Below are 72,089 nucleotides of genomic sequence, written 5' to 3' on the forward strand. Positions count from 1 at the left end.
TGTGTGTTTGTAAACGCTGAAGTTTGGCCTGAGGGTAAGAGGCAGATGAAACAGGACCCTCCTACACTCCATTCTAGATCGCAGCTGACCGACATTAGCCCTGTGAATACACTTAGCTTTTGCAGCAGAATGTGTGGTGACACTTGCCCCAGTGTATAATTAGGATGTTTTGGTTCCTCATGCAAACAACACATTCCACTGTACCTGTGATAAATAAATAAATCAATCTGCATCTGAAAATGAGTCCCCACGCACAGACAACTTCAATGGGCTTCTGACAGCTCAAACTGCCACAGGTCTTCACACCGATTCCGAAGAGGGACTACTGACCAGAAATTGTTGAAAAATATTTCAAATAATTACTGTTTGAGAAATCATCAATAATAACACAGAACAGGCCTTTTGGCCCACAAGTTTGTGCTGATGTAAATTAATCCTTTCTGGCTACACAATTAAGTCAAGTCACGTAAAGATTATTGTTATTTAGCTATATACATGTATATAACATACATAACCATATAATGTACATAGAAATGAGTCAATGTTTCTTCAAACCAGGGTGTAGAGCACAATAGTACTCATAACACATGATAACTTATGAAGGCAAGGATAAAATCTACAGATGAATCACACATAAATAACAAACTAAAGTGCATTAATATTAAATATTGTAAAGTACAGAACAGATTAACCAGTGACACTTCAAATACGACAGGCATGGAGATCAGAAACCTAATGGCCTGGGAGAAGAAACTGATTCTCATCCTGACTGTTCTTGTTTTTATGTACGAGAGTCTCCTGCCTGATGGTAGAAAGTCAAAGAGGACGCTGGATGGGTGGGTACGCAGCGCTCCTGATGAATGTTCCCAAATGAAGGTAGGGAGACCCAGTGATCCTCTCAGCTGTTCTCATAGTCATTTATAGAGACGTCTAGTCTGATGTTCAACAGCTCCCATACCAGGTGGAGATGCAACTTCTCAGGATGCTCTCAATGGTGCTCCTGTAAAACACAGTTAAGATGGTGGAGGGGGTGGGGGGAAGGGTGGAAGCCCTCAATCTTCTTTGGAAGTGAAGTTACTGCTGTGCCTTCTTGTTCAGGGAGGTGTTATTAAGGGACCATTTGAGGTCATCCATGATGTGAGCTCCCGGGGACTTGGTGCATTTAACTCTTTCTGTTCACAGAAGGAGATGGTTTGTCTGCATCTTCCTGAAGTTCAAAATGATTTCCCTTGCCTTCTCCACGTTCAAGCTTAGGTTGTTCTTCTCACACCAGTCCACCAGCCACTCCAGTTCCTCCGTATGCTCCGTCTCATCCTTGTGCTTGACAAGGCCAACCGCTGCTGAGTCATCCGCAAACTTGATGACACGGTTTGAGCTGGATCATGTGACGCAGTCATGTGTCAGCGGCGTGAACAGAAGCGGGTTGTTAAGTCCAGTGTCTAATTGCCGAGGGAGGCGTTGAGTCCCAGTGAAGATGGTTTCCCCACCAGTTTCTGGGGTATGATGGTGTTAAAAGGTGATCTGAAGTCTACAAACAGCAGTCTGGCATATAAGACCCCATTTTCCAAGTGGAGGTCAGTGGCTATTGCATCATCAGTGGGCTGATTTGAGCGATAAATGAACTGGAAAGGGTCCAGTGTAGCCAGGAGAAAGGCTTTAATGTGCTTCATAACCAGTCACTCAAAGCATTTCATAATGGTTGACGCTAATGCCACCAGGCGATGGTCATTTAGGCGGGTTACTGTTGCCTTCTTTGGTGCTGGAGTGACGGTTACTGCCTTGAAAATCGAGGGGACAAAGGATTGTTCCAGAGAGATGTTCAATATATCCATTGGCACCTCTGTCAGCTGGGCGGAACAGTTTTCAGAACCCAACCTGGTATATTATCAGCCCCCACAGCTTTGTAGGTTGACTCAGGCCAGGGTCTTCCTCATCTCAGCTTCAGCCAAATAGAGTGACTGCTTCCCTGGGGGTGGGCTGCCTTCCTCACCAGCACTGTTCTGCCCATCACATCGGGTGTGGAAGACATTCTGCCTCTCGGGGAGTGAAGCAGCCTGGCACAGGGTAGCTTTGTTGTCCTGTAACCCTCTGAGTTCCCTGCAACATGCTCCTCATGTCTCTGGTATTGCAGACGTGACTGTAAATGCTCTGAGAATGTTCTCATTTCACTTTCCTGATGGGGCAAGAAAGCACAATTCTTGCCTCCCTGAGAGCTGTCGCATCCCTGATTTAAAAGCAGCATCATAATCCCCCATCCTGGCACAGATTTTGGCAGTAAGCAATGGTTTCTGATTTGCCCTCACTTGGATGTGTTTCGCGACGGTAACATCCTCAGTACACTTCTCTCTGTAGATAGTCACAAAATCCACATATTCCTTGCTGTTAACGTGGTTGCCATAGGTAGCAGGCTGCCTGAACATTCTCCAGTTTGTACTATCAAAGCAGTCCTGCAGTGCAGAGATTGCACCCTCAGGTCAGATTTTTTACCACCTTTGGAATTGGTTTGACCCGTTTGGTCACTGGTTTGTATGCTGGAATTAACTTTACGGATAAGTGATCTGAGAGTCCAATGTGAGGTCGAGGGACTGTATCACAGGCACCTGGTATGTTAGTGTAAACCAGACCCAGTGTATTTTACCTCTGGTACCAAAATCAATAAGCCGGTGGAATTTAGGCAGGACTGTCTTTAGGTTTGCATGGTTAAAGTCACCTGCGATGATGAAGACACCGTCGGGGTGTTTGGTTTGGAAGTCACTGTTGGCGCTGTAGAGCTCACGCAGTACCTCGCCGGTATTAGCAGAGGGGGTTGGGGGGCTATATACAGCCAACAACACAATTGTAATGAACTTCTTCGGTTTATAAAACACTCTGCTCTTCACAAAAGTAAACAGTCATCGGTGAACAATAGGACGCCTCTGCTAAGGCTTCCGTACTCCAGTTCTTATTTCTATAATGTCGGCACCGGTGGTCTTGCTTGAGATCTCTGGATTCCTGTCAGCCTGAAATGTGCTGGATGGCCACGTCTGGGATAGATTCACGAAGCCATGATTCCATGAGAATGAGTGCACAGACGTTCTTCTCTCGCTGGTTCAGTCTCAGGCGCAGGCAGTCCAGTTTATTTTTAAGTGAGCGGACGTTCGCCAGTCAGAACGAGGGGAGAGCCGGCCCGAAGGGCTTTGACCTGAGTCGCTCCCGGATTCCCGCGCATCTCCCACTTCCTTGTTTCCGTGCGCACCTCTTCCTCCGGCGTCACCCACGGAGGTCTGAAACAGGCAACGACGTGCACAATAAGCCCAAGCTGCGGAGCTCCTCTGCACTTCAACGGTTCACTGGCGAGGTGGAACTGCCGTGCACAGTATGTCTAATATCCAGCAGCATTTTCCAATCATAAAGACATACAGGACATGGACGAACTATTACACCTGGAGACAAAGTGGTTGCAGCATCTGAAGGCACCACCATCTTGCATCATGTCTATATCCTTCCATTCTCTGCGCATTCATGTACCTATCTAAGATCCTATTGAATGCATTTGCCCTCACCACCACCTTGAGCAGAACATTTCAGGTACTCTCCACTCTCTGTGTCAAAAAAATTGCCTCACACTTCTCCTTTGAACTTCTCACCTCTCACCTTAAATGCATGCCCTATAATATTAGACTGTTTAAACCCAGGAAAAGTACTGCCTGTACACTCTATCCATGTCTCTCATATCTCATAAATCTCTATCAGATCTCCCATCAGCCTTCGCCACTCTACAGAAAGCAACCCAAGTTTGTGCAACCTCTCCCGGTGGTACAAGCCTCTGATCTGGGCAGCACCCTGGTAAATGACTTTCTCCCTATAATGAGGCAACCTAAGATTCAGAGATTCAAAATACATTTATTATCAAAGTATGTATGTGGTATACAACCCTGAGATTCATCTTTTCACAGACAGCCACGAAACAAAGAAACACCATGGAACCCATTCAAAGACAAACATCAGCCAAAGCACAAAAAAAAACACAAATAGTGCAAACAGCAACAAAAAGGGGGAGAAACACAGAATATAAAACACAAAATTGAAAGGGTCCAGGCACATTCAGTTCCGCTTTAGTTCTAGTTCAATCTAGCACTGTGTCATTTGTTATCTGCAGACTATCACCCCAATAAAATCGTCCAAAATATTAAGAATAAAACGAGCAATCAGAAACACATCATAACGTGAACAACAGAGAACAAAACTCAATGCAATACTCCAGATGCAGCATAATCCCTAGTAATAATTAAATAACAATTATTGTGCTTTATAGTTCCTATAAAGCAGATTAATGTATGCGCATTAGCTAAACGTTACAAAGTGAATAAAAATCAAAACTTACCTTCACATTCTAATTAGAGTTGCAGATTAAAATTCAATTAATTGGTGTGGTGTTATGCGCCAGTAATGGGTTGATGTAAAATTAACAGATTGGATATGATGTGGCACTCAACCATTGAGCTCAGAATATAAGCAAACAGCCCCACTGGATCCAGTAGTGAGTTCAGGGGCAGAGCAAGAGGCCAGATTTGTCCTCCTGAGCATGCTTCAGTGCACCAGCACGGGAGATGAAAATGAGTATTTTTTTTGTATTCCAGCTAGCCAGTTGCTTCCTGTGAAGGTGCTCAGTCAGCTGTCAGTGTAATTGGCTGATTATATATGCCCAAAACCCTCAATGTTCGTATGATTTATACAAAGTGTATCCTGAGTATCTCTATTTGCTTAATAAAAATCTGGAGTGTCTTGTGGAGAACCTAATAAAAAGTTTCATAAGGACCGATATAAACTGGACTTTCTGTTTACTCTTCTGTAAAGCTATTCACTGGAAGCTTGACTGACTCAGTAAGACTTGCATCTCACGATCGGTAGGTAGTGTGTTCAAGTCCCACTTCTGACACCTGGCCTAAGTTCTTGGCTAGCTCTCTGCTGCTGCACAAAGGGAGTCCCACATATTCAGACTTTAAATGAGATATTAAACCAGCCTCCCCCGTCACCCGGTGTCACCCACTCATTGCACTGCTGTTTGTGTGAGACTGACTGATGTGACAACGGTCACTTCTCTTCTATCTGAGGGCTTTGACAAGATGAGTTCAGGGGCAGAGATACTTATGGCTGATGCAATCTGACAATATGCAAAGTCAAAACTTTTACATTTGATTGAGACCATAAGACACTGGAGCAGAATTAAGCCCTTTGGACCATTGAATCTGTTCTGCAATTCCATCATGGCTGATTTCTCAGCTCTCCTGCCTTCTCCCCGTAACCTTTGACACATTTATTAATCAAGAGTCTCTAATGAAAGTTGGATATTCAGCAGTAGAGAATTATTACTCATTATATATTTTTTATTTATTTAGTGAGATACAGTACAGAATAGGCCTCCTGTATATCGGTGAGACCCGACATAGATTGGGAGACTGCTTCACCGAGCACCTACAGTCTGTCCGCCAGAAAAAGCACGATCTCCCGGCGGCAACCCTATTTAATTCCACCTCCCATTCCCATTCCAATATGTCTATCCATGGCCTCCTTCACTGCCGTGATGAGGCCATACTTGGGTTGGAGGAACAATACTTTATATTCTGTTTGGGTAGCCTCCAACCTGATGGCATGAACATTGATTTCTCGAATTTCTGGTAATGCCCCCACCGCCCCATCCTTCACCATTCCCCATCCCCTTTTCCCTCTCTCACCTTAATTCCTTGCCTGCCCATTGCCTCCCTCTGGTGCTCCTCCCCCCTTTTCTTTCTTCTATGGCCTTCTGTCGCTTTCACCAGTCAACTTCCCAGCTCTTTACTTCATCCCTTCCCCTCCAGGTTTCACCTATCACCTTGTGTTTCTCTTTCCCTTCCCCCCATCTTTTCCATCTACTCCACAGCTTTTTTCCTCCAGTCCTGCCGAAGGGTCTCGGCCCGAAACGTCGAGTGTATTCTTTTCCCTAGATGCTGCCTGGCCTGCTGAGTTCCTCCAGCATTTTGTGTGTGTTGCTCGGATTTCCAGCATCTGCAGATTTTCTCCTGTTGGTGATTGGATCATCATCGTGAATCTCCTTTGAACCCTCTCCAATATCAGCTCATCCTTTCTGAGATAAAGTTCCCAAAACTGCTCACAATATTCCAAGTGAGGCCTCACCAGTACATATAACACAGTACAACAACTCACACACAACGCAAAGGTAATATTACTGCAAAGAAGTTAACAATTAATAAGGTGCATTTAGAAACATAGAAACATAGAAACATAGAAAATAGGTGCAGGAGTAGGCCATTCGGCCCTTCGAGCCTGCACCGCCATTTATTATGATCATGGCTGATCATCCAACACAGAACCCAGCCTTCCCTCCATACCCCCTGACCCCTGTAGCCACAAGGGCCATATCTAACTTCCTTTTAAACATAGCTAATGAACTGGCCTCAACAGTTTGCTGTGGCAGAGAATTCCACAGATTTATGACACAAGTCAAAAATTAAACAGTATACGCTACTGATGCTTCATTCGTGATTTTAGAGCAATATTCTTGTGGGCTTTATCTGCTTGCTTATTGTTCAATATAGCAAAGAGCTCAGAATCAGACATCTGGAGTTCTTTATTCCTTCTCAGCAAACATCCCTAATGCCCACAAACACATGAAATAAATATCTTTATTGGTTTTGGTTGGTGAACTTGGCACTGTATCTACACCATGAATGTTTAACTTTAAAAAAGAAAATGTCATCATGCTGTCAACAATGAAAGTGAAGTTTGCAAGTGTTGTTTGAGAACTTTAACACCAGCTGATATTCGTGGTTGAGACTATGCCACACTACTCCTCTCATACTAGAATCTTCTGAAACAAATTTATTTCACATTCTTTCTGTGGCCATGTTTCAAAGATTCAAAGTACATTTATTATCAAAGTATGTATACAGAATACAGCTCTGAGATTTGTCCTCCCACGGGCAGCCATGAAACAAAGAAACACAATAGACAATAGACAATAGGCGCAGGAGTAGGCCATTCGGCCCTTCGAGCCAGCACCGCCATTCACTGTGATCATGGCTGATCATCCACAATCAGTATCCAGTTCCTGCCTTATCCCCATAACCTTTGATTCCACTATCTTTAAGAGCTCTATCCATCTCTTTCTTGAAAGCATCCAGAGACTTGGCCTCCACAGCCTTCTTGAGCAGAGCATTCCATATATCCACCACTCTCTGGGTGAAAAAGTTTTTCCTCAACTCCATTCTAAATGGCCTACCCCTTATTCTTAAACTGTGGCCTCTGGTTCTGGACTCACCCATCAGCGGGAACATGCTTCCTGCCTCCAGCGTGTCCAATCCCTTAATAATCTTATATGTTTCAATAAGATCCCCTCTCAGCCTTCTAAATTCCAGAGTATACAAGCCCAGTCGCTCCAATCTTTCCACATATGACAGACCCGCCATCCCGGGAATTAACCTTGTGAACCTACGCTGCACTCCCTCAACAGCAAGAATGTCCTTCCTCAAATTTGGAGACCAAAACTGCACACAGTACTCCAGGTGTGGTCTCACCAGGGCCCTGTACAGCTGCAGAAGGACCTCTTTGCTCTTATACTCAATTCCCCTTGTTATGAAGGCCAGCATGCTTTCTTCACTGCCTGCTGTACTTGCATGCTTACTTTCAGTGACTGATGTACAAGAACACCTAGATCTCGTACTTCCCCTTTTCCTAACTTGGCGCCATTTAGATAATAATCTGCCTTCCTGTTCTTACCACTAAAGTGGATAACCTCACACTTATCCACATTAAACTGCATCTGCCATGCATCCGCCCACTCACCCAGCCTGTCCAAGTCACCCAGCATTCTCATAACATCCTCCTCACATTTCACACTGTCATCCAGCTTTGTGTCATCGGCAAATTTGCTAATGTTACTTTTAATTCCCTCATCTAAATCATTAATATATATTGTAAACAGCTACGGTCCCAGCACTGAACCCTGCGGTACCCCACTGGTCACCGTCTGCCATTCCGAAAGGGACCCATTAATTGCTACTCTTTGTTTTCTGTCAGCCAGCCAATTTTCAATCCATGTCAGTACTCTTCCCCCAATACCACGTGCCCTAATTTTGCCCACTAATCTCCTATGTGGGACTTTATCAAGGACTTTCTGAAAGTCCAGGTACACTACATCCACTGGCTCTCTCTTGTCCAGTTTCATAGTTACATCCTCAAAAAATTCCAGAAGATTAGTCAAGCACAATTTCCCCTTTGTAATTCTGGAACCCATTCAAGAAAACATCAAACACACAACGCTCAAAACACATTGTGCAAATGGCAAAAAGCACGTGAACAACACATAGAATATCAAACATCAAACTGGTAGTGTTCGTTTCAGTTCCGTTCAGCACCGTGCTGCTAGCCAATGCAGGCCACGTGGCCATTCTGTGCCGAAGTGCCCCAATCCACATTAATCGCCCTGATCAAACTGCTCAAAAGCAGCAAAGAAAAGGGTAACCAGAAATCCAAGAATGCAGGAAACATGAATTTCAAAGTTCCCCAAAACTTGCCAATCAACTCTGAGTCCACAGTCTTACCAATCAATTCTGGCAAAGTGAACACCAAGACTCCTGCTCTTTCCTCTGACAGCAGCTAGGGGGGAGGAGAGGAGGAGAGGGGGACTGGTCAAATACTGGCAGAAAAACAGTTAGAAAACCACATCAAAGTGGATATAGTAAAAGCTTTTTCAAGTATGTAAAAAATAAAAGGGAGATGAGAGTGGATATAGGATCACTAGAAAATGATGCTGCAGAAAGAATAGCAGAGGCCAAGGAGATTACAGATGAATTGAATGAATATTTTGCATCAGGTTCACTGTGGAAGACACCAGCAGTGTGCCTAATGTTGAAGGGTGTGAGGAAGGGAAGTGAGTGCAGTTACTACTACAAGGGAGATGCTGCTCAAAAATCTGAAAGACCTGGACCAGCTGAACTGCACCCTAGGGTTCTGAAAGAGGTAGTAGTAGAGATCGTAAAGGTATTAGTAATGATCTTTCAAAAATTATTGGACTCTGGCATGGTGCCAGCGGACTGGAAAATTGCAAATGTCACTCCACTCTTTAAGAAAGGAGGAAAGCAGCAGAAAAGAAATTATAGACCGGCTAGCCTGACCTCAGTGGTTGGGAAGATATTGGAGTCAATGTTTATAGAGACCTTGATGACACAGGACAATATAGAACAAAGTCAGCATGGTTTCCTTGAGGGAAGATCTTGCCTGATGAACCTGTTGGAATTCTTTGAGGAGATTACATGTAGGGTAGATAAAGGGGATGCAGTGGATGTTGTATATCTGGACTTTCAGAAAGCTTTTGACAAGGTGCCACACATGACACTGCTTACCAAGATAAAAGCCTATAGTATTACAGGAAAGTTACTGGCATGACTAGAGCATTGGCTGATTGGTAGGAGACAGCGATTGGGAATAAAAGGATGCTTTTCTAGTTGGCTGCCAGTGACTAGTGGTGGTCCACAGGGTTTGAGGTGGTTGGGGTTTTTATGCTGTATATCAATGATTTGGATGATGGAATAGATGGCTTTTTGACAAATTTGGAGATGATACAAAATTGGTGGAGGGGCAGGTAGTATTGAGGAAACAGGTTGGCTGCAGAAAGACTTAGACAGATTAGGAGAATGGGCAAGAAAGTGGAAAGTGAAATACAATGTTGGAAAATGCATAGTCATGTACTTTTGTAGAAGAAATAAATGTGCAGACTATTTTCTAAACTGGGAGAAAATCCAAAAATCTGATATGCAGGTTATCTTGGGAGTCCTTGTGCAGAACACCCTAGAAGTTAACTTGCAGGTAGTGTTGGTGGTCAGGAAGGCAAATGCAATGTTAGCATTCATTTCAAGAGGTCTAGAATATGAGAGTCTTTATAAAGCTTTGGGGAGGCCTTACCTTGAGTATTGTGAGCAGTTCTGGGCCCCTCATCTAAGAAAAGATGTGCTGGCATTGGAGAGGGTTCAGAGGAGGTTCACAAGTATGATTCTTGGAATGAAAGGGTTATCATACAAAGAATGTTTGATTGCTCTGGGTCTGTACTCGTTTGAATTTAGAAAGATGTGGGGGTATCTCTTTAAGAACTTTTGAATGTTGAAAAACCTAGACAGAGTAGATGTGGACAGAATGTTTCCCATGGTGGGAGAGTCTAGGACAAGAGGGCACAGCCTCAGGATAGAGGGGCATCCACTTAAAACAGAGATGCAGAGAAATTTCTTTAGCCAAAGCGTGGTGAAATTTTGGAATTTATTACCACAGGCAGCTGTGGAGGCTGGTCATTAGGTGCATTTAAAGCAGAGCTTGATAGGTTCTTGATTGGACACGGCATCAAAGGCTATGGGGAGAAGGCCAGGGAGTACGGCTGAGGAGGGGAAAAAGTATCAGCTATGATTGAATGGCGGAGCAGACTCGATGGGCCAAGTGGCCTAATTCTGCTCCGATGTCTTATGGTCTGTGAATCATTGTGGGTAGAGCGAATGAACTGCAAGAGTAAAAAATGCTCTCATGGTAACTATATACAGACCTGCAAATAGTGATAAAGATGTGGTCTAGAAATTATAACTGGAGCTTAAAAATGCACGTCAATAAGCCAATGGTACAATAGTCATCGGTGATTTCAATATAAAGATATAATTGGGAAAATTAAGATGGTGCAGGATCCACAAGAGATGGGGAATTTCTATAATGTCCATGAGATGGCTTTTTAGAGTAGCCTGTGATTGAGCCCATGAGGCTATTCTGGACTGGGTGTTATTCAATGAACCAGAATTGCTGAGAGAGATTAAGGTAAAGGAGCCCTAAGAGACCAGTGATCATAATATGATAGAATATTTCCTGAAAATTGAGAAGGAGAAGCTATTTGAGAGGAACTGACCAAAATTGATTGGAAAAGGAAATTGGCAGGGATTGTGGCAGAGTAGAAATGGGTGGAATTTCTGAGAGCAGTTAGGAAGTTACAGGATATATACATTGAGGAGCAGCCTCATGACTACAGACCGGTGGCATTGACCTCCCACATCATGAAGACCCTGGAGAGACTTGCTCTGGAGCTTCTCTGGCCTATAGTCAGGCCACACTTAGATCCCCTCCAGTTCGCCTACCAGCCCTGACTAGGAGCTGAGGATGCCATCGTCTACCTGCTGAACCGTGTCTACGCCCACCTGGACAAGCCAGCGAGCACTGTGAGGGTCATGTTTTTTGTCTTCTCCAGTGCGTTCAACACCATCCGCCCTGCTCTGCTGGGGGAGAAGCTGACAGCGATGCAGGTGGATGCTTCCCTGGTATCATGGATTCTTGATTACCTGACTGGCAGACCACAGTACATGTGCTTTCAACACTGTGTGTCCGACAGAGTGATCAGCAGCACTGGGGCTCCACAGGGGACTGTCTTGTCTCCCTTTCTCTTCACCATTTACACGTCGGACTTCAACTACCGCACAGAGTCTTGTCATCTTCAGAAGTTTTCAGATGAGTCTGCCATAGTTGGATGTATCAGCAAGGGAGATGAAGCTGAGTACAGGGCTACGGTAATGTGAAAAAGACTAAGGAGCTGGTGGTAGACCTGAGGAGCGCTAAGGTACCGGTGACCCCTGTTTCCATCCAGGGGGTCAGTGTGGACATGGTGGAGGATTACAGATACCTGGGGATACGAATTGACAATAAACTGGACTGGTGAAAGAACAGAGGCTGTCTACAAGAAGGGTCAGAGCCGTCTCTATTTCCTGAGGAGACTGAGGTCCTTTAACATCTGTTGGACGATGCTGAGGATGTTCTACGAGTCTGTGGTGGTCAGTGCTATCATGTTTGCTGTTGTGTGCTGGGGCAGCAGGCTGAGGGTGGCAGACACCAACAGAATCAACAAACTCATTCGTAAGGCCAGTGATATTGTGGGGTTGGAACTGGACTCTCTCACGGTGGTGTCTGAAAAGAGGATGCTGTCCAAGTTGCATGCCATCTTGGACAATGTCTCCCATCCACTACATAATGTACTGGGTGGGCACAGGAGTACATTCAGCCAGAGACTCATTCCACCGAGATGCAGCACAGAGCGTCATAGGAAGTCATTCCTGCCTGTGGCCATCAAACTTTACAACTCCTCCGTTGGAGGGTCAGACATCCTGAACCAATAGGCTGATCCTGGACTTATTTCATAATTTACTGGCATAATTTACATGTTACTATTTAACTATTTATGGTTCTATTACTATTTATTATTTATGGTGCAACTGTAATGAAAACCAATTTCCCCCGGGATCAATAAAGTATGACTATGACTATGACTATGACTATGACTATGACTATGACATCTCTAAGAGGAAGAAGTATTCTAAAGGCACGATGACAACCGTGGATGACAAGAGAAATCAAAGCCAATATAAAAGCTAAAGAGAGGGCATATAATAGAGCTAAAATTAGGATTAGAAAGCTTTTAAAAACCAACAGAAGGCAATAATAAAAGTCATAAAGAAGGAAAAGATGGAATACAAGGGTAAACTAGCCAATAATATGAAAAAGTATACCAAAAGTTTCTAAAGATATATAAAGTGTAAACAAGAGGTGAGAGTGAATATTGGACTGCTGGAAAATCATGCTGGAGAGGTAGTAATGAGGGACAAGGAAATGGCGATGAACTAAATCGGTATTTTGTATCAGTCTTCACTGTGGAAGACCAGAGTAGTATGCGGAATGTTCGAGAGTGTCAGCAGGTAGAAATGTGTGAAGTTGCCATTCCTAGGGAGAAGTTTCTTGTGAATCTGAAAGGTCTGAAGGTAGATAAGTCATTTGGACGAGATGGTGTACACCCCAGGGTTCTGAGAAAAGTGGCTGAAGAGATTGTGGAGGCATTAGAAATTATCTTTCAAGCATCACTAGATTCTGGAATTGTTCTGAAGGAATGGAAAATTGCAAATATCACTCCATTCTTCAAGAAGGGAGAGAGACAGAAGGAAGGAAATTATAGGCCAGTTAGTTTGACGTCAGTGGTTGGGAAGATGTTGGAATTGATTGTTAAGGACGTAATGTCGGGGTACTTGGAGGCAGCTGATTAAACAGGCTATTGTCAGCAAGGCTTCCTTAAGGGAAATTCTTGCTTGACAAATCTGTCAAAATGCTTTAAAAAAATAACAAGCAGGATATATAAAAAGGAGAGTCAGTGGATGATGTGTACCTGGATTTGTAGAAGGCCTTTAACAAGTTAAGAACCCATGGTATTACAGTAAAAAATTCTAAAAAGGATAGAGCATTGGATGATTGGCAGGAGGTGAAGAGTGGGAACAATGGGAGCTTTTTCTGGTTGGTTGCTGGTGATCAGTGGTGTTCCACGAGGGTCTGTGTTGGGACCACTTCTTTTTATGTTATGTGTTAATGATTTGGATGATGGAGTTGATGGTCTTGTTGCAAAGTTTGCAGATGATACAAAGATAGGAGGGGAAGATAGTGTTGAGGAAGCAGAGAGGCTACAGAAGGACTTAGGTACATTAGAAGATAGACAAAAAAGTGGCAGATGGAATATGGTGTTGGGAAGTGTATAATCATTCACTTTGGTAGAAGAAATAAAAGCATAAACTATTTTCTAAATGGAGAAAAAATTCAAAACTTTGAGGTGCAAAGGGACTTTGGTGCCCTTATGCAGGTTAATTTGTAGTTTGCACTGGTGGGAAAGGTAAATGCAATGTTGGCATTCATTTCAAACGGAGTAGAATATAAAAGCAACAGATTTAATGTCGAGGTTTTATAAGGCAGTATTGAGGGCTCACTTGAAGTATTGCGAGTAGTGGAGTATTATCTTAGAAAGGATGTGCTGACATTGGAGAAGGTTCAAAAGAGATTCATGAAAATGATTCCAGGATTGAAAGGCTTGTCATATGAGGTGCATTAGATGTTTCTGGGCCTCTACTAACTGAAATTCTGAAGAATGATGGGTGACCTCATTGAAACCTATCAAATATTGAAAGACTTCGATAAAATGGATATGGATTGGATGATTCCTATAGTGGGAGAATCTAAGACCAAAGGACAGTGTATAGAATAGAATATGTCCTTTTAGAATGAAGATGAGGAGGAATTTCTTTCGCCAGAGAGTGGTGAATCTTTGGAATTCATTGCCACAGTCGGCTGTGGAGGCCAAGTCATTGAGTATATTTAAGGCAGAAGTTGCTAGACTCTTGATTAGTCAAGGAATGAAGGGATATGGAGAGAAGGCAGGAGATTAGGGCTGAGAGGGAAAATGGATTAGCCATGATGAAATTGAGAAGCAGATGCAATGGGCCAAATGGCCTAATTCTGCTCCTGTATCTTATGATCTTATGGTTTAATATCATTGTTAGTCCATTTCCAGTCCATTTCCTGCTTTCTGTTGGTAAGATCACTTCTTTCTCCCTGTTGAACATATTCCTTTTCATCCACCTTATTCTAAAATGGTCTTAATGTCTTATTGCAATCAGGATCTTTAGTACACATGAGAAAAATTCCCATTTCAACTGTCTTGTTTAGAGTAGAGATGTAGGTATTGAAATTAACTGTGTGTGAGTGTGTTGTGTACACTTCTCATACCTAAGCACCAATCCTCACATGCATTCCCAGCATGTGGAAATGCCAGGACCAGGTCATATTCAAAATTGAAGATTGAAGATTGAAGATTATTTATTGTAATTCTTCAGTACACACGTGCAAAGGAAAATGCATTGATCTGATGCTGCATTAGAAAAACACAAAAAGCAGAAACAGCACAAGAAAAGAAGACCAAATAAAAAACAGGATAATTAACATGAACGAAGTCTCCTGTAATTATGAAGAGACTGCCTGGATGATTGTTTTGAAGAGAGCTTATACTGTAAAGCTCGTCCAATGAGTCCTTGGTGTTAGCACTTGGTGAAGAGCAGTGATGAACACAACAGCAAACTCCCTGAGCAGGCATTCAACTACATGATGCTCAATTGTCACAGGACAGTGACTGTCCGCTGCAGAAGAGTCTGTGCACCAATCCTTGCTGATACACACGCACACACAGTCTCCCTCCCTGGATGTCCCTGATAGAAAGCTCCCCTCCGCACAGAATAGAGATTTCTCTTTCAGCTCGTGAACAGATTGCTGTGCATTAGATCTCATAGAGTCATACAGAAAAGTACAATGCAGAGGCAGGCCCTTAGGCCCATCTAGTTCATGCTGAACCATCCACTACTCCACTATTTCTTTTCTGTGAGTGAGTTGATATGATTTTTATTCCTCCCTTGCGAACAATTTTTTGAAAAGTGCTAAATAACATCCAGAAGCAATTTATCTAGCTGGGGCAGTTTGCTAACACATTAATGTAAATGTTAAACACTGGGGAAATTTTAATCAGCCAACGTTGCTGTAGTGTGAACTTGAAGAGTGATTTGAATGAGATAGCTGCCTTCACTGCCACACTTCCGTTGCCTTCGTTACTTTCCATACCTCTGTGTTCTGTATGTGGAGGATGGAGCTCAATGAGGCTTCCAGTGACGATTCCACCCTGCCTCATACAGCATTTGATCACTGATGAGCGGAGACAGAGCAGATTGGGCCCGTGTTCTCTTGAGCTTTAGAGAATGAAGGGTGACCTTGTTGTGTCACTCCTGGCGGTGGTGGTGAACTGTCAATGGATGTGGGAAAATCACTTGAAGACAACTGAGACTGCAGATGCTGGAATCTGGAGCACCAAACAACTATGGAGTCCTGATGCAGGGTTCCGACCCAAAATGTTGACAATTCCTTTCCTCCCTCAAATGCTGCTCAACTTCCTCCAGCAGATTGTTTGTTGTGGTGAGATTTTTTTCCCTGCTGGTGGAGTCAAGAGGTAGAGGATATGGTCATAGAGACATATAATTATTATTATCATCATTATGTGCCTCGTCATATGACGTGGGCAATCATGGTCTCACAAACACGATTGTCCTTGGCAATTTTTTTCTACAGACGTGGTTTGCCATTGTCTTCTTCTGGGCAGTGTCTAAATGGGATCAGTCATGGTAAGTTTCACCATATTTGCACTAGTAACTTTTTGAGTACTATTCAAATAAGTCAGAACATGTCAATACTTTGGACACTGACTTAGTGGAAAGAATTGTGAATGAATCCAATGCAGGGCCAAAATGTGATGAAGGAATGGGCAAAATTCTTTTTCACCACTTTAAAGAGAATTATTCCAAGCCAACTGACATGGAGGCATGGGCTACCAAAGAAGGCAAATTTCAGAACAGCATACTACTATAACACAGGGGCAAGAAGTCACGGTCAAAACATGAAGTGCCAAACAGATATAGAATCCTATGCCAATAAAAACACTATTAAAAATATCCTTCTCCCTGTTCCTCGTGAATAAATGCAGCAATATGAGTGAGATGCTCACCCTTTTCCACATTGTGATCAGTCTACAAACATATTAAAATCATTCCTTTATTTTTGAGAACGTGTTGTCTGTTCTGTAGAACAGTAAATGTTCTTCAGATGTACTGTATTGATTGAAAAGTACACTGGGACATTTTGAAGAAGTAATAACAAGGTTGAAATTTGTTCACACAGCTCTGAAAATAACTTTGATGTGCCATTGAAAATTAACTTAACTCTTTGCTGAACAATTTTCTGCATGATATAGAGCCCGTCAGGAAATTTGTCTCACTTTGCAGGATATTTTCATTCTCCCCAGAACATTTCTACCAGATCAAATCTTCCTGTCTTAATTCCCAGTGTAGTACAGCACACAAAATTCACGTGAAGTAGGAATGTCAATCACACTGACCCAGTCAATAACAATTCACTGGTGGCACCATGGAAAGGCTGCTGGTTACTGCCTCACATCTTCAGCAAATCAGATTGAATCCTGCCATCTGGTGCTGACTGTGTCGAGTTTGCACGTTCTCTCAGTAGCTGTGTGAGATACCTCCAGACACCTAGGTTTCGTCCTCTGTTTCAAAGGTACAGCACGGTGCAAAAGTGTTAAGCACATGTAAAAAATTCTGTAAACCGAAGATGCTTTCAAAATAATAAAACTTAAAGTTTAAAATATCAAAAAAGGTCACTATAAATAGCAGTAAACAGTAAAGAACTAAATCAAATCAATATTTGGTGTGACCACCCTTTTCCTATAACGCTACTTCGATTCTCTTAGGTACACTGTTGTGCAGTTTTTTTAAGAAAAACAACTGATAGGTTGTTCCAAATATCTTGGAGAACTTGCCACAGTTCTTCTTCAGTCTTTGGTTGTCTCGCTTGCTTCTATCTCTCCAAGTAATCCCAGGGAACCCTGATGGTGTTGAGATCAGGGTTCTGTAGAGGTCACACCATTTGAAACCATATAATAAATGTAGGGTGCCTGAGAATTTTGCACAGTCGTGTATGTGGTTTGGTACTAGTTTATTTCTTGAAAGTGGCATTGCAGGTAGATAAAGCACAGGCAGAATCACAAAGAGAGCTTTTGGCATATTGGCTTTCATAAATTGAAGTATTGACTAAGAAGGTAGGATGAAATGTTGAAGTTGTATAAGATTTGCTGAAGCCATATTTGGAATATTTTGAGCAGTTCTGGTCACAAACCTGAGAAAGTTACAATGATGTTGCCGGGTATTGAGCTATGGTGAAAGTTTGAATAAGATTGGAATTAATTCCCTGGAATGAATGAGAATGAGGAAAGATTTGATAGAGGTTTCCATTATTATGAGGCATATAGATAAGGTAAATGCAAGCAGGCTAAGTTTGAGTGAGACTAGAACTAGAGGTCATAGGTTAAGGGTGAAACGTGAAATATTTAAGAGGAACCTGAGGGGAAATTAGTCACTCAGAGGATGATGCAAGTGTGGGTCAAGCTGCCCCATACTCAAATGGTGGATACAGGTTTGATTTAGTTTGAAGTTTGGTTAAGTACATGGATGGGAGACTATGCTCCAGGTGCGGTCGATGTGATTAGTTTGGCATGGATTGGATGGGCTGAAGGTATGTTTCTATGCTGTAATGCTCTATCACACCAATAAATTTATTAGTATTACTACATGCACCAAGATACAGTGAAAAGCTTGTCTTACATACTGTTTATACAGATCAAATAATTACACAGTTCATTGAGCTAGAATAAGGTAAGACAATAACAATGCAGACGTGGAGACGGAGTTCAGATGGCTCTAAACGGCGACTCCTTTGCCTTCATCTGTTGTATTCTTTATATGTACCATGGGTTACTCATAAAGACACATATTCTGGAAGAACATACCTGTAACTAGAACTTTTATTTAACAGCAAACAGCAACCACGTCTAACATAGAAGCTTCTCGATCATTCTGTCAGTTCTGCTCGTGCTCCGAACTCTGTCATGTGACTCATGATATCACCGCATCTTCCTTTCCTTAAAAAGAAGAAGAATTAACAACATTAATCAAAACAAATGCATAATTTAACATGTCTCTATCAGTCTCTCTGGGGGTTTACGAACACGAGAAGACCTCCTAAGTGGTTCACACAGTTCTTGTGTTTCGTTGTTATTTTCATGTTTTGTCTGGTCTGCGTCAGTTAACTGAAACTCCAAAGTTGTTTTTTTCTTGAGATCTTTGCGATTTCTTCTTAACCCTGCTCTTTCTTCTGTTTGGACCATGTCTGATCTGGGTTGTACTTCTTCAAGTGCTGTAGCTTTCATAATTCCGTCCACTTCCATTTGTAATGAAACACAAATCTTCTTTTCTTCATCTAATTCATTCATTAACTGTGTAATCTCTTTTTATATGCTGAGGCTTCATCATTTTAATAAAACTTCTCAATTCCTTCACCTGTGCTTTCACTTCTTCAATTGGATCCTGATTCTTGTCACTCTTTGGCTTCAGATCAGTATTGTACTGTACCGGCAGGTCTGGTCTCTGTATGACTTCATACTCTTTCACCAAGTCACTGTATTCTGTGTCACTGTCCAGGACTAATACTCTTTCTACCAAATTCAGTCTCTCACAGGCCGATAAACCCAGTATTGACTGTACATTCTTCGGCACCTCCACAAACGAAAGTGTGTGCACAATATTTTTGTGTGATACTTTTGCCACACATATTCCTTTAACTGGAAGGTCTGCACCTGAATACCCAGTCACTTTTATATTTGTCTGATGTAACTTTGGTCTTGGCTTTAATGCGTTAAACTCAGATTCTGCAAGAACATTTACTTGCGCTCCAGTATCCAATTTAAACAGAATAATGTTTTGGTTCATTTGCAATGGCATAGTCCAGTCATTCTTACTTTGTTTGTTTTCGCAAAGCACATCTATATAAAACTCCTCGCGTTCATTTTCAAGCACTGCGTTTACGTGTTTTATTTCCTTTCTACTTTTGCAACAGCGTGAAAAATGATTACTCTTACCACAGTTGTTGCACATTTTCCTATACGCTGGACGCATGTTATGTCGGTGCTGCCGCCCACAGCGATCACAAAGATTTTTTCTTTCAAACGACGTCTTGCTCTCTGTCGGGTTCATAGTCAGTTCATTATTTTTTCTATCATGTTTGCGGTTAATCACAGCGTGTACGCTGCAGTTCTCAATAAAAAAGCTCTTTAGCCTGCGACTTTACAGTTTCCAAAGCTTTGCAAAGAGTCAAAGCTTTTTCCAAATTTACGTTTGGTTCTCTTAAGAGTCTTTCTCTCAGAGCATTATCCAGAATGCTGCAAACAATTCTGTCTTTAACAAGAGAGCCTGTCAGCTCTGCAAACTCGAATGTTTTACTGTGGTTTCTCAATTCTGTAACAAATTGATCCATCATTTGACCAGCTTTCTGCTTGCATGTAAAGAATTTATACTGTTCATATATCACATTGCGCTTCAGTATGCAAAATCACTCAAACTTGTCGATTATCACTTTTAGATTCAAATTATCTCTATCTTCAAAAGTAAAATGGTTATATACCTCAACTGTGTCATCCCCAATCACGTGGAGTAGAATTGCAGCCTTCGTTTTCTCTATTTTATTACCTGCTCTGATCGCCGATAAATAAATTTCAAAATGCTTTTTAAATCTTTTCTAGTTTTCAGCTACATTTCCAGTCAGCTGAAGCATCGATGGGGGTTTCAAAACTTCCATTCTTAAAGCTGTCAGCAAACAACAAAAAAGTTTGCGCTCTTTTATTTTCCGATTATCTTCACTTCTCCTGTGGTAGCGAAATGAATTATTCTTCCAGACCGACTTCTGACACCATGGGTTACTCATAAAGACACATATTTTGGAAGAACATAACTAGAACTTTTATTTAACAGCAAGCAGCGATCACATCTAACATATAAGCTTTCCCGATCATTCTGTCAGTTTTGTGCGTGCTCCGAACTCTGTCACATGACACATGATATCATCACAGCACTTTTGGAAACAGCTCTATTTCCATCTTTAATATCTTTATTTTTCCCTTTCAGGGTTCTTTTGAAGACCCTGACCAGGAGTTACACGCAGACTTCGGATCTTTGCGGGAATGGGACCCGTTCTTGGGGTTTCAGAACCGGCTGTTGTTGTTCGGCACTGCAAGCATTCAGCCTGAGGGTTGGCCTAGTGTTTGGGATCTCAAGCTCTGGAGACAGGCAGATCAAGGGTCGGGGTCGGGGTCATGGCAGGGTTCTCATGTGTTGTCGGGGAGGCCGGAAAATCTTTCACTGTGGGCCCAAAGACCCGAGATCTTTGCGATCTTTGGGCGTGGAGCTCATAAAAAGCGACATAACAGGCTTTTTAACATCATAAACCAGCAGATTGTTGTTATGTCTCCCGCTCGCTATGAAAATGGGGGACACCCCCCTCTCCCTTATTAGGGAGAGAGAGAACCTGTGGGTTGCTGAATGCTGGATGAAATGCAATAGTCTTTGGGGTAACTGCAAGGTCTGTGTCTTTGCTATCGCTGAGCTCACACTTGTGCTCAGTAGCGGGTGCACTTTTTTTGCCGGGGGGAGGTGGGGTATCGTTGCTTTGCTGCCACTTACATGCGGGAGGGGGGAGCTGGGGGGGGGACTGTGGGGTTCTCATGGTTAACTGTCGTTCATTGGGGCACTTCTCTGTTTTTGTGGATGTTTGCGAAGAAAAAGCATTTCTGGATGTATATTGTGTACATTTCTCTGACATTAAATAGTACCTTTGAAACCTTGAATGAAGTGTAACGGCTACAAAGAAAGTGCAGAGCAGGTCAATAATAAAGTTCCAGATCATAACAAAGGTAGATTGTGAGGTCAAAAGTCTATCTTATCCTACAGGAGGTCCGTTGAATAGTCTGATAACGGCGGGACAGAAGATGTCCTTGAGCCTGATGGCGAGAATTGACCACGGTATATTTTGTAAGTAGATTCTAGAATCCAAAGTATCTGATGGCCATGTGGGGAGAAAAAAAGTCAGATTCGTTTAGAATTAATGTAATCGGATGCTTAATGGTTGTCAAGGTTGTAATGGGCCTGGTTCTCTATTATACAACTAATTGTCATTTATCCACAAAACAACTTGCTCTAATCAAATAGATTTCCCCTGAAACCCATGCTACTTAAAAGTGCCAACATTTAAACTGCGTTCTTTGTTCTCTTGGAAATCTTTGACATCCCATGACCACAGCTACCACCTTACAAATACAACTTGACTGCTTTACCAATTGAGCTCAGGGTTACCGTTACTCTGAACCTCCCAGTGGTGTCACATGGGGAAAGCCAACAAGGTAAATGAAATTCTTGCTTTTGAAAGAAACTTTCACAAGCAAGTTTTATTGCCAAAAAGGGGGTATGCAGCAATTTTTCATCCATAATCCTCTCCCTGTATCTGTGGTCTTCCAACAGCAAAGTGGGGCAGTACAGTGTGAAACTCTTATGGTTTTTTAGTTAAGCATGTCAGCTTTGTCATTAGCAATAGACACCTGCTCACACATCCCATAATCCTAAACACTAATATGCACATAAATGCTCATAGATAAAGTAACAAGCCCACTTACACATGTTAAACTGTACCTTTGCACACCAAGGCTTTCTCGTTAGTGACAAAATTTCAGCATAATTTACTGTGCAATTGAATCTTGTTTATTTTAGTCCTGACAAGTAGATTGTTAGTGCACAAAAAATGTTAATTTTGAATCATAACTTCCACCAATGTTTAATAAAACAAACATTTTTAAATAATACAGATGTTAAACAAAGTGTACTTGATGAAAATGACTAGCTTTCTAGAAAAACAACAGGAATTCTGCAGATGCTGGAAATTCAAGCAACATACATCAAAGTTGCTGGTGAACGCAGCAGGCCAGGCAGCATCTATAGGAAGAGGCGCAGTCGACGTTTCAGGCCGAGACCCTTCGTCTGACGAAGGGTCTCGGCCTGAAACGTCGACTGCGCCTCTTCCTATAGATGCTGCCTGGCCTGCTGCGTTCACCAGCAACTTTGATGTATGTAGCTTTCTAGAAATGTCTCTTGACAAGACTCAACATTGAATAGATTGTACTTGAAGTTGGGAGTACAAAAATCCAAGCCCATTATCTTTTCCACCTATCACCTTCCAGCTTGTACTCCTTCCTCTTCCCTCACCTTCTTATTCTGTCTTCTTCCCCCTTCCTTTACAGACCTGATAAAGGGTCTCAGCCTGAAATATCAACTTTTTATTCCTCTCCATAGATGCTGTCTGACCATCTGAGTTCCTCCAGCATTTTATGTATGTTACTCTTGATAATTGGGTATTCAGCAGTTTTTCTTTAAGTACTATATTTCAATGGATCATGACAGAAAGAGTGTGAGAATAGACCAGACAATACATGCCTATGTGGAATTAACCAACCAAATGAACTAAATCTTGTCCCTGCTTTCTCCAGGACAGATGATCAAAGTTAATGATAGATTTCACCAGTAAATTGTAGTTTTCCAGCTGAATTTCCACCTGATCAAGCCAAAGCTCAGTTCTGCCATTTTGAGAACCAGGTTCCTTTTGGAAGTCATAGTTTGTTTAAAAAAAAGGAAGATTTGGGGGCACGGAGTGGGTAGAGTGGAATTTAAATCCCATTGTGGGAAAGATGCTTGGTTCAATAACGTGCTGGCCAATATTATAGCCAAAACAACCAGGGACCAATTGAAGCTGGGGATCTTGAACATTGTTGCCTAAGACTGAGGTGGAATTGGGATGGATTATAAGGTGGATTTGGTGTTTTAGAGTGAGTCTGGCACCCTAACATCGTTTTCCCTTTGATTCCCTCTGATTAGCTTATTCCCGCACATTCCTTCTTAGGTCAGTGCCAGAATAGTGGTCATCTCAAAATTTAATGTTCAAAGTACATATACATTACCATATACAACCCTGAGAATCATTTTCTTTTGGGTATACTCAATAAATCCCCTTATGACAATCAGAATTTGATCTGCAGTTTTAACAGCTTTCCTCACAACTCCAGTTTAAAATTATTAGATAGATTTTATCTGATGCTACAAAAGACTTCTACCAAGACAGTAAAAGAATAATTTCCTACAACATGTCACTGATATGAGACCATAAGACCATAAGACATAGGAGCACAATTAGGCCATCTGGCCCATTGAGTCTGCTCTGCCATCAAATATGGCTGATCCTTTCTTTTATCTCTTCCTCAACCCCAGTTCCCAGTAACCTACGATGCAAAAGGTTACCCATTTACCAATCAGAACTATTAATCTCTGCCTTGAATACACCCAACGACCTGGCCTCCACAGCCGTATATGACAACAAATTCCACAAGTTCACTACCCTTTGGCAAAAGAAATTTCTGTTTTGAAAGGGCGCTCCTCCATCCTTTGGCTGTGCCCTCTTGTCCTTTTCTCCCATCATGGGAAATGTCCTTTCCACATCTATTCTGTCTAGGCCTTTCAACATCGGAAAGGTTTCAATGAGATCCCCCCTCATCCTTCGGAATTCCAGTGAGTACAGACCCAGAGCCATCAAACGTTCCTCGTATGATAACCCTTTCATTCCAGGCATCATCCTTGTGAACCTCCTCTGGACCCTCTCCAATGCCAGCACATCAAAACTGTTCACAATACTCAAGGTGAGTCCTCACCAGTGCCTTATAAAGCCTCAGCATCACATGCTTGCTCTTGTATTCTTGACATATCATGCATGGTTTCAGGCAGTACTTTGGAATTGAGGATGATTTGCTTCCATTCCAGAATTGTGGGATATGAGGTGACTAGTGAAGCCAATGTAGGCGCCACAGATGGGGCAAGATGGTAACTAATGGGGTAGACAGGTGGGTGATCTGCTCCTTCTGCCACGTACACAGTTCTGTGAGTTCCTGGACTTGGGATTCCAAGTGTTTCTTCCCCAATTTCAGTGGCCATGGCAGGGAGTTCAGAAGTGACATGCCGTGTTTTAGGGTCACAGAGTAATGCAGCGGGGAAATAGGCCCTTCGGCCCAACTAATCCATACTGACCAACGTGCCCATCCAAGTTGGTCCCATCTCCCTCCATTTGGTCATTATCCTTCTAAACCTGGTAAGGCAAGAGGGGGCCTGTCGACATCCTGCAGACAGCTCAAAAAACTACTAGATATTCTTCTTTTTATATTTTTTCAATTGTGACACAGCATAAAACAGGCCCTTTCGGCCTTTGGAGCCATGCCACCCAGCAATCTGACCAATTTAACACTAGCTTTATCACAGGACAAATTACAATGACCAATTAACCTACCAACTGATACGTCTTTGGACTGCAGGAAGAAACCGGAGCACCCGAAGGAAACCCACACAATCACAGGGAGAATGTGCAAACTCGTTACAGCCAGCAGTAGGAATTGAACCCAGGTCACTGGTACTGTTAAGTTTTGCTCTAACCACAACGCTACCATGCTGCCCAAAGTTCTTCCAAGTACATTTATTAGCAAAGTATACTGTATATATACAGTATACAACTCTGAGATCAGATTTCCTGCAAGCAGTCATAAAACTTAGAAGAACAATACTTCTTCTCCCGAACATTGATCAATTGCAGCCTGTATTTTTCATTTTAAGGATGTATTTTTAAGCTGACTAAATGATCTGGCATTTTTGTCATCTCCTGGGGAATTCGGTGAGGTTGAGAGTGGAGTGTGCAGGAGCAGCCATTGATTCCATTACCCTGCACCCATTAAAGTGTCAATCAAGATTAAAATCGACGAGGACGAGGGCAGAAAATGAATGGGTGCTCAGCGTATTCTGCCTGCGTTTGATGGTCTCCATCTGAGCTGGTGCTAGCGGAAGGTGCAGGGTCCCACGCTGTAAAATTCCATCACCTTGGCTGTGGACTCATTGTCAGAGGACTCTGCGGTTTGACGTTTAATGTCCTCAGTGCTGAAGGCACTCCATGGCTGTGGGCAGACTGTCGGGGACTTTGCTGTTCCTGTTCCATGTGTTTTATTTACTCTTTTTCTCTATTTTGCGCAATTTGATTGAGATACTTCTGTGCAGAAGTGGCTCTGCATGCTGTGGCCTGTAGCCATCGGCACAGCACTGAACTGTCTGACTCAGTGTCTGTGGCTCCTGGATCGTTTCAGGAGATCTGCGGCCTGGCGTTTAATCTTCTCTCGGTTATTTGTTCGTTTTTAGCCGCTGGCGCAATCTGTTCCTTTTTTCTCGTGTGTTAGGTGTCTGATGGTCTTTGCTGTGTGGGATTTTTAATGAGGTCTTTGGCTTTTCTTTAGTTCATGGCTGTTTTCGGAAAAACAAATCTCAGGGTTGTGTACTGTGTACATACTTTGATAACAAAAAGACTTTGAAACTTTGAAACCTTTCTCATCCACCTACCTGTCCAAAAGTCTTTTAAATGCTGTTATTGTTCCTGTCTGGTGTGCTTCCTCTGGCAGTACATTCCATATTCATACCACCCCTTTGTGAAAAAGTTGCTCGCTCTGGTTACCATTAAATCTTTTCCCCCTTCACACTAAACCCATGTCCCCTCATTCTTGATTCCCAAATCCTGAAAGAAAAGATTGTGTTCATTCAACCTCGCTATACTCCTCATGATCTATGTCCCTTCATAAGGATACCCATCAGACTCCTATGCTCCAATGAATGAAGTTCTAGCTGTTCAATCTCTGTAACTTAGTCCTTCCATCCCTGGCAAAATCCCCAATAAATATTTGCTGCACCTTTCTTGCTTCCTTGCATCTTTCCTGTAGCAAGGTGACCAAAACACGACACACTACTCCATGTGTGGCCTCACAAGGGATTGTTACATTTGCAAAATAGCACCTTCTACGAAGATTGGTTTCTCAAATTTTTGGAAATTGTCCACCCATCTCCCCCCCCCCCCCATTCACCGTTCCCCGTACCTATTTCCTTCTCTCACCTTATCTCCTTACCTGCCCATCACCTCCCTCTGGTGCTGCTCCCCCTTCCCTTTCCCCTATGGTCTTGTGTCCTCTCCTATCAGATTCCCCCTTTCCCCCCTTCAGCCCATTTCCTCTTACTCCAATCAATTTCGCAGCTCTTTTCTTCACCCCTTCCTCCTCTCCTGGTATCACCTATCACCTACCACCTTCTACTTCTTCCTGCCCTCCTCCACCCTTCTTACTTTGACTACTCCTCTTTCTTTCCAGTCCTGATGAAGGGTCTTGGCTGAAACATTGACTGTTTACTCTTTTCCATAGATGCTGCCTGGCCTGCTGAGTTCCTCCAGCATTTTGAGCGTGTTTCTTCCTGGAAGCTTTGAGGGCATCTTTGAACCTTTTTCTCTGTCCATCTGCTAATCTCTCCCCCATGACAAAGCTTGTGTCAGAGTGTCTGTTTTGGGAATCTGGTCTAGGGCACACAAGTGCTGCAGTCAACATATCTTAAGTGCTTGGGTTGCAATCCTGGGAGGGGGGCTGCCGCAAATTCGTTTATCCTTCCAGTGAATTTGAAGGATTTTGCTGAGATTTGAGAGCTGGAAGAATGCTCTAATAACTACATCGCAAACTGGTAGGGGTGCCATGGAAATTAACATTTTAATTTCTAAGTTAACATCTTTTATCTACCCAGGCACTGTCTTGCCTGAGGTTGTCAGATAAGCGCTAGATTGGAAGTTTTTCATCCATTCCCACTATAGGGCAATTGAATTGAAATAGGTAGAAATGAGATCCAGCAGAGAATTGCATCTTTGATAATGTGGTGAAAGCAGCCATCACATACCACAGAGTGAAGTGCCTTCTCTGTCCTCATCTAAGTTACCCCTCTATTACACAGCCCATAGATCACAAGATACAAGACCAGAATAAGACCATAAGCCCATAAGATATAAGAACAGAATTAGGCCTTTTGGCCCATCGCATCTTCTCTGTCATTCCATCATGTCTGATCCAATTTTCCTCTCAGCCCCAATCTCCTGCCTTCTCCCTGTATCTCTTTATGCTCTGACCAGTCAAGAATCTATCAACCTCTGCCTTAAATATGCATAAAGGCTTGGCATCCACAGCTGCCTCTGGCAAAGCATTCCACAGATGCACCACTCTCTGCATATGAAATTCCTTCTCATCCCCGTTCTGAAAGGACACCCCTCTATTCTGAGGATGTGCCCTCTGGTCTTAGATTTTCTCAGGACAGGAAACATCCTTTCCACACCCATTCTATCAAAGCCTTTCACCATTCAATAGGTTTCAATGAGGTCACCCCTCATTCTTCCGAATTCTAGTGAATACAGTCCCAGAGCCATCAAACACTCTTCATATGACAAGCCATCCATAGTCATAGTGATAGTCATACTTTATTGATCCCGGGGGAAATTGGTTTTCCTTACAGTTGCACCATAAATAATAAATAGTAATAAAACCATAAATAGTTAAATAGTAATATGTAACTTATGCCAGGAAATAAGTCCAGGACAAGCCTATTGGCTCAGGGTGTCTGACCCTCCAAGGGAGGAGTTGTAAAGTTTGATGGCCACAGGCAGGAATGACTTCCTATGACGCTCTGTGCTGCATCTCGGTGGAATGAGTCTCTGGCTGAATGTACTCCTGTGCCCAACCAGTACATTATGTAGTGGATGGGAGACATTGTCCAAGATGGCATGCAACTTAGACAGCATCCTCTTTTCAGACACCAATCTAGAATGCCAGAATCTTTTCAGATTCAATCCTGGAATCACTTTTGCAAACCTCCTTTGAACCCTTCACTTTCAGCACATCCTTTCTAAGATAAGGGGCCCAAACCTGCTCTCAATACTCCAAGAGAGGCCTCACTAGTGCTTTATAAAGTTCAACATTATATCCTTACTTTTATATTCTAGTCCTCTTGAAATGAATGCTAACATTGCATTTGCCTTCCTCACCACAGACTCAACCTACAAATTACCCTTTAGGGAATCCTGCACAAGGTCTCCCAAGTCTTTTGCACCTCAGTTTTTTGTATTTTCTCTCCATTTAGAAAATAATCAATGCCGTCATTTCTTTACCAACATGCATGACCATAGACATCCCAACGTATTATTCCATCTGGCATTTCTTCACCCATTGTCCTAGTCCTTTAAGTCCTTCTGTAGCCTCTGTACTTCTTCAAAACTATCTGCTCCTCTGCATTATCTGGAAAGTTTGCAACAAAGCCATCAATTTCATCATCCAAATCATTGACGTATAATCTCAAAATAATCAGTCCCAACAAAGACCATAATTCCATAAGATATAGGAGTAGAGTAAGGCCATTCAGTCCATCGAATCTCCTCTACCGTCACATTATGGCTGATCCCGGATCCTACTCAATCCCATAGATCTGCCTTCTTGCCATATCCTTTGATGCCCTGATCAATCAAGAAGCTATGAACTTCCACCTTAAATACACCCAAGGTCTAGGCCTCCACCATAGTCTGTGGCAGAGCATTCCAAAGATTCACTGCTCTCTGGCTAAAAAAATTCCTCCTTACTTCTATTCTGAAAGATCACCCCTCAATTTTGAGGCTGTGCCCTCTAGTTCTGGATACACCCACCACAGGAAGCATCCACTCCACATCCGTCTTATCTAGTCCTTTCAACATTTAGTAGGTTTCAATGAGATCCGCCCACATTCATCTAAATTCCAGTGAGACCCCTGTGGAACATCACTAGTCACCATCAGCCAGCCAAAAAAGGTTCCCTTCATCCCCACTCTTTGCCTCCTGCCAATCAGCCACTGCCTTATCCATGCTGGAATCTTTCCTGTAATCGTCCTAGAATCTTTCCCTCTGTCATCCAATTCCTAAATGGACATTGAATCTTTAGACACTACCTTACTTTTTTTTAATATACAGTATTTCTGTTTCTGCACTTTTTAAAATCTATTCAATATATGTAATTGATTTACTTGTTTATTTATTATTATTATTATTTTTATTTTATTTATTTTTTTCTCTCTGCTAGATTATGTATTGCATTGAACTGCTGCTGCTAAATTAACAAATTCACGACACATGCCGGTGATAATAAACCTGATTCTGATTCTGATTCTAATACCATGGGTTCATAGCCTGTTAAACAGCCTCACATGTGGCACCTTGTCAAAAGCCTTCTGAAATTCCAAGTTCACAATATCAACCAATTCTCCTCTGACTATCCTGCTAGGTATTTCTTCAAAGAATTCCAACAGATTTGTCAGGCCATATTTTCCCTTGAGGAAACTATGCTGACTATGGCCTATTTTATCATGTGCCTCCAAGTATCCTGAGTATTTTGAAGTAATCTCGAATAAGATTGACAAGGGAGAGGCTGTGGATGTTGTGTATTTGGATTTTCAAAAGGCCTTCGATAAGGAGCTGCATATGAGGCTGCTTAATAAGATGAGAGCCCATGGAATTATAGGAAAGATATTGAAATGGGTGGAGCATTGGCTGATAGGCAGAAAGCAAAGGGTGGGAATAAAGGGATACTATTCTGTTTGGTTGCTGGTTCCTAGTGGTGTTCCGCAGGGGTCGGTGTTGGGGCCGCTTCTTTTTACGATGTATATCTATGATTTGGATTATGGATTAAATGGTTTTGTGGCCAAGTTTGCGGATGACACCAAGATAGGTGGAGGAGTAGGAAATGTTGAAGAAACGGAAAGGTTGCAGAGAGACTTAGTCAGTTTAGGAGAGTGGGCAAAAAAATGGCAGATGAGATACAACGTTGACAAATGTACGGTTGTACATTTCGGAAGAAGAAATAATCAGGCAGATTATTATTTAGATGGGGAGAAAATTCAAAAATCGGAAGTGCAAAGGGACTTGGGGGTCCTCGTGCAGGATACCCTAAAGGTTAACCACCAAGTTGGATTGGCGGTAAGGAAAGTGAATGCTATGTTGGCATTCATTTCAAGAGGAATAGTGTATCAGAGTAAGGAGGTGTTGATGAAGCTCTATGGGGCACTGTTGAGACCTCATTTGGAATACTGTGTGCAGTTTTGGGCCCCCTGTCTTAGAAAGGATATACTGATGTTGGAGAGAGTTCAGAGAAGATTTACGAGGATGATCCCTGGAAGGCAGGGGCTAACATATGAGGAGCGTCTGTCGGCTCTTGGATTGTATTCATTAGAGTATAAAAGAATGAGAGGGGATCTCACGTTTCGAATGTTGAAAGGGTTGGACAGAGTAGATGTGGAAAGGTTGTTTCCCTTGGTGGGTGAGTCCAGGACAAGAGGCTATAGTCTTAGAATTAGAGGGTACCCAGTTAAAACAGAGATGAGGAGAAATTTTTTTAGCCAGAGGGTCGTGGATTTGTGGAATTCATTGCCACATATGGCTGTGGAGGCCCAATCACTGAGGGTGTTTAAGGAGGAGATTGACAGGTATCTAATTAGTCAGGGTATCAAGGGATATGGGGAAAAAGCCGGAAATTGGAACTAGATGGGTGAATAGTTTAGCTCATGGGGGAGCTGCGGAGCAGACTCGATGGGCTGAATGGCCTACTTCGACTTCTTTGTCTTGTGATCTTGTGATCTTGTGATCTTAATAATCGACTCCAATGTCTTCCCGACCACTGAGGTCTATAGATTCCTTTCTTTCGCCTCTCTCCCTTCTTGAAGAATGGCATGACATTTGTAATTTTCCAGTTTTCCAGAAACATTCCAGAATCTAGTGATTCTTGAAAGATCATTACTAATACCTCCACATTCTTTTCGGCCACCTCTTTCAGACCCTCTGGGTGTACACCATCAGGTCCAGGTGACTTCTCTACCTTCAACCTTTCAATTTCCCAAGAACCTTCTGTCTACTTATGGTAACTTCACACACTTCATGCCCCCTGACACCTAGAACTTCTGCCATACTGCTAGTACCTTCCACAGTGAAGACAGATGCAAAATACTTATTCTGTTCATCCGCCATTTTGTTGTCCCCCATTACTAACTCTTCAGCATTGTTTTCCAGCAGTCCAATATTCACCCTTGCCTGACTTGTATATTTTGGTGAAACCCGATGCAGATTGGGGGACCGCTTCGTCGAGCACCTCCACTCCATCCACCAAAACAGACAGGATCTCCCAGTAGCCACCCACTTCAGCTCTGCTTCCCACTCCCATTCAGATATGTCCATACATGGCCTCCTTTACTGTCATGATGAGGCTAAACTCAGGTTGGAGGAGCAACACCTCATATACCATCTAGGTAGTCTCCAGCCCCTTGGTATGAACATAGAATTCTCCAGCTTCCAGTAATTCCCTCCCCCTCCCTTCCCCTATCCCTATGTCACTCTGTCCCCTCCCCCAGCTGCCTATCACCTCCCTCATAGTTCTGCCTCCTTCTACTACCCATTGCGTTTTCCCCTATTCTTTCTTCACCTTTCCTGCCTATCACCTCCCTGCCTCCCCTCCCCCACCCCTTTATCTTTCCCCTTACTGGTTTTTCACCTGGTAGTTCCTCCAGCATGTTGTAAGTGTTGCTTTATATTTTATGTATTGGAAGAAACTTTTGGTATCCTCTTTAATATTATTAGATTAGATTAGATTATGAGGACACACAGTCCTCTTTTATTGTCATTTAGTAATGCATGCATTAAGAAATGATACAATGTTCCTCCAGTATGATATCACAGAAACACAAGACAGACCAAGACTAAAAAACTGACAAAAAACACTTAATTATAACATATAGTTACAACAGTGCAAAGCAATACTGTAATTTGATGAAGAACAGACCATGGGCACGGTAAAAAAAAGTCTCAAAGTCTTGAAAGTCCCGTCATCTCACGCAGACAGTAGAAGGAAGAAAAACTCTCCCTGCCATGAACCTCCAGCGCCACAAACTTGCCGATGCAGCACCCTGGAAGCACCCGACCACAGCTGACTCTTGAGTCCATCCGAAAAATTCGAGCCTCCAACCAGCCCTCCGACACCGAGCACCGAGCACCACCTCTGCCGAGCACTTCGACCTTGGCCCCGCCGCCAAGCAACAGGCAAAGCCGAGGATTCGGGGCCTTCCCCTCCGGAGATTCTCGATCGCACAGTAGCAGCGGCAGCGAAGCGGGCATTTCAGAAGTTTCTCTGGATGTTCCTCTGTGCTTCTCACGTCTGTCTCCATCAAATCAGGATTGTGCATGGCATCCTTCTTGACAAATACAGATATCATTCACCAGAGAGGCTGCGCGCACTGCCTCCCCCATATTAGCTAACATACTTTAGTATTCCATCTTTACCTTCTTAATGATTTTTTAGTTGCCTTTTGTTGGTTTTTAAAAGCTTCCAAATCCTCCAATTTTTGCTCTATTATATGCCCACTCTTTGACTTTTAAATTGGCTTTACTTTCTCTTGTTAGACACGGTTGTGTCATCTTTCCTTTAAAATACTTTTCCCCTTTATGATGAGACCGTTCAGCTCATTGTGTCTTCTTTGCCATTCAATCACAGTTGTTTATTTCAACCCCATTCTCCTGCTTCTCCCCATAATCCTTAACCCCTTTACCAATCAGAACCTATCAATCTCTGCCTTAAAAGCACCCAATGGCTTGGTTTCCCCCGCCAATGAATTCCACAGAATTACCACCCTCTGGCTGAAGAAATTCTTCTTCATCTCAGATTTAAAGGGATGTACCACTGGATCCTGGCGTCACCTTTCAAAATGAAACAGCCTCTCCACATCCACTCGATCTTGGCTTTTCAGTATCTGATATGTCACAATCAAAGTCAAAGTAAAATTTACTATCAAAGTATGTACTGAGTATAAGACTTAGGAGCAGAATTAGGCCATTTGACCCATTGAGTCTTCACTGTCATTCTATCATGGCTGACTTATTATCTCTCTTCACCCCATTCTCTTGCCTTGTGCCCATAACCTTTGATGCCCTTTCGAAACAAGAACCTATCACACCCCACTTTAAATACACTCCATGAGTTGACATCTACACCTGTTGTGCAATGGCAATGAATTCCGTAGATTCACCATCCTCCGGCTAAAGAAATGTTTCCTTAACTCTGTTCTAAATGGATATCCTTCTAGTCTGAGGCTGTGCCCTCCGGTCCTAGACTCACCCACTATAGGAAATATCCTCTCCACGTCCACTCTATCTCAGCCTCTCAAAATACAACAGCTTTCAATGAGATCTCCCCCTCAGTCTTCTAAACTCCAGTGAGTACAGGCCCAGAGCCATCAAACTCTCCTTATATGTTAACCATTTCCTTCCTAAAATCATGCTCACAAACCTCCTCTAGATGCTCTCCAATGCCAACCTTTTCTGAGATAAAGGCCCAAAACTGCTCATAATACTCCAAGTGCAGTCTGACCAATTAATTATAAAGTCTCAGCATTACATCTTTGCTCTTATATTCTTATACTTCTCGAAATGAAAGCTAACATTGGATTTGCCTTCCTTACTACCGACTCAACTTGGCAAGTTAACCCTTAGGGACTCTTGCAATAGGGCTCCCAAGTCCCTTTGCACATCTGGTTTTTAAATTTTCTCTCAATTTAGAAAATAGTCTATGCCTTTATTTCTTTTTGAAAGTGCATGACCATACACTTCACTACCCCACTTTCCATCTACAGCTTCTTTGCCCATTCTCCTCATCTGTCTAATTCTTTCTGCCGACCCTCTGCTTCCTCAATGTTCCTTGAGGAATCTTCCTCAATGTTCTTTCTTCTTTCTCCCCCCCTTCTTAAAAAGTGGAGTGACATTTGTAATTTTCCAGTCCTCTGAAACTATTCCTGAATCCATTAATTCTTGAAAGATCATTACTAATGCCTCTTCAGCTGCCTCATTCAAAACGTTGAGCTGTAGAAAAATCTAGTCCAGATGACTTATCTGCCTTCAGACCATTCCACTTCCCAAGCACTTTTTCCTTAGTATTAGCAACTACATTCACTTCTGCTTCTTGACACTCCCAAATTTCTGGTAGACCACCCGTGTCTTCCATAGAGAAGACTGATACAAAATACTTATTAAGTTTGTCCCCTATTACTACTTGTCCTGCATCATTTTCCAGCAGTCTGATATCCACTCTCATCTCTCTTTTCTTCCTTAAATATTTGATAAAATGTTAGGTATCATCTTTTATATCATTGGGTAGCTTACTTTCATACTTCATCTTATATATTCTAGTGGCTTTGTTAGTTGTCTTCATTGGTTTTTAAGCTTCCCAATCCTGTAACTTCCCACTAATTTTGCTATATTATATAACCTCTCTTTTCCTTTTATGCTGTCTTTGACTTCCCTCGTCAGCTATGGTTGCCTCATCCTACCTTTAGAATACTTCTTCATCTTTGGGATGTATTTATCTTGCACCTTCTAAATTGCCCCCAGAAGCTCCAGCCACTGTTGTCTGCTGTCAATCCTGCTAGTGTCCCCTTCCAATCAACTTGGCCTGCTCCTCTCACATGCCCGAACAATTCTCTTTATTCCACTATATACTGATACATCTAACTTTATCTTCTCTCTCTCAAGCTGCACGGTGAACTCTATCATATTATGGTAAAAATTCTTTTACCTCAAGCTCGCGAATGAAATCTGGTTCATTACAGAACACCTGATCCAGAATTATCTTTCTCCTAGTGGGATCATCCACAAGCTGCTCTAAGAAGCCATCAATCTCATCGGCATTCTTCAAATTCTCTCTCTTGGGATCCAGCACCAACAGTATTTTCCTGACCTACCTGCATATTGAAATTCCCCATTGCCATTTTTACATGCCTTTTCTATCTCCTGTTGTAATTTATATCCCCTATCCTGGCTATGTTCATAGGCCTCTATATAACTCCCATCAGGGTCTTCTTATCCTTGCAGTTTCTTAACTCTACCCATGACTACTCTACGTCTTCTGATCCTATGCCTCCTCTTTCTAAGGTTAGGACTTCATAGAACCACCCCCTCTCCTCCTGTCTACCTGCCTGTCCTTTTGATACGATGTGTATCCTTGGATGCTGAGATCTCAACTATGAGTTCCTTCAGCCTCAACTCAGTGACGGCCACAATGCCATACCTGCTAATCTCTAAATGCATCCACCTTATTCTATATACTGCGTGTATTCAGATGTAACACCTTCAGTCAGTCTTGTAATCATGTGGGCATGTGGCCAAGTGGTTAAGGCATTCGACTAGCAAAATAAAGGTTGTGAGTTTGAGTCCCAGCCGAGGCAACGTGTTGTGCCCTTGAGCAAGGCACTTAATCACACATTGCTCTGTGACGACACTGGTGCCAAGCTGTATGTGTCCTAATACCCTTCCCTCGGACAACATTGGTGTCGTGGAGAGGGGAGACTTGCAGCATGGGCAACTGCTGGTCTTCCATACAACCTTGCCCAGGCCTGCGCCCTGGAGAGTGAAAGACCTTCCAGGCGCAGATCCATGGTCTCGCAAGACTAACGGATGCCTATTTTTTCAGTCTTGCAATCAACACAGTTTTTGATTTTGCCTCGATCTTACAATTCAACTCATCCCACTGACTGCAGTTTTACCCGATCACCTCCCTGTCCTTCCTGCACAATTTCTCACTACACAATTCATCGAATTGTGTACCAGCTGCCCCATCACTCTGGTTCCCACTCCCCTGCCAAATTAGGTGAAACCTTTCCCAACTGCTTTAACTGTTACCATATGCTACCATATATTAAGTTGAGATTCATTTTCTTGCAGACAAGTATAGGAAAGTAAAGAAATACGGTAGAATTTATGAAAAATTCTACGTAAACAAGGATTGACAAATAACCAGTGTGCAAAACATGAGTTGTGAAGTGTCCTTGAAAGTGAATCTGTTTTAGATTCAATTCAGACTTACGATGAGTGACATTATCCATGCCAGTTCAGGGTGTAGCGTAATAACTGTTTCCGATGGTTGTAGGGTACTAACTGTCCCTGAACCTGTAGGTTTGGAACCTAAGGCCCTGTATCTCCTGCCCAGTGGTAGTTGCAAGAAGAGAGCATGGCCAGGATGGTGGGGTCTTTGATCATTGTGGCTGCTTTCTTGTGGCAGTGCTCCACGTAAATGTTCTCAGTGGTGGGGAGAGCTTTGCCTGTTATGGACTAGGCTCTATCCACCACTTCTGTATCACTTTCCATTCTTGGGCCTTAGTGTTTCCCTAACAGGCCAAAATGCAACCAATTAGGATACTTTCCACTGTGCATCTATAAAAGTCTGTCAAAGTTTTTTGGTTCCATGCTGAATCTACACAAACTTCTAAGAAAGTAGAGAACCTGCCTTATTTGTGAAGGCTCTTGCATGCTGGTTCCAGGGCAGATTCCCTGATATGATAACGCCAAGGAACTTAAAGCTGATGACCTTCTCCATCTCCGATTTCCTAACGTGCGCTGGCTTATGGACCTTCAGCTTCTTCATCCTGAAGTCAATGTTCAGCTCTTTGGTTTTGCTGACATTGACTGAGAGTTTGTTGCCGTTGCACCACAATGAGTTCCCCACTGATCCTTCTGATCTCGATTGAGAACAGTTTGAGGGACATCAAACACTCCCTTTATGTTAAGTTTCTCAGATGAATGAGAATATGTGAAGCTCAACTTAGGATACAGAAGGACAGAGAAAGTATGTGGTGTCAGACCCTATATCAATATTACCGTAATATGTCAAGCTCAAATACAGATGCATTGCCATAGGGCACAGTGCCATCCAACATGCAACGTGCCCTTCAGTCGACCATCAAGTCCGCATCATTACCAGTTCCATTTCCCAGCCTGTTAAATTTCGATGATTCCACATACTTGATAAATGTTGTGAGAGTAGTTGCCTCCACCACCCGGGCAGGCGCAGGTTAAAGAATTCTCATCTCTTATCATTGAACCGTTGGGTCAAAACAGTGATAATGCAAAGACCGGCTTGTGGTACATGTAGGTAGACAGGGAGAGAAACAACATTGTAAACCACTGTGGAATCGGCCCAGCCCATTGTGGGTAAATCCCTCACTACCACTGAGAGCATCTACACCGAGCGTTGTCACAGGAATACAGGAGTTCCCAGCCTGGGGTCCATGGACCTCTAGTTTAATGGTATAGGTCCATGTCATAAAAAATGTTAGAATCCATGATCGTCAATGACTCTCACCATCAGGCTACGCTTTCCTCTTGCTACTGCCATCCGGAAGAAGGTACAGGAGCCTCAGGATCCATAGCACCAGGTTCAGGAACAGTTATTACTCCTTAAACATCAGGCTCTAGAACTGTAGTGGATAACTTCACTCAACTTCACTTGTCCCAGCACTGAACTGTTCCCACAAGCTATGGTCTAACTTTTGAGGACTCTTCATCTCGTGTTCTTGATATTTATTGCTTATTTATTATTATTATTATTATTATTTGTCCATCCTGTTGAGTGTGTTCTTTTATCGGTTCTATTGTGTTTCTTGGATTTACTGTGAATGCCCACAGGAAAACAAATCCTAGGGATTTATATGGTGACGACCGTACTTTGATAATAAATTTACTTTGAACTTTTGAAAACTTTATCACAGAACCAAATGCTTCCTTTCTCCATTCCACAGAAGCTTTCTTTTACCCTACCCATCCAGCCATCGTTCACACAGAGGGGCATAGAGACCAAGTGTTGACACACCCTATCATCATGGTTGAGTGCAGCCCTGTCCTCAGCTGCCATCAATTCATGTGTTCTTCTGAAGGAACTGTTGTGAAATTATTGGGATAACTGGTCTTTATCATTTCTGAGACCTATTGATGCTAAGGCCAATATATTATATCCATAATTCCAAATATCTGCTGTTAAATTGAGGAAGGAAATCCAAAATCTCTTGTCTCTATAGCTCTCTGGCTTGTCCTGTCCTCACTTTTTAAAAACTGCAGAACTGCAGTAGTCTCCTTCCAGTCCTCAGGAGCTTCACCAGTGACAAATGATGAAACAAATATCTCTGCAAGGGCTTCTGAAATTCCCTTTCTAGCTTCCCACAAAGTCTGAGGATGCACTCAGTCAGGCCTTGGGCATTTTTCCTTCTTAATGCTGTAAGGCTGCAAGTGCTTCCTCCATGGCAATATAAATGCCCTCTAAAACATTTCGACTTCTTTCCCTCATTTCTTGAGCAACCATGATTTTCTTTTCAGTAAACACAAAGGAGAATCATCCATTTCCTGCTGATCTCTAAAAGGCCCTACTCTCTCCCTAGTCACTCTTTTACTTTACATATTGCTATAGAACCTCTCGGGATTTTCCTTTATCTTCCCTGTCAGATCCAGTTTATACCATCACTTTGCCCTGCTGATTTTCCTCTTAAGATCATTCCTAATTTATTTATAGTAATCATCCAAGACCACTTAAGTTCAATGTGTGCTTCTTTCTTTTTCTTGACAGAGTTCCAATATCTCACAAAGGGTCCCTAAACTCTCGAGGTTTACCCATCACCTTAACAGGAACATGTTATTCCTGATCACTTGCTAGCAAGCCCTTAAAAACCTAACACTTGTTATTCATTCTTTACCTTCAAGCAGTCCCACCTAACCAGCCTCTGCTAGATCCTGCCTACTTACCCCTAAATTAGCCCTCCTGCAGCTTAGGACCCTAATCTATGGAAATGTCCTACCTTTTCCATCACTGCTTTAAACTGATAGAATTATAGTCACTACAGCCAAAGTACTCCCTGACTGCCACTTCAGTTACTTGCCCTGTCTTGGTCTTAAGAGGAGGTCAGGCACTGCATTTCCCCAATAGGACCCTCTGTAATGTTTCCTGGAGACATTCACAAACTCCATCGTGTCTGGCTCTGGGTGGCCCAGTCAATACTAGGGGAATTAAAATCTCCCACTATTACAACACTATTCTTGTTACATCTGTGAACAGAGTACACATTTGCTCCTCAAGTTCCCCTTATTGAGGGGGTTTATAATACAGCCTCCCCTTCTTGTTTCTAAATTCTATGTCTTCACTGGATGATAACCCAAAAACTCTCTCAACAAGATGACATTACTTTTCTGTTTCACAACATTGCTTTCTGCTTCAGTGGCTGTCTTTTCAACTTTTCCTCTGTAGGTTGGACTGGACCTAATTCATTCACAGACGAATGTGACATATGAACAGCTTTGCTCGAGGAATCAGAAGCAGAGCTTGGAGCTGGACAGCAGTTGGTCCAAAAATGATTCATGGTGAAGTTCGAGTTATCTTGGAACAGTTGCTTCCTCGAGCATCCTCTAACGTTATTATCAGAGCTCTCTGTTGAGCGGTACAGAGAGTTTGATGGTGTTGCATAAAATACAAATAAATGGGAAGTAAATGTCGGCATTGAATTGTTGGACACTAATTCAGCAAGTATTTCATGAGTAACAAAGATCTATGCCAAGGTATGTTCTGATACTATTCAAATCTGATGCAGACAAGAACAAGATCATTTGAAAAAAATTCAGTGTGGATTCTTCATGGTGGTCAAGTCAGCCATTCCATAAAATCCTAAGATATAGGAGCAGAATTAGGCCAATACAACCTATCAGCTATGGAGAACAATATTTCCTTTAGCAGGGGAGTCTAGGACCAGAGGGCACAGAGTTCATCCCTTTAGAACGGATATGAGGATGAATTTCTTTGGCCAGATGGTGGTGAATCTATGGAATTCATTGTCACAGATAGCCATAGAGGCCAAGTCATTGGGTATATTGAAAACAGAGGTTGATAGGTTCTTGAACAACAGGAATTCTGCAGATGCTGGAAATTCAAGCAACACACATAAAAGTTGCTGGTGAACGCAGCAGGCCAGGCAGCATCTCTAGGAAGAGGTGCAGTCGACGTTTCAGGTCAAGACCCTTCGTCAGGATGTTACAAACACACTGTGCGACCACCAGTAACAGGCAATGATTTTTAAAAATTCACTGGGCAGGGTATAAAACCAGTAACATTTTTTGTTGCTTTTGATTTCCTGATAGATTAAAATTAATTCTAAAAAAAGTGAAATTTACATGTAGCTCTGGGAATTGATTGGACCGAACTTCTTACTGATGAAGCTGATGCTCTGTGCAGATTAGAATTGTCTAATGTTGGGAGTGTAAGTGGCTGGAATGTGTGATAAAGATTTCCTGGTAACAGCCACTGAGATTACAATATGTAAAGGTGAAGCAGGTCTATGGACTCACTTTGAGAGGAAGGGGAAACCTGGAAAATTATTAGTCATTCTACTTTATAGTCACAATAAAGGATGTTTAGGCTTCTATAATTCTTCTATAAACCTTCTCCAGCATTACTTTGAATGATTTGTTGATGCATCCAATGCAATGACCACTTGTAGTTCCATGATACTGTCCTTATTTCTGGATCAAAGCTTTAAGAGTTCTTCTTTGACTGTAGACCCTGTTATACTTGTATACACCACAGGAAGGAGGGGAGGGAACATCGACTCAGACCATGAGAGGCCTGCATCAGGCATTTTCATGCCTTACAAGGTGCAGATTGGAAGTCTGTGTGGGGCGCCACTCCTCACACAGACAGAGCAATGTGTGATTAAGTGCCTTGCTCAAGGGCACAAACACGCTGCCATAGCTGAGGCTCAAACTAGCGACCCTGAAATAACTAGACAAATGCCTTAACCACTTGGCCACGTACCCAACAGGAAGGAAATCCCTAGAAATCTTAGCTGCCATCTCTATGCAGTTCATAATCCTACACAACAAATGTAAAGCTACTTATACCTAGCAGCTTTAGATGGATTGTTCGAATTCTTGGCCCACTTGAGAGATCCCACAAAATCTCCAGCATTAAAATACCTTAAAAAGGACTTTGAGTTCTGTAATAGTTAGTCACATTGCACATGCTGAATTTATAGCTCTCCGTCATTTCAGCTGGCTACAGGTTAATGTATTCTTCTAACCTCTGCAGCAAGATATTTGAAGCTTACTGCAGAGTTTTTTTTATGTTAGTATTACCTTTCATTGATAATTTCAGTAAACTTTGCTGCTTTCTTGTTATCCCTCTTTGCACCATTCACAATGGCAAATTTTCAGCAATTGTCTTCTAGCTCAGGAATAGTGTCTCCTCTTCTCATACTGGATGTACAGAATTCACACACTATGCTATACACTGCCTATGAAGTAGTCAAAATGTTAACCAATGTTTTGTTTCTTTTCCCACCCTAAAGGTAATATACTGCTCAAATCTCTTCAGTGTGCACTCTTATTTCCAATTTGTTCACTGTATTCATACCTACAATGCATGGCATGCTTTAATTTTATTTGAAACACGGTTGGTTCAGCTTTAAGAAGCAATGCCAGGCTCCACATTGAAAGTCCTGACGAAGGGTCTCGGCCTGAAACGTCGACTGCACCTCTTCCTATACATGCTGCTTGGCCTGCTGCGTTCACCAGCAACTTTGATGTGTGTTGCTCCACATTGAAACAAAGCTTTGTGGAGTTGTGAAGTCACAGCACAGAAACAGGCCCATTGACAGACCAAGCCTGCACCAATGGTCAAGAGCAGATTAAACACCAATTCTGTTTCATTCTCCACATATTTCTGTCAACCCACCTCCTCACATCAGATTCTACTACCCATCTACATTATCATCATGATCATCATGTGACGTGGGCGATCATGGTGACCGTTATTGTTCTTGGCAAATATTTCCACAAATATGGTTTGCCGTTGCCTTCTTCTGGGCAGTATCTTTACAGGATGAATGAACCAAGCTATTATCAACACTCATCGGAGATTGTCTGCCTGGTGTCAGTGTCGCATAACCAGGACTTGTGATATGCACCCGCTGGTCTTATGACTTCGTGTGACATTGGTCAAGAAGCTAAACGGGTGCTACACCTTGTCCAAGGGTGACCAGTAGGTATAGTGGTCCACCTACATACTAGGGACAACATACATTGGCCGATTAACCTCATGACCCAAACACCTTTAGTATATGGGAGGAAACCAAAATACCCAGAGGAAACTCCATGTGATCACAGGAAGACTTGCAAACTCCACGCAGACAGCACCAGAGATTTGGATTGAATCCGAGTTGCCAGAGCAGTGTAACCAGCTGCTTCACTGTGCTGTTTGAAGCTCTCACTGCTTCCCCTAACATTAGACCCACGGGAAGAGACTAAAACTGACTTACTTAGCCTTCAGTCGAAAGATTGAGCTTTCGTCTCTTTGGCTGTTTTTGCTTTAGTCCGCAGAATCATCCCAGACTGCAAGAACAGGGCCCTTAACAGCACAGCACTGAGACTTTTTGTTATTCTGTTCTTTAATATGCTATGTTCATCATCAATTATAATGTATCCTGAGGTAAATCATGAACACTGCTGGAGTCCTGTTACAATCTACTTTTAAATACAATTACACCACAAAGGAGCTTCAAACGAGGATATTTACTCCCACTCTATGTCAAAAAAAAACTCCCTACATAGGGTGCTTAAACTTATACATTTATAAGCACAATGACGTCAGTGTGTCCTCTGAGATCATCACCTATTTACAAAATTAAATATAAACAGAACACAACTATGATCTAAAAATTAAACCACAAAATGCTGGAGGCACTCTGCAGGTCAGGCTGTATTGCTGGGGGGCAGAGGGAATAAATTAGCATCTTGTTACAGTGATCCAGGCCAATTGCTAAAATGAGAGGGTTAGGCTATCGTAGAGTCAGAGAGAACTACCGCTGAACTACAGCATTGAAACCACTGCTGAGGCTTCACAAAACACTGGTCGTGCCGCACTTGGAGTCAACGAGCAGTTTTGGACTCTTTATCTAAGAAAGGATGTGCTGACGTTCAAAAGGGTCCCAAGAATGTTCACGAGAATGAACCCAGGAAATAAAGGAGTTAACATATGAGGAGCGTTTGATGGCTCTGGGCCTGTGCTCGCTGGGGTTTAGAGGAATGTGTTGGGGGGGGGTAGGTGGGTTGGGGGGGTGGGGTGGGAGATCTCTTTGAAACCTACCAAATGTTGAAAGGCCTAGATTGAGTGGATGTGGAGAGGATGCCTCTGATAGCGGGGGAATCTAGAACCAGAGGGCAGAACCTCAGAATGCAAGATGTCCCTTTAGAACAGAGATAAGGAGGAATTTCTTTATCAGGGGTGGGGAGGGGGAAGGAATCTGTGAAATTCAATGTCACAGACGGTATGGAGGGCAAGTCAGTTGGTATATTTAAATTGAAGGTTAATAGGGTCCTGATTAGTAAGGGCATCAAAGGTTACGGGGAGAAGCCAGGAGAATGGGATTGAAAGGGTTGATAAATTAGCCATGATGTTTAATTATATTCATATGTCATATAGCTCAGTATCAGGCCCTATGCCTCATCCAGTCCAGGTCAAACTTTTATTCTGCCTTGTCCCACTAACCTGCACTTACACTATAGTCTTCTAAACCCCTTCTACTAATGTATTCATCCAAACTTCTCTTAAATGTTGAAATCAAGCCCATATTCACCACTTCTGCTGCGAACATGCACCACACTCTGAGTGTAGTTCTCCCCCGAGTTCCCCTTAAACGTTTCAGCATTCATCTTTAAATCATGACCTCTAGTTGTAGTCTCAGTGGAAAGCATCTTCTTGTCTATCTATACCCCTCATAATTTTGTATATCTCTATTAAATCTCCCCTCGTTCTCCTACGCTCTCGAGAATGAATGTGGGAGATATATCATGAGCGATCTTTATTGTTCTAAATTAACTTGTTGGAGTTTAGAAAAAGAAGGTGTGACCAGTATTCCCTCTAATTTGTAATGTCCAGTGTATGCAAAAATCTTGTGCTGTGCAGTTTTTTTGCCCAGTGACAGCAACATGTGCACGCTGAATAATTTATCGAATAAAGTCAGTATAAATAAGCCAGTTCTAAAATCTGCAGACAACTCATTGCAAACTCCACATTGTCAACAGTGACCACATCAGAACCCAAAGGGAAATGTGATTGTGTACGATCGTGAAATATGCTTAACATGGCAATGAGGTAGATGGTGGCATTTGTGCGCAGTTTATATTCCTTTGTGCGCTAGTAGCAAAGAGTTAAAATACATGTGGACTAAGATGTTAACTGTCCTGTGCTACCACCAGCGGGATCATCAGTTGATCTGCCACCTGTCTTCAGGAGTTTCGGCCCGCTTATGATCAAGACTCCTTCGAGGTGGTGGGCCAGCAGTGTTAAAGCACCACCTCCCACTGGTGAGCTTAAAAACCTGGCATCTGCCTCTATCAGAGTTGTTGGTTGCATCCATCCAACAGATAGTCTACTCTTCAGGTGTCTATGCAACTACTGAAGGGTTTGCAAGATACGTATACACTGTCCAACTATCTGCCCCTCTGGACATACTTGGTCCACACCCATGCTGATCCTTTCTCTGCTGCCTCAGCTACAGCCCTGCTGGTTGACTTGATCTCTCTTCTAGTGAAGCCAAGGTCAAGCAGCCTCTTCTGGAGAGTAAACGCAATAAACCCACGGCAGCCTACTTCGAATGGATAGCATGAGACCTTCCACCCTCTGTCTCTGCAGTCTGATCTTAATTCTGCATATCTATGCACTCATAGGCTTCATCAATGTTGTCTTCCCAGGGGACTGTGAGTTCACCAATAACCACTTCTGTACTGGTACACATACGCGTGCACATGTGCACACCTTGGAGGGAACATTGGGAGTGACCCTATTGAAACATCCTGAGGAGGTAGGGCAGGGTAAGTGTTGAGATGGTGCTCAAGTGTGATGACTTGTTGCAAGCTTCTTGCTACAGATCAACTCATTATTTCTATTATAATCATTCTATTCTATTCTATTCTATTCGACTCTGTGAATTCCCCGTACTGTCTGTCTGCACAGCACTTTATTCTGCATCCTGTTATTGCTTTTCCCTTGCACTGATGTGATGAAGTGTATTTATGGCATGTAAAACAAAGCTTTTCACTGCACGTTGGTCTCATAACACTAATAAAGTAATTCATCAATTTACCTATTTAGTTGGAGAATCTCAAATTAAGGTTGGGGCAGTTTTTATTAGTTGAGCTGTGCAGTAAATCCTTGCAGAGGAAGGTGAAACTCTGGAACTGCCTATTCAGAAGGTTGTGAAGAGTAGAGCATTTGGGAGCGTGTATTTAAAGAGGAAGTAAATACAATTTTGAAAGATCCAGGAACTGGCATAAATGAGAATAGGAAGCCTAAGGAAGATCAGTCATAATCATATTGAATGACAGGTCAGGATTGGGAGGCCTACTCCTTCTCCAACTTTCTAATGATCTTATCTGCCATCTGTAAAAGAAGCCCGATCTGATGAGGATCACCAGCATTTTCAGTAGTTTTGTTCATTATGTGCCATGTTCTATGACATGGTCGATCATGATCTTTATGACCATGATTGTTCTTGGCAATATTTCTCCACGTAATTGGTTTGCCATGGCCTCCTCTGGACAGTGTCTTTACAAGATGGGTGACGCCAGCCGTGATCAATACTCTTGAGAGATTGTCTGCCTGGCCTCAGTGGTTTGCACAACCAGGACTTGTAAAATGCACCGGCTGCTCACACGACTATCCACCACGTGCTCCATGGCTGATCGGTAGTGGGGTGGGGTGCTAACTAGATGCTACATCTTGCAGGCTAGGGAAGGGAAGGAGCTCCTTACACCTCCTTTGGTAGGGACATATCTCCACCCCGCCACCCTGATATTCAGTATACATTTCATAATGGCAGCTTTTTTTCAGTATTAGACTCTGAAGTCATTAACCTAGATCTTACATTTACAAAGTGGCATTAATATAAATTGATGGCTTACTTATTATGTTATCCTATGTGGATCTACAGGTAAAGAACTCTGTTTTATTTCAAATTTAAACTTGTATGTTATAGTTCAAACAGAAACAGAAAATCTTGTACTTGCTCATCTGGTTAGTCAGTATCTGTTGAAGGAAAAACAGAGCTAAGTATTTTAGGCCGATGATTCTTCATCAGAATTGGAAAGGGACAAAATCATAGGGTATGGAAACATCATGTTACAGAAAGGGGAGATTTAGCCCTCTGTGTCTCATAGTAGAGCAATCCCAGCTGTCCCATTCCCAATAGAGATGCTAATTACTGTCCCTCAAATGATTCCCAATTCATTCTTGAAGTCTTGACTGAATCTCTTCCTCGTATCCTTCCAAGTGGTCAGTCTCCGTATAAATGCTCCCTTTGCTTCATGCTCCATTGTATCTTTAGAATAATCTTTAATTTTATGCTTCCCGATCATTGAACTACCAGCAAATGGAAGCAGCTCCCCTCTGTTCACCTCATGAGGTGGTACATGAAATTAGAGGCAGGGAAAGTAGGAAGGGCAGATCTGAACAATGTGAAGGGTCAGTGATCAGTGGGAGGTAGAAGGGACTAAAAGTCAAACCAAGTGTGGGTAATAAAGAAACAACATTGTAGAGGACTGAATGAAAACAGCAACCATTATCCAGAAGCATGAGGACAGTGTTAATGATCTGAAACTGTTCAACTCAGTACTGAGTCCACAACGTCCTTTTCCTTCCCTCTGTTTTTGCTGCTGAACATTTAAGGATGGAAGATACTAACATTTTCCAAACAGCTCCAGCACCACTACTGCATTTTGTACAGGTTTTTCTCTGACAGACAAGGCACTTCAGGCTAATTCATCCAAGTAGAAATGCTTTGAGATGTTTTTGAGAGGCAGAAAGATCTTCAAAAGGAAAATTACGTCCTCAGTGACTTTGGTTAAATACCTGACAAATGCTTCAAATTTCCAGTGGTCAGCTTCATACCTGGAATCAATATTTCTGGTATCAAAGGTACAATTGCCTTTGAAGTCCGGAGATGTACAAACTCAATTTCTTTTATAAATGACAAAGTACCTGCCTGTGTCCAAACTCTGCTCAGATAATTCAACCTACATCTGCAAGGCTCCCTCTATATTAAGACTTTATGTTTAGTTGTGTAACAGCTAGACTTACGAAATGCATTGTCAAGAGCAGTCTGACAAGGCAATAGCTCGTCAGTTTGGCCTGCATTCATGTGCATACATCAGTTTCATAACAAACAGTGGCTGCCTTTAATGAAGTGGCTGTCTGCCTGTGCTGAGAGTCTCAGCTCATGTACGTTACATCTGCAAAATCTAAGTCTGAATTTCAGAGTTGGAGTGTTGTGCTCTGTGATTCCTGTCAGGGTTCTGAAGTGCATCATGTTTTGGCAATGTCAGTCTGGTACCCAACTGACTCTGCTTCTGGCACCAGATCAAGTCATCTCACCAGAGAGTCAGTGAAGTGCAGATTAATAAAACAGCAAAATGATTACTTAGGAAGCACAAGCATCTTGCCTGGTCTACCATGACAAGCTGACGTTTGCACAAAAGTTACCTTAGCAAGACCCCATGATCTCATGGGGGTTTCAACAACACAGGAGCAAAGCAAGGAAGGAGAAACTTCTTATGAACCATGTGTAGACCACAAGACCATATGACATAGTAGCAGAATTAGGCCATTTAGTCCATCCAGTCTGTTCTGTTATCAATCGTGGCTGATTTATTGTCCCTCTCAACTCATAACCTTTGATTAACTTACTAATCAAGAACCTTTCAACCTCCACTTAAAATATACCCAATGACTTGGTCTTCTCAGCTATCTGTTGCAATGAACTCCACAGATTCGCCACCCACTAGCTAAAGACATTCCTCTTCATCCCTGTTGTAAAGGGATGTTCTACTATGAGGCTATATCCTTGGTCCTAGACTCCCCTACCATAGGAAGCATCCTCTCCAGGTCTAGAGCTTTCAATATATGATAGATTTCAATGAGATCCCCCTCATTCTTTTAAACTCCAGTGAGTCCAGGCCAGTTAATATATTAAAAAAATGCAGTGGAAGAGAAGTAGGTTATCCAACCCCTTGTTTCTGTTCTGCTATTCAATAAAATCATGATGGGTTTTTAATTTAGGACCACATTCCTGTGCAAACCCCATAATGCTTGATTCCTTTAATATCTGAAAATCTACCAGACTCTGCCATGAACATATTCAGCGACTGAACAAAATTCCAAAGCATCACCAGCCCTGAGTGATGAAATTTCCTCGCATCTCGCCCTGACTGGCCAATGCTACATTCTGAGATGATGATGCCTGGTCGTAGACACCCTAGCCAGGAAGGACGCTCCTCTGTATAAGTCCTGCATGTAGTCGCTTTCTGAGTGGGTGCAGATGGGTTTATTTGGCCACTGTCTGCCTGATGATTCAGAATGAGTGTGTTCAAGCTCCAGTTACATGGTAGTTTAAGCTGGCAAACCATTAGAGTGACAAGGCAGTGCTGTACAGTTGGAAAGACTGAATTCTGAATGCAACATAAAATAAGTAGAAATAATAGATCCCTGAAAACAGAACTCTTCCCATCATAAAGCAGGCTACCTTGGTCTTCTAGACCATTGTGGTTTGTGGAAACTTGTACACATCTAACTATCTGGTTTGTCCTGGAAAACTAACGTGACAACAGACAGTGCCAATGACCCAAGACATTAATTTAGTTTCCCTTGCCTCACTGAGGCAGCGTGTTGGCTTAGTGGTTAGCACGACACTTTACAGTATCAGCGACCTGGGTTCAATTCTCACCACCGGCCTGTAAGGACTTTGTACGTTCTCCTCGTGACCATGTGGGTTTCCTCTGGGTGCTCCGGTTTCCTCCTACAGTTCAAAGGATGTACCAGTTGGTTGGTTAATTGGTTATTGTATATTGTCCTGTGATTAGGTTAGGGTTAAATCAGAGGATTGCTGGGCAGTGCAGCTCGAAGGGCCACAAGGGCCTATTCCACGCTGTACACCCACGCTGTTCCCTTCTGAGCCAATGGTCTTGGGAGAATGACAGTCTTATACTTTTGTGAATCATCCACATTTGGTAGAAACATCAATAACTTGTATATGCATAGCACATTTAATGCAGTGTAACAAGCAGTGTATTTCTCAGGAGGAGCAGGAACATTGAACCAATGACAACAAATAGTACAGCAACAGATGTTAGATTCAATTACTAAAGTCTTAATCAAAGGGGAAAATCAAAAAAAAAATCTGTCAAGGCTGTAAATCTGCAATAAATAACATAAAGCGCTGGAAATAAATAGAAGGACAGCCAGAGTCTATGGAGAGGGAGAGAAAGATCAAAACTAGCATTTTAAAGGAGGAAGGGAACACAATTTTTGGAGGGAACTCACAAGGTTAGGCCATTGAAGCTGTAGGTCATGTTGGAGTGATACAAAGGTAAGAGTATCTGCAAAAGGCCACTGTTGGTGAAGGGTCCAAGGCTTGGAGTAGAGAGTTAAATATGATTTTTATCACTTAGAAGCAGGCCATTTGGGCCATCAGGCACCATGCTGGCTCCCAACAAGGCCACTACCAGATTCAAGGTCAACTTCTATCCCACTGTTATCAGACTCTTGAATGGACCTGTCGTAAATCAGCATGATGGATGAGGTATAGGAGGCTGAAGACACACACACAACGTTTTAGGAACAGCTTCTATACATAGAGTACTGTGCCAAAGTCTTAGGTATATATATCTGAAGTGCCTAAGACTTTGGCACAGTACTGTAGTAATTTTATTAATTACACTCTACTGCTGCTGCTGAAAAGAACAAATTTCATGACACATGTGAGTGATGGTAAAACCTGATTCTGATATGGGTCTCCATTGTGGACTGAGAGTGGGAAGGGGCAGGCAGAGGGGAATCCTGGTTGGCAAAAAGGAAAGGGACAAAGGAAGGAGTGGGAGGCACCAGAGGAACATTATGAGATGGTCAATAAACCAATTGTTTGGAATCAAATGATCTTGCATGGTGTCTCAGAGCTGGGTGTGTCTACACTCACGCTATCCTACGCCCCAGAACTCCTTCTCTGTCAGCTGTCCCACACCAATCCTGTGGCACTCTTAGAAAACCTACAGCACAATACAGGCCCTTTGGCCAACAAGGTTGTGTCGAACATGTCCCTACTTTAGAAATTACTAGGGTCAACCATAGCCTTCTATTTTTCCAAGCTCCATGTACCTATCCAAAAGTTTCTTAAAAGACCCTATCGTGTCCACGTCCACCACCGTTGCTGGCAGCCCATTCCACGCACTCACCACTCTCTGCGTAAAAAACTTACCCCTGACATCTCCTCTGTACCTACTCCCCAGCACCTTAAACCTGTGCCCTCTCGTGGCAGCGATTTCAACCCTGGGAAAAAGCCTCTGACTATCTAAATGATCAATGCCTCACCTCATCCTATACACCTCTATCAGGTCACCTCTCATCCTCCATTGCTCCAAGGAGAAAAGTCCGAGTTCACTCAAACTGTTTTCATAAGGCATGTTCCCCAGTCCAGGCAACATCGTTGTAAATCTCCTCTGCACCCTTCCTATGGCTTCCGCATCCTTCCTGTAGTGAGGCGACCAGAACTGAGTACGGTGCTCCAAGTGGGGTCTGACCAGAGTCCTATATAGCTGCAACATTACCTCTCGGCTCCTAAATTCAATTCCACGATTGATGAAGGCCAATACACCGTATGCCTTCTTAACCACAGAGTCAACTTGCAATGCTGCTTTGAACGTCCTTTGGACTCAGACCCAAGATCCCTCTGATCCTCCACACTGCCAAGATCCTTACCATTCATACTATATTCTGCCATCATATTTGACCTACCAAAATGAACCACCTCACACTTATCTGGGTTGATCTCCATCTGCCACTTATTAGCCCAGTTTTGCAGCCTGTCAATGTCCCGCTGTAACCTCTGACAGCCCTCCACACTATCCACAACACCCCCAACCTTTATGTCATCAGCAGACTTACTAACCCATCCTTCCACTTCCTCATCCAGGTCACTTATAAAAATCACGAAGAATAAGGGTCCCAGAACAGATCCCTGAGGCACACCACTGGTGACCGACCACCATGCAGAATATGACCCATCTACAACCACTCTTCGCCTTCTGTGGGCAATCCACAAAGCAATGTCTCCTTGGATTCCATGCCTCCTTACTTTCTCAATAAGCCTTGCATGGGGTACCTTATCCTCCCTTGCCATTTCTCCCATCAGATCTATAAACTCACTCTGCAGCCCATGCTGACAAATACAGTACCTTGCAAATTGTCTTAAGCATTTACATTAATAAATTCTATATTTATATATGGTATGCAATATATTTAATTTGTAATTTATCATTTGTTTTATATATTGCACTGTACTACTGCTGCAAAACTAGTTTCATGACATCTGTGAGTAATATTGAACCTGAATCTGATTCCTGTTGAAAGTGATTGTAAGGTGAACTCACAATCTACTTTCTCATATCTCTTGCACTTTATTTGCACACCCATACTACACTCTTTCTGTAGCAGCAACTCTACATTCTACACTCAGTTTTCTTTTTACTATCTTGATCCAACTTTGTGTGGCATAATTTGCCTGGCTGTCATACAAACAAAATTTTTCACTCTATCTCACTATACATGACAATAAGCCAATACCAATCAGTCCCAGTCCCAGTCCCAGTCCCATTCTCCCTGGTTCCCTGCAGCTTATTCAGAAACGAACATTATCACATTAAGACAGTACAGCCTTTTTGCTGCCAGCACCAGTGGTTGGACTGGAATCCACTCTCCTCCCTGTGAAAGCAGCAGTGCTAATCGTGGAGCCACCTGCTACCTCATTTGGTGGCAGCCACACAGGACAATGGAAAAAAAAAATTGCTGCTGGCTTCACATCCAAATCATTCTTGCTTTAATAAATCTGTTTTTTTTAACTGTGTTGATCCTTCCTCGTTAATGCATTAATTGAATTTTCATGTGCTTTGATTCATTGGATTGCTTGCTGTTAAGTAAAAATCCTAATGAACTGATCTCAGCTGTAATGAGTTAATCTAACATTAAGAATTTCTGGCAGGTTTGTGATCTATAGGGACTTTACAAAGCATGCAGACTGGCTCAGATCATAAATACAAGTTCTGTAGAGCTGGAAATCCAAAGCAGCACATGGAAAATACTGAAGGAACTCAACAGGTCAGGTAGCATGTATGGAAATAGGTTGATGTTTTGGGCTGAGACCCTTTTTCAGGACTGGAAAGGAAGGAGGAAGATGCCAAAATATAAAGATGGGGGAGGGGGAAATGGCTAGAAGGGGATAGGTGAAGCCAGGTGGGTGGGAGAGGTAAAGGACTGGAGAGGAAGGAGCCTGATAGGAGAGGAGAGTACACCATAGTAGAATGGGAAGGAGGAGGGATCCCAGAGGGCGGAGAGGGAAGAGACCAGAGTGGTGAATGGAAGAAGTGGGGGGCAGAGAGGGAAATTTTTTTAAAGACTAGGTCAAAGTAGCATTGATTGTCAGGGTTCCTTCTCTGGTTGTTACCCCTCCAGACATGTTAGACCATTGTTCAAATGCCTTTAGCCATAGGGAAGGAGTTTGGCCTTTTGCCACAGGGAAATGAATTTGACATTTTCAGGGTAATTCAAGTTCAAGTTTAATTGTCACTCAACCATTCACATGTGCACAGTTTTATAAAATATTGTTCCTCCAGTGCCAAAGTGCAGAATACAGTCAATTTAGTCACAAACAACACATATGATTCTGATCCAGCACATACAGTCACAAAGCAATGTTTACGCAAGTCCCTGAGTGTCAAGGCCTGAAGATTGGTGGTGTATGGGATGTAGACCTAGAGCCACGTTTCTGCAAAAACAAGCATGTAGCAGTGCCTCATCTCACACTAAGTCAGCTGCAGATGAAGGCAACCCAACTTGTCTTCCAAGGAGTGAACACTGGAGAGCAGCACTGATGGGGAAGCTGGGCTGCAGGCACCATCCTCAATCTAGCACGGATTCCAGTGCACCCGACGTGTCTCTACTCTCCAACATGGCCTCTGGTACTTCATGCACTGGGTAGCTGCAACTGCATGAGGGCCTGGTCCGCACTACAACTGAGGCCACAGAGCTTCCCAGCCGTCGGTCTTGCCAATGAACCCGAAGGTCTTGAGCTCACAAGAAAAATGTTTAAGACAAACATTTGCACCATTTGTTGGACCCTGAAGAGCCTGAGTGACCAATCATGCTGCCATCTTACCAGAACAGTGAGGGGTAAGTTTTTTTACGTAGAGAGTGGTGAGTGCATGGAATGAGCTGTCGGCGACGGTGGTGGAGGCGGATACAATAGAGTCTTTTAAGGGCAGGTACATGGAACTCAGAAAAATAGTAGGCTATGGATAACCCTAGGTAATTTCTAAGGTAAGGTATTTCTATTGTCATCTAATTTTTCAATGTTTCTAACTTAACATCAAGTTTGTTGCATTGAAGCTGGTAAAACTGACTTGTGACTCCAATGACTAGCATTGTTGAAGAGATGGTGAAGAGGTTGCCTGTCATCCACTGGTAATCACATCAAAGAGTGAAATTCCTTCACAACTCTAATTTTATTATCATGCTTAATATTGTTACAAAAACTGCTGGCAATGTTGTGGTTTGTTCAAAACTGTTGAAATTCTGCAAAAAATACTTAGTTCATCCTGGTATTTTCATATCTTCTGATGGGTAATAGTCTCTCCAGTACTTTCTTTACTCTATGTATCTGTGCTGGTTCTTGGCTCACTGAGTCAGGGCCACACTCTGGTCCAATACTGACCTTTGATGGTCTGTGTGGAGTCTGTATGTACACATGACAATATAAACCAATTTACCTTGAGATTTTCACCATTAATATCCTTATCTCTGATGTGAAGATCACAAGGCTGCGGTGATCAGAAAAAAAGCATGTCATATCATTAGACATCCCACCCTGCAAAAACTCATTTCAGGGAGGTAACACCATCAATTTGCAGGAGACTCCTGGGAGAGGTGGGATGTCTGCAATAGAGTAGCTCCTTAGCAGCTAGCCAGCTAGTTTAAATAACGTTAGCTATGCTAATGAATGAATGACACCTGTCAAACTCACCTCAACATGTCTTTTACAGTCTTAACCCACCATGGGTAATAGAAAAGTCACTGTTGTAAACAGCGCAGTGAGCAACACTGTCATTACTTTTGACCCCTATTAGGCAGGGGTACACTTTAGGGTAGTCTGGAGTGATGTACGTTTTATATATTTTTTTGGAACCCTCTCCCATGGCGTGTGCTCTCTCTCTCGTGCTCTCAAAAAAAAATTGATTTCCGGGATATTGTATATAATTTGCAGGCATCAGGGAGCCACTATTAATATGCGGGAGACTCCCGGAACTTCTGGGAGAGGTGGGATGTCTGTATCATCAAAACCTACTTCTCTCTAAATGGTGAAGATAGTGAGTTGAAGCAGAGAGATAGAAAGGAAATAGTGAGTGAATTTACTGCCCAACAGAATGGCACCTCATTTGTTGCTAGATTGCAGCAGTATTCAGGTTGGTTAGGAAGGCACTTTCAAATAAAGATCTGCCTCTCCTCTGTTGACCTGAGTAAACACACTTGATTTTAGAAAGCTGAATTTAATTGGTAAAAAGAGCATGTGACAAAAGTGCTGATATTCCAGCAGCAGTTCTTGGTTATAAATAATGCTCCCAGTCGGTATCAGTGTGAGGTGAGCTCTCAGTGGAGCACTCTAAACCATCAGCAAAAATCCTAACAGCAACATGGTATTGCTGAACGCTTTAATAATTCACTCACAAGATGTCGACATTGCTGGGAAGGATTTCCTGAATCTCCCTCATTGGTAAGTTCAAACTTCAAAGTTCAAAATAAATTTATTATTAAAGTGCATACATGTGCTTTATATACAACCCTGAGCCTCGTTCTCTTGTGGGCATTCTCAGTAATTCCAAGAACCATAATAGAATTCGGGAAGATGAGGCTCATCAGCCTTGATTGATGATCTTAAACCTCCGCTGCCTTGTGGCTACGCCTACTCATGGGGAAGGCTTTGGGAGTAAATCCTGAGGGGAAAAATCCAGAGTTGGAGTCCCTGAGGCAGTCCTATGGTGAGTTCAATGCAGACCGGCAACTCCTGCGACACTGCTGGAGCCAAAGTGTATCAGTCTCTGCCGTTCTTTTGGGTTCGTCAGATGTGTAGAGAGGGGAGGCCTGCTACATGGACATCCCTCTATACTTTCCTCCAAGACATCTTAAAAGATTTTCCCCCTCATATTAACTCTGGGAACAAGTCTCTGGCTGTCCACTTTATATATGCCTCTTATCACCTTGCACCCTTCTAACAAGTTATCTTCCTTCATCCAAAGAGTAATACCCTAGCTTGCTAATCCTATTTTCATAAGACAGGCCCTCTAGACCAGGTAGGATCCTTGTAAGTCTCCTCTGCATCCCATCTAAAGCTTCCATGTCTTCCTATAATGAGGTGATCAGATCAGAACACAATATTCCAAGTGTAATCTAACTAGAGCTTTATAGAGCTGCCACATTATCTCGTGGCTCTTGAACTCAATCCCCCAACTAATGAAGCCAACACAGCATACAACTTCTTAATCACCTTCCATCTTTGCAAAATTGAGGAATCTATGGACGTGGGTCCCAAGATCCCTCATTCCTTCACACAGTTAATAATCCTGCCTTCAGGTTTGCCCTTCCAAAGTGAATCAGTTCACACTTTTCCAGATTGAACTCCATCTGCCACTTCTCTGCCCAATTCTGCTTCCTACCACTGTCCTGCTGTAACCTACAACATCCTTCTACACTATGCACAACATCACCAACTTTCATGTCATCTGAAAACTTACTATCCCATTCTTCCATTTCCTCATCCAAATCATTTATAAAAATCACAAAGAGCAGTGATCCCAGAACAGATCCTTATGGAACATCACAGGTCACTAAAGTCAAAGAATATAAGATGCAAGAGCAGAATTGGACCATTTGGCTCAAGTCTGCTCCGCTATTTCATAATAGCCGATTGAATTTTCTTCTCAGTCCCAATATCCCCGTATCTTTTCATGACCTGACCCATCAAGAAACTATCAACTTCTGCCTTAAGTATGCATAAAGACTTGGCCTCCACAGCTGCCTGTAGCAAAGAATTCCACATATTCACTGCATACTGGCAAAAGAAATTCCTCCTCATCTCCGTTCTAAAAGAACACCCCTCTATTCACAGTCTGTGTCCTCTGGTTGTCGTCTCTCCCACCAAAGGAATCATCCTCTCCACATCCACTCTATCAAGACCATTCACCATTCGATAGTTTTCAATGAGGTCACCCCTCATTCTTCTGAATTCCAATGATTACAGGCCCCGAGCCATCAAGACGCTCTTCATATGACAAGCCATTCAATCCTGGAATCATTTTTGTGAACCTCCCGTGAACCCTCTCTAGTTTCAGCACACCCTTTCTTAGATAAAGGGTCCAAACCTGCTCGCAATACTCCAAGTGAGGCCTCACCAGTTCTTTATAAAGTTTTAACATTATAACTTTGCTTCTATATTTAAGTCCTCCTGAAATTAACGCTAACATTGCATTTGCCTTCCTCACCACAGACTCAACCTGAAAATTAACCTTCGGGGAGCCTGCTCAAGCACTTCCAAATCCCATTGTGTTTCAGTTCTTCGTACTTTCTCTCCATTTAGAAAATTGTCAACCTTTTCATTTCTTCTACTAAAATGTATGATCATACACTTCCCAACACTATTCCATCTGCCATTTCTTTGCCCATTCTCTGAACCTGCCTATATCCTTCTGTAGTCTCTCTGCTTCTCCTAAATAACCTGCCCCTCCAGCTGTCTTCGTATTGTTGCAAAGCCATCAAGTTCTTCATCTAAATCACTGACTTATAATGTAAAAAGAATTGGTCCCAACACAGACCCTTGTAGAACAGCACTAGTTTCTGGCAGCCAGTCAGAAATGGCTCCATTTTTCCCCCACTCATTGCCACCTGCCAATCAGTCACTGCTTTATCCATACTAGAATCTTTCCTGTAATACCATGGGCTCATAGCCTGTTAAACAACTTCATGTGTGGCACCTTGACAAAGGCCTTCTGAAATTCCAAGTTCACAGCATCAACCAATTCTCCTTTGGCTATCCTGCTAGTTATTTCTTCAAAGAATTCCAGCAGATTTTCCCTTTGAGGAAACCATGCTGACTGTAGCCTATTTTATCATGTACCTCCAAGTATCCTGAGGCCTCTTACTTAATAATGGACTCAAAAATCTTCAAAACCACTGAGGTCAGACTAACTGGCCTACAGTTTCCTTTCTTCTGCCTCTCTCCCTTCTTGAAGAGTGGAGTGACATTTGCAATTTTTCAGTCTTCATGAACCATTCCAAGATCTAGTGATCCTTGAAAGATCATTGCTAATGACTCCAAAATCTCTTCAGCCACCTCTTTCAGGACTCTGGGGTATTTCAGGACTCTGGGGTGTACATCATCTGGTCCAGGTGACCCATATACCTTCAGATCTTTCAGTTTCCCAAGAACCTTCTCTCTAGTTATGGTAACTTCACACACTTCATGCCCCCTGACGCCTGGAACTTCCACCATACTGCTAGTGCCCTCCACAGTGAAGACCGACGCTGAAAATTTATTCAGTTCATCCGCTATTTCCTTGTTCCCCATTACTACCTCTCCAACATCTTTTCCCAGTGGTCCAACATCCACTCTTGCCTCTCTTTTACACCTTATGTATCTGAAGAAACTTTTGGTATCCTCTTTAATATGGCTGGCTAGCTTGCTTTTGTATTCCATCTTTACATTTTTAATGACTTTTTTAGTTGTTTCCTGTTGGTTTTTAAAAGCTTCCCAATCCTCTAACTTCCCATTAGTCTTTGCTCCATTATATGCACTCCCTTTGGCTTTTATGTTGGCTTTGACTTCTCTTACTGTGTCATCTTTCCTTTAGAATACTACTTCCTCTTTGAGGTGTACATATCCTGTGCCTTCTGAATTGCTTCCAGAAATTGCAGCCATTGCTGCTCTGCCATCATCCCTGCCAGTGTTCTTTTCCAATCAATTCCGGCCAACTCCTCTCTCAAGCCTCTGTAAATTACTTTATCCCACTGTAATACAGATACATCTGACTTTAGCTTCTTCTCAAATTTCAGAGTGAATTCAATCACATTATCATCCCTAATCAATTTCAAAAACCTTAAGGTTCTTTTACCTTAAGCTTTCTAATCAATTCTGGTTCATTGCATATTATGGTCTATTTACTTCCATTCTCTGCCTTCTGTGGGGAAGCCAATTTCAAATCCATGCAGCCAAGTTTCCCTTGATCGCTTAGCTCCTGACTTTGATGTGCAAGCCTACCATAGGGAGCCGCCTTCAATTCAGAAACTTCTGTAACTTCCTTAGTTTGGGGTGCCACAATAGTGTAGCCGTTAGCGTGACACTGTTACGGCTTGGAGCATCGGAGTTCAGAATTAAATTCTGACATTATCCGGAAGTAGCTTGTATGTCCTCCCTGTGGAATGCATGGGTTTTCTCCGGGTGCTCTGTTTCCTCCCACAGTCCATAGATGTACTGGTTTGTAGGTTACTTGGTCATTGTAAATTTTCCCCCATTTTAGCTTGGGTTAACCATATAACAATTACAGCATGGAAACAGGCCATCTTGGTCCTTCTAGTCTGTGCCAAACTCTTACTCTCACCTAGTCCCACCAACCTGCACTCAGCCCATAGCCCTCCATTCCTTTCCTGTCCATATAGCTGTCCAGTTTAACTTTAAATGACAACATCGAACCTGCCTCAACCACTTCTGCTGGAAGCTGGTTAACCAGAGGTTACTAGGTGGTGTGGCTTTTTGGACCAGAAGCGCCTATTCTGCACTGTATCTCAATAAATAAATAAAAGTTGGGTTAATGGAAGACGGGGATAGCTAATGTTGTGCCTTGGTTAAGAAGAGGAGCATGGATTAGCTAGTGAACTATATGCTAGTGAATATCAGTGGCAAACAAGTTACTGAATGGATTTCTGGAGACAGTACTTGGAAAGGCAAGATCTGATTGGGGATAGGGAACGTGGCATTGTGTGCGGGAAATCACGTATATAGATCTTCTGATGAGGTGACCAAGAGATTTGATGAAGGTAGGGTGGTAGTATTTATCTACAGTATACAGATTTCAGTAGGGATTTTGACAAGGCCCCACATGGTAAACTACTCTGGAAGTTGAAATCACATGGGATTGAGGGCGAGCAACTAGATTGAAAATTAGCTAAGTAAAAGGAATCAGAGAGTTGTGGTGGAGGTTTGTTTTCAGATTGAGGGCCTGTGAGCCGTGATGTGCCATAGGGATTGGTGTTTACCTGTTGTTTATCATATACTGTACATTAACGCTTTGTGTGAGAATATAGGTTATATAGACATAGACATACTTTATTGATCCCAAGGGAAATTGAGTTTCGTTACAGCTGCACCAACCAAGAATAGAGCATAAATATAACAATACAAAACCCACAAACAATCAAACAACAATATGCAAACTATGCCAGATGGAAATAAGTCCAGGACCAGCCTATTGGCTCAGGGTGTCTGACCCTCCATGGGAGGAACTGCAAAGTTCGATGGCCACAGGCAGGAACAACCCCCCATGAAGCCCAGTGTTGTATCACGGTGGAATATGGCCGGAGTCCAACAGCAAAAAGTTCAATATCCCAGCTACAAACAAGTTCCTCGATCGTAATATGACCAGGATTGCACCATCCGTTGTTAACCAGAACAGCAAGCCCCAAACTCCTTAATGCTTACTGCTCTCAGTGCACTTTAAGTTTACAATGGGCTTATTTGTTAATTAACAAATAAGTTAAACTTCTCAGTAATAAGTTTACAATGTCACCATAACTGCTGGGGTAGCGGACAGTGAAGATGGTTGCCTATGCTTACAGCAGGGTCTAGATCATCTGGGAAAGGAGGAAAAGGAATAGCAGATGGAATTCAACTCAGACAAGTGCAAATCAATGTATTTCTAGAAGTTAAACTAGGGCCAGACAAACACAGTAAGTGACAGGCATAGAACAGTACAGTGCAGAAAGAGGTACTGTTGTTAAAGGTTTGGCACAGACAGGTCTCGACAGCCTACAAATGGACCATAGCCCTCCATACCACTCCCAACCATGTACCTATCCAAACTTCTCTTAAATATTGAAATCAACTCCACATCCTCCACTTGTGCTGGCAGCTTGTTCTACACTCTCATCGCCCTCTGAGTGAAGAAGTTTCCCCTCATGTTCCCCATAGGCAATTCACTTTTTACCCTGGTTGTAGTCTCACTGAACCTCAGTGGTAAAAATCTAGCATTTATCTTTTTTTGTACCCCTCATAATTTTGTATACCTCCATCAAATCTCCCCTCAATCTTCTACATTGTAGTAGAATTTTATAGAACAGAGAGAGACCAACGGGTATGAGTGCATGGTTACCTCAGAATAGTGACAGTGGTAGACAAAGATGGTGAACAAAGAGTACAACATGTACACTCCATTAGATGGGTCACTGAGCACAAGAGCTGGGTGGTGAGTATAAGGACTGAACTGAAGAGGTTGTGGAGGCAGGTATAATTGCAATGTTTTAAAGATATTTGGACAGGTTAATGGATAGGAAATATTTAGAGGACATAGGCCAAACGCAAGAAAATGGGACTTGCTCAGTGAGGCGTTTTGGTTGGCATGGGTCAGCTGAGATGATGGCCTGGTTCTAAGCTGCACGGTTCCATGACTCTGTCTGTCTAAATAAAAAGAGAAATAATTCATATAATTTCCATTACTTTTACAAAGCAGCATAAAACTAACACAATGGGGAAGAGAATTAATACAAGAGATTCTGCAGATGCTGGAAATCTCAAGATGCACCACACAAAAAGCTGAAGAAACTCAGCAGGTCAGGTAGTGACTATGGAAAGAATAAAGAATCGACATCTCAGGTCGAGGCCCTTCACCAGTACTGATGAAGGGTCTGGGCCCGAAATGGCCTTAGATGCTGCCTGACCTGTTGAGTTCTTCCAGCATTTTGTGAGTGTTAATGAGGAAGAGAGGGTATGACATTTTCACCAAGACTTCATTGCAATCAGCTTTCTTCAAAAGCATTGATATAATATGGGCTTCCCTGCATTATACATACCTTGATCTTCCCAAGTGCAAAACAGTAAAGTTATTCTCCATCAGGCCTTTGACTTTGTGGAATTTGCCATGTTGTCGTGATGTATCTGAAATAAATACTAAAAATGTGTTTTAAAAATAATGCAAAAGTTTTAAATAACTTGCACCTGTCCCTCATGGTACAGAGCAGGTGAGAATGCTGCAGCAACTAGATAACATTCAAGGGCACATCTGTGGTCAGACAACACCCCAATCAGTGAGGCTGACAGCAAAGACACAGAAATGCCTGGCCATCGTTTAAGAGGGCATGTTTACATTCTGCGGCTGCTGGCTTTGCAACGAGTAACAGAAAGAATAAATGACGCTGAATTTGTAATTTGACCCTGCTGGTTATTTTCATTCCATTATTCATGACGCAATATTATCTGGATTCTGTAACTTCCTCTGATTTATTTTTTTTTCTTCAGTACATTAGCAGTCAAATCTAAAGGGAGCACAAACACACGCTATTTCTTTCCTGGCCGCCACCTGACTAATAAGTATGCAAGTGCCATTACCAAAGAAGCACAGCAGCACCTCTACTTGGAAGTTTGCAAAGATTCTGCATGACATCTAAACCTTTAACAAACTCCTATAGCTGTATGATGGAGAACATATTGACTAATTTCTATCATGAGTTGGTATGGAAGCACCAATGACCTTGAAAAGAAAATTCTACAGAAAGTGATGATATGGCCCAGTCCATCACTTGTAAATCCTTCCTGACTACTGAGCACATCTACACGGAGCGCTGTCGCAGAAAAGCAGCATCCATCATCAGAGATCCCCCACCATCCAGGCCGCTGCCATCAAGAGGAAGGTACAGGAGTCCTAGGACTCGCACCACCAGGTTCAGCAGCAGTTATTACCCCTCAGTCATCAGTTTCTTGAATCAGAGGGGACAACTTCACATGCACGATCACTGAACTGTTCCCAAAACTATGGACTCACTTTCAAGGATTTTTCGTCCCATGTTCTTGATACTTAATGCTTATTTACTTACTGTTAATATCATTTCCTTTTCTATTTGCACAGTATGTTTTCTTTTGCACACTGGTTATCTGTCCTGTTGGTGGGTTCTTTCATTGATTCTATTATGGTTATTGGATTTAATGAATATTCCCGAAAGAAAATGAATCTCAAGTTTGTATATGGTGCCATATATGTACTTTAATAATTTACTTTGAACTTTGAAATATAATTCTATTGATTATGCTATATTCAAAGCCATTTTTCCCATCAGAAAGCTATTAATTTGCATTATTTTTCTTGTGCATTATTTCTTTTATAGCTGGGTGCTTGTCTCTCCATCACACACTGTACAGGCCTGTCTCAACATGGAATAACCACTGAGTGATCCCTCTGGTCTTTCGAAGAAAGCACTTCAAATTAAAATTCAAAAAACAAATGCATTGTCTGTCCGCAAGTTCTGCATTTTTATTGAGGATATTCTTCCTGGCAACAGTTCAGATCATTGGTCGGATTGTCCTGGAGGTAGAGGACTTCGCATGTGTGCTGTTGTTTTGTTGCTTGTTGTTATCTGTGTTGTCCTGCCGAGCATCGTGGGCATGCCATGTTGACGCTGGAATGTCTGCTGACACCTGCGGGCTTCCTCCAGCACTCACTTGACGTGAGCTGGTTGATGATGCAAATATCACATTTCACTGTATGTTTCAAATAAACTTGAACCTTGAATCTTCCTGGCAGATTAACTCTTTAAAGTTCCAGCTTTGCCAGAAATCTATGGTATTGAAGTTCAATCACCTAAATGTTGTAGTTAGTTAGATATAGATATACAGCATGGAATTGATCCTTCCAGCCCTTTGAGCCGTTCCGTCCAGCAACCCCTGATTTAAGAGATCATGGAAGCATTAGTATTGATCTTTCAAGAATCACTAGATTCTGGAATGGGTTCCAGAAGACTAGAAAATTGCAAATATCACTCCAAATCTTCAAGAAAAGAGAGAGGCAGAAGAAAGGAAACTATAGGCCAGTTAATCTGACCTCAGTAGGTGGGAAGATGTTGGAGTCGATTATTAAAGCTGTCTAGCGGAACTTGGAAGCATATGATAAAGTAGGCAGTAGTCAGCATGGTTCCTCAAGGCAAAATCTTGCCTGTCAATTCTGTTGAAATTCTTTGAAGAAATAATAAGATGACAAGCAGGATATACATTGGAGAATCAGTTGACATTATGTACATGGATTTTCAGAAGGTCTTTGACAAGCTGCCTCGCATGAAGTTGCTTAACAGGATAAGAGCTCACGGTATTACAGGAAAGATACGAGTATGGATGGAGGATTGGCAAGAAGCAAAGAGTGGGAATAAAGTGAGCCTCTTCTGGTTGGATGCTGGTGACGAGTGTATTCCACAGGGGTCTATGCTTGGGACTGATTCTTTTTACGTTATATGTCAACAATTTGGATGATGGAATTGATGGCTTTGTTGCAAAGTTTGCAGACAACATGAAGATATGTGGAGGGGCAGGTAATTTTCAGGAAGTAGAGAGGCTACAAAAGGACTTAGACAAATTAGGAGAATGGACAAAGAAATGGCAGATGGAATACAGTGTTGGGAGGTGTATGGTCATGCACTTTGGTAGAAGAAATGAAAGGGTTAACAATTTTCTAAATGGTGAGAATGTACCAAAAAACTAAGCTGCGAAAGTACTTCTGTGTTTTTGTGCATGATTCCCTAAAGCTTAATTTGCAGGTTGAGTCTGTGGTGAGGAAGGCAAATGCAATATTAGCATTCATATATACCTGCATGTATATACAACATACATACATTTCAATATGTACAAGTGATGAAGTCATCACAACCTCTGGCTCCTTTCCAGAAAATACATAGCATCACTTTTCCCTTTGCAAACAAAACTGAGTTCACAGTTAACCTAGTTCACTACAGGCTCAGCCTGTTGATAGGTGCTTCAAACACATCCAGTTGCACTTGTATCTGGTGGTGAGGAAGCTATAGCCCTCTTGATATAGACTCACCGCCACTGTTTTGCACTTCAACTGCAGCTGACCTTATATCAATGTCAAGAATGGGTTCATCATGACACATTATCTCAGTCGCTTTCTGTGATCATTTGATCTATGTAAACAGTTCTGAAACGAACTCCGTTTGACGTTCACTGAGGTTCCATTGCAATGCCCCATCACTAACGCGCTCTCTCAGTTGAAATTGCTTTCCTTTTCCTCCGAATATTACCTTCTGCTTCAGTGCTGCCTCTCTATCCATCCCTGTATGTCAGACAGAGCTTAGCTCAATCGCGTGTGAAGACAATGATACCTTAATGGTGAAACCAGCATGAAGCCTTAGGGTATTTAAGCAAGAAGTTGTCTAATTGATTGTTTGCGGTGAAGCCAGAGTAACCTCAAAATATTTGTTTCTCAAGATTTTTTGATATTTGTGCAGATCTCTCAGTTGCCCCATTGGAAGCAGGATGATACTAAGAAATGCAATAGATGATTGATAAAGCTGCATTTCATAAACTTTGCAAGCCATAAATATAAAATTATCCAGTGTCAGACTCTAATTTAGCCAGTATATGGTAGCAAAACATTAATCTCAACAATGATATTCTGTAGTCATCCTGGTATCTGTGTGTCTGATTTCAATCTATTTTGAATGTGCATCATTGAGCACAAGGAAATGATAATTTACTTTTTAACAAATGTCACCGTGGACTCAGTTGAATGGTCCAGTCAGCCATTCTATGGTGATTTATGATGATGTCTAAGGTGCTGTGCTTTGCAATGTTGATAAACTATTCACATGGACACAACTTCTTCCATCTATTTATCAATGTTTAGCCAATATACAAAACCCTTTGGCAGCGGCCTTTGTTTTGCAATCTCAGCATGTTCAGAATGTAACTTACCTACAATGCCTTGACTAAGAACGCTTGAAATGACCACTCAATGTCCCCATTTCAAAAGTCCTTTATTGGCTGATAACTCAAACATGTGACAATAGAATGGCTGTATTTCCAATAGTGGGGGAGTCTAGGATCAGAGGGCCCAGCTTCAGGGAACAAAAGGATGTCCCTTCAGAACAGAGATGAGGAAGAATTTCTTTTGGGCAAAGGGTGGTGTATCCATGGAATTCATTGTCACATGTGGCTATGGAGGCCAAGTCATTGGGTATATTTAAAGTGGAGGTTGATATGTTCTTAATTAGTAAGGGTCTCACAGGCTATGGGGGAAAAAGCCAGAGAACAGGGTTGGGAGGGATAGTAAATCCGCCATGATTGAAAGGTGGAGCAGACTCTGGGCCAAATGGCCTAACTCTACTCCTACATCTTGTGGTCTTCTGGGCAAAAAGCTTCATTGGGACGTTTGTCCAGATTGTTCCATCTTCTCAGTTGTGCTCCTAGACCTGTTTCAGCATTACAAATTGCTGTCACCTGACCAATTACTACCTGTTACCGGGGAACCTTCACTTCCACACTGCGGTGTGAAAACCGAAATTTCACTCTCTGTTTCAAGCAATTCATCTGGTAATCTGAGCAGAGCTTGAACAGTCATCACGAGCACAACATGATTCCAGTCTGGTCGACCTATCAGTCTTGTAATTGGTAATTAGTTATTGGTTTATTATCGTCACATGTACCAAGTCACAGTGAAAAGCTTCGTAGTGGGCCATCGTACACATCACTCCAAAGGGCAGAATGGAGATGTAGTGAATGGCACAATTGCTTTGCACTGCCAGTGATCACTGATCTGGGTTCAGATCCTGCCTCTGACTGTAAGGATTTTATATGTTTTCCCCGTGACTGTGTGGATTTCCTCCGGCTTCTTCCTGCATTCCAAAGACGTATGGTAAGGGTTAATGAGCTGTGGTCTGCTCCAGGCTTTGTGCCACAGACCACGCGCTGTTTACCCCAATAAGTGCTGAACTGAAGCTGAGGCTGTGGGCCTGCTCCAGCTGCTCCAGGCTTCATGACTTCCATTCTAAATGCTATTTGTTTACTCTTATTGTTCGCATGTTTGTTTTTTTTTCTCTCTCTCTCTCTCTGCACACTGGGTGCTTGTCGGTCTTTTTCTTAATGGGTTCTTATTGGTTTCTTGTTTCCTGGCTGCCAATCTCCAGACTGTGTTAGCTGTTGACAAAAAAAACAACACATTTCACTATGTTTTCATGTTTCCCTATGCATGTGACAAATAAAACTAATCTTTAACCTTGTCTGTAAATACACCAACCTACTGCCCTCTACTGTGCCTATTGTCTTGTTTATTATTTATTGTAATGCCTGCACTGTTTTGTGCACTTTATGCAGTCCTGGGTAGGTCTGTAGTCTAGTGTAGTTTTACGTAGTTCAGTATAGTTTTTGTATTGTTTCATGTAGCACCATGGTCCTGAAAAACGCCTCGTTCTTACTGTATACTGTACCAGCAGTTATAGTCGAAATGACAATAAAAAGTGACTTGACTTAAAATACATAAATCTGGTACAAAAGGTAAAACAATAACAGAATACAAATTCTAGTATTGTGTTTATTGAGAATATGCAAAGCACATAGACGGTAAGATGTAAGGATCTTGATATGGTAAGAGATCAAAGAGATCAAAAGTTCATTGCTGCCTACTGCAATTCTACCCACTGATAATAAGTACAGCTCTATATCAACAGTCAAAGCATATCCTGAATAATTCTTGGGATTGATGAAGGGTCACTGATTTGAAACACTGACTGTATTTCTCTTTCCACAGATGCTGATGGGTATACTGAATATTTATGACATCTCCTGTTTTTGTGTTTGATTTTCCTACTCTGGGGAGAGGAGTAAAATCTATTAGAAATTCCTCTCTATGGAATAGTATGCTATTTTAAGATCAGTCTCTGAAGATTTCAACCTTCCTTAGTATACCATTCCGTTGAAGGTAAGTTCACATATGTAGTTATCTACCCATCCCTTGCAGCATAAATATTTTTCAAAGTAAATTCTGCATCACTTGTAATAGTATTAATTTTATGAAGACATTATCAGTGGTAGCGTACATATTGATGCAAGGATTTACAGTGCCAATGATCACTGATTGGGGTTTGATTCCGGCTACTGTCTGTAAGGAGTTTGTATATTCTCCCCATGACTACACGACTTTTCTCCGGGTGCCCCAGTTTCCTCGCACATTCCAAGTCTGTATGCTTAATGAGTTGTGGGCATAGTACACTGGCTCCGGGCACTTATGGGCTGCCTTTAGCACAATCGGCATACTGTGCTGGTCGTTGATGCAAATGACGCATTTCACTGCGTGTTTCGATGTATGTGTGACAAGCGAAGTAAATCTTTGTCCTTTATTCCTTTCCAACAACTCCTTATAAGAAACTTTTTGTTTTCCCCTGCACCAATGCAACATTAGCAGCTCTATTATCCTATTCATTGCCTTGTTTTGGGTTTACAAATAACCACTCTAACCCTAGACATGAGCAGCAATTGACCCACGAAAAGGGCAGTTGCACAGGAAATAATGTGTCAATTGGTGCCACGCAATTTTTGAGACTAAAACTCTGTGAATTTTGCTTTATTCGTAAGCTGATGTTGCCTTTCTGCCTGTATATTCTCTATGGCACTTTTGGCTGCCATCTCCAACTGAGTTGCTATCATACATATCCAAAATCAAATGTTAGAATGTTTGATAGCTGACACATTTGACTCAGTCCAAAGCACTTTTACAACCACATATGAACCTGTCTCCAAGTGCACACCCCAGAAATTCTCCAAAACTACTGGGTTTTGACACAGCTATTAAGAAAGTAGTTTGAGGTATTTTTCCAACCTGTGGACTACACTATAAAGAGATTTAGAGTTATAGAGTCATAGAAAATTACCACATAGAAACAGACCCTTTGGCCTATCTAATCCATGCCAAACCATTTAATCTGCCTACTCTCATTGATCTGACTCGGACCATAGCACTCCATACCCCTACCATCCATGTACCTATCCAAACTTCTCTTAAATACTGTAATCAAACTCACATGCACCACTTGCATGGCAACTTGTTCCTCACTCTCACGAGCCTCTGAGTGAAGAAGGTTCGCTTCATGTTCCCCCTAAACTTATTACCTTTCATTCTTAACCCATGACCTCCAGTTGTAGTCCCACCCAACCTCAGTAGAGAAAGCCTGCTTGCCCCTCGTAAGTTTATATACCTTGGTCAAATCTTCCCTTAATCTTCTACGTTCCAAGGAATAAAGTTCTGACCTATTCAAACATTCCTTATAACTCAGGTCCTTCAGTCCCAGCAACATCCTTGTAAATTTTCTCTGTACTCTTTCAACCTTATTTACATCTTTCCTGTAGGTAGGGTGACCCAAACTGTACAGAATGCTCTAAATTAGGCCTCACCAACATCTTATACAACTTCGACATAACATCCTTTCTCCTGTACTTAATACTTTGATTTATAAAGGCTAATATACCAAAAGCTTTCTTTGTTATCCTATCTACCTGTAATGCCACTTTAAATGAATTATGGACCTGTCTTCCCAGATCCCTTTGTTCTACCACACTCCTCAGTGCCCTACCGTTCACCATGTATGACCTGCCAAAGTGCACTTGTCAGCATTAAGTTCCATCTGCCATTTTTCCGTCCATTTTTCGAGCTGGTCCTGGTCTTGCTGCAAGCCAAGATAGTCTTCTTCGCTGTCCACTACAGCCAAGTCTTGGTGTTATCCAAAAATTTGTTGATCCAGTTAATCACATTATCAACTATGTGGATGATATAGATGACAAACAACAATGGACTCAGCACCGATCCCTGAAGAACTCCACTCGTCACAGGCCTCCAGTCAGAAAGGCAACCATCTATTACCACTCTCTGGCTTCTCCCACAAAGCCACTCAAATCCAGTTTACTACCTCATCTTGAACTCTGTAGGCTTGTGAGTAGCTATGGAGTTAGTGAATAGCTCTACACTTATGTAGACAATTTCATCTTTTTTCATACAGAAATTCTCTAAATAATGGGACTATTTGTGTATATGCCAGCTTCCAGAGCAATCTCATTCTCCACGTAATGTATGTTGTTTCTTTCACATCCCCATTAATACTGACCTTCCCCATTTCCTGCAACACCACATAAAATGCTGGAGGAGGTGAGCAGGTCAGGCAGTATCCATGGAAAGGAATAAATAGTTGACTTTCAGGTCAAGATCCTTCTTCAGGACTTGGTGAAGAGTCTCAGTCCAAAACATTGTCTATTTGTTTATTTCCATAGATGCTGCCTGACCTGCTGGGCTCCTCCAGCATTTTGTGTGTGTTGCTTTGGATTTCCAGGGTCTGCAGAATTCCTTGGGTTTCCTCATCATCATCACTGTGTTGTGTTATATCATGTGTGCGATCGTGGCCTTTTATCATGATAGTTCTTGGCAAGTTTTTCCACAGAAGGGGTTAGCCATTTCCTTTTTATGGGCAGTGCCTTTACAAGACAGGTGACCCCAGCCATTGTCAATACTTTTCAGAGATTGTCTAGCTGCACTTGTGATTTACAAACGTACATCAGCTGCTCATACAACCATCCACCACCTGCTCCCGTGGCTTCACGTGACCCTGATCGAGGAGCTAAGCAGCTGCTACACCTTGCCCAAGGGTGACCTGCAGGCTAGCAGAGGAAAGGAGTGCCTTGCCCCTCCTTTGGTAGAGACATATCTCCACCCACCACTCCTCTTCTGCTTATGATTCTCTTTTCCCTTACGACCCCCTATACCAGAGACAATTTACATTTGCTAATTAAGCTAATACCTGTGACAAAAGTACACATAGACTAAGATGTTAACTGTCCTGTGCTGGCACCAGTGGGATCAGCAGTTGGTCTGCCACCTGTCTTCAGGAGAAAGAGAGATAAGGAAAACAATGGAGCAGCATTTGGAGATGTTAATGAAGGGACGGGAGAGTTTAACGGAAGGAGACACGGTCTGAGAGCTGTCAAGATCGGCTCCTCTTTGAACCCTGAACTGTTTGAAGTGATGGACAGGCGATACCCCAGCAGAGGGATAAAAAGGGACAGGTTCACTAAGGCAAGACACACACGACACCACGAGGTAACGAGACCCTGGAAGCGGTGCGCCTCCCACAAGTCGGTGGGAGTTTTGGAGGGCTGGTTGCGGGACCAAGCCATAGACGCACAGGATGGAATGGTACGATCGGTGGGAACCTGGTGTGTGTCCGCCCTTGCCTGGGTGCCAGGTTCACTGCAGAGGAGCGATCGTATCTGAAAACAGAGGGGTCACAGTCAGTGACCTCAGAAGACATTACCGCCCGAAAGCTGACTGCGAAGAATATCGAAGGTCTGTGTGGAAGCCGTTTGAATATTCGTTCGCTTTTGCTCTCTCTCCTTCCCTCCCACCCCCCCCCCCCCGTCCATCGCCACGGCAGTGATTACTGTGAACTGAACTGAACTTTGCGTCACTTTGAAACTGGTCATTTACCCCTAGACAACGATAGAGCTTAATTGATCCTGTTATCCTAATTCTGTGTACATGTGTGTTTATCATTGCTAAACTGTTGCATTTATATCCTTACGATTAGAGTACTGCGTTGCTTATTTCTTTAATAAAACTTTCTTAGTTCCAGTAATCCAGACTCCAACTGAGTGATCCATTTCTGCTGGTTTGGCAACCCAGTTACGGGGTACGTAACATACCCTAAACTTTAAGACATGGCATAAATCTAGAACATCAAGAGAAAGCATGTAATCTCCACATAGCAGTGGAGGTCAGGACTGAACTTAAGTATTGATTTTGGTTTATTTTGATCACATGTTGCAGGATACAGTGAAAAGCTTATCTTGCACACTGTTCGTACAGATCAAATCATTACACAGTGTATTGAGGGGGAACAGGTAGTTCAATAATGTAGAATGCAGTGTAAAATCACTGAAAATGTACAATGCAGGTTAACACTAAAACGCAAGATCATAATGAGATAAATTGAGGCCAGGAGTCCATCTTATCATACAAGTGTTCCGTTTAACAGTCTGATAAAAATGGGATAGCAGCTGCCCTTGAGACTGGTAGATTGTACTTTCAGACCCGATGGGGGAGGGGAGAAGAGAGAATGTCCTAGGTAGGTGTGATATTTTATTTTACTGGGTGGTTTACCGAGGGAGTGAGAAATATAGACAGAGTCCTTGGAGGGGAAACTGGTCCCATGGAGTGCTGAACTCTGTCTGCAACTTTCACAATTTCTTGCAATCGCACACAGCAGTTGTCACACCAAGCCATATGCATCCAGACAGATTGCTTCCTTTATTAATAATAAACCATTTTACCAATTCAGCATTCTCGCTCTACACATGCTAGCCACACACAACACTGAAGGATCTCAGCAGGCCAGGCAGTATCAATGGAAAGGAGTAAACACTTGATGTTTCGGGCCAAATGATCTCATCAGATAAAGAGCCTCAGTCCAAAACACCAACACTTCACTCTTTTCCACAGATGCTGCCTGGCCTGCTAAGTTCCTCCTTCATTTTGTGTGTGTGTTGCTTGATTTCCAGCATCTGCAGATTTTCTCATCTCTGTACTATGGAGCCTACATCTCAGAAGTCTTTCATTGGCTGTAAAGCACCTTTAGACTGTGAAAGATGCCTTCTTAGTTCAAGACCTTCCCTTTATGTTTTTAATTCAGCAAGCTCGTCCTGTCCTGCCTCATTATTTTTGGAGTATGGGGGATCAAGTTGGAGGGGATTGGTGGGTTCAGTTGAATTAATGGGCAGAGAAATTCCCTACCAAGCTGTTGTGTATCCTGACAGAACCCTTCCTATGAT

The sequence above is a fragment of the Mobula hypostoma genome, chromosome 8 (genome assembly GCF_963921235.1).
Source record: "Mobula hypostoma chromosome 8, sMobHyp1.1, whole genome shotgun sequence".
Classification (NCBI taxonomy): Eukaryota; Metazoa; Chordata; class Chondrichthyes; order Myliobatiformes; family Myliobatidae; genus Mobula; species Mobula hypostoma.